Source organism: Leptonotus elevatus, chromosome 22, assembly GCF_054856555.1.
Source record: "Leptonotus elevatus isolate MCC_2025b chromosome 22, RoL_Lele_1.0, whole genome shotgun sequence".
Lineage (NCBI taxonomy): Eukaryota > Metazoa > Chordata > Actinopteri > Syngnathiformes > Syngnathidae > Leptonotus > Leptonotus elevatus.
In genome coordinates, this window is record NC_141260.1 from 2950854 (window position 1) to 3022942 (window position 72089).

At 40.7% G+C, this 72089-nt stretch overlaps 1 protein-coding gene across 1 annotated transcript; it reads left to right on the forward strand.

Moving 5' to 3' along the window:
• The first annotated feature begins 13573 nt into the window (after window positions 1–13573).
• LOC147155413 (uncharacterized) lies at window positions 13574–34088 on the forward strand. The gene is made up of 5 exons (XM_086066701.1): window positions 13574–13602; window positions 13709–13768; window positions 13867–13959; window positions 15211–15576; window positions 34044–34088. The coding sequence occupies exons 2-5, from the start codon at window positions 13748–13750 to the stop codon at window positions 34086–34088; spliced, it is 525 nt and encodes a 174-aa protein (XP_085922827.1). The 5' UTR covers window positions 13574–13602; window positions 13709–13747.
• The last annotated feature ends 38001 nt before the right edge of the window (window positions 34089–72089 follow it).

Below are 72089 nucleotides of genomic sequence, written 5' to 3' on the forward strand. Positions count from 1 at the left end.
CCTAGTTTAAACCCCTACTTTGAAACCCTAATCCTAGTTTAAACCCCTACTTTGAAACCCAAACCCTAGTTTAAACCCCTACTTTGAAACCCTAACGCTAGTTTAAAAACCTACTTTGAAACCCTAACCCTAGTTTAAACCCCTACTTTGAAACCCTAACGCTAGTTTGAAACCCTAACCCTAATTTAAACCCCTACTTTAGAACCCTAACCCTAGGTTAAACCCCTACTTTGAAACCCTAACCTTAGTTTAAAATCCTACTTTGAAACCTTAACCTTAGTTTAAACCCCTACTTTGAAACCCTAACCCTAGTTTAAAACCCTACTTTAAACTCTAACCCTAGTTTAAACCCCTACTTTGAAACCCTAACCCTAGTTTAAACCCCTACTTTGAATCCCTAACCCTAGTTTAAACCCCTACTTTGAAACCCTAATCCTAGTTTAAACCCCTACTTTGAAACCCAAACCCTAGTTTAAACCCCTACTTTGAAACCCTAACGCTAGTTTAAAAACCTACTTTGAAACCCTAACCCTAGTTTAAACCCCTACTTTGAAACCCTAACCCTAGTTTGAAACCCTAACCCTAATTTAAACCCCTACTTTAGAACCCTAACCCTAGGTTAAACCCCTACTTTGAAACCCTAACCTTAGTTTAAAATCCTACTTTGAAACCTTAACCTTAGTTTAAACCCCTACTTTGAAACCCTAACCCTAGTTTAAAACCCTACTTTAAACTCTAACCCTAGTTTAAACCCCTACTTTGAAACCCTAATCCTAGTTTAAACACCTACTTTGAAACACTAACCCTAGTTTAAACCCCTACTTTGAAACCCTAACCCTACGTTAAACCCCTACTTTGAAACCCTAACCCTAGTTTAAACCCCTACTTTGAAACCCTAACCCTAGTTTAAACCCCTACTTTAAATCCCTAACCCGAGTTTAAACCCCTACTTTGAAACCCTAAACCTAGTTTAAAACCCTACTTTGAAACCCTAACCCTAGTTTGAAACCCTAACCCTCGTTTAAACACCTACTTTGAAACCCTTACACTAGTTTGAAACCCTAGTTTGAAACCCTACTTTGAAACCCTTACCCTAGTTTGAAACCCCCACTTTGAAACCCTAACCCTAGTTTGAAACCCTACTTTGAAACCCTAACCCTAGTTTAAACCCCTACTTTGAAACCCTAACCCTAGTTTAAAATCCTACTTTGAAACCTTAACCTTAGTTTAAACCCCTACTTTGAAACCCTAACCCTAGTTTAAAACCCTACTTTAAACTCTAACCCTAGTTTAAACCCCTACTTTGAAACCCTAACCCTAGTTTAAACCCCTACTTTGAATCCCTAACCCTAGTTTAAACCCCTACTTTGAAACCCTAATCCTAGTTTAAACCCCTACTTTGAAACCCAAACCCTAGTTTAAACCCCTACTTTGAAACCCTAACGCTAGTTTAAAAACCTACTTTGAAACCCAAACCCTAGTTTAAACCCCTACTTTGAAACCCTAACGCTAGTTTAAAAACCTACTTTGAAACCCTTACCCTAGTTTGAAACCCTAACCCTAATTTAAACCCCTACTTTAGAACCCTAACCCTAGGTTAAACCCCTACTTTGAAACCCTAACCTTAGTTTAAAATCCTACTTTGAAACCTTAACCTTAGTTTAAACCCCTACTTTGAAACCCTAACCCTAGTTTAAAACCCTACTTTAAACTCTAACCCTAGTTTAAACCCCTACTTTGAAACCCTAATCCTAGTTTAAACACCTACTTTGAAACACTAACCCTAGTTTAAACCCCTACTTTGAAACCCTAACCCTACGTTAAACCCCTACTTTGAAACCCTAACCCTAGTTTAAACCCCTACTTTGAAACCCTAACCCTAGTTTAAACCCCTACTTTAAATCCCTAACCCGAGTTTAAACCCCTACTTTGAAACCCTAAACCTAGTTTAAAACCCTACTTTGAAACCCTAACCCTAGTTTGAAACCCTAACCCTCGTTTAAACACCTACTTTGAAACCCTTACACTAGTTTGAAACCCTAGTTTGAAACCCTACTTTGAAACCCTTACCCTAGTTTGAAACCCCCACTTTGAAACCCTAACCCTAGTTTGAAACCCTACTTTGAAACCCTAACCCTAGTTTAAACCCATACTTTGAAACCCTAACCCTAGTTTAAAACCCTACTTTGAAACCCTAACCCTAGTTTAAACCCCTACTTTGAAACCCTAACCCTAGTTTAAACCCCTACTTTGAAACCCTAACCCTAGTTTAACTCTTTGAACGCCATAAACGTTATAAAACGTTTAGCATAAACCAAGGGAAGGGTGCCGAGGACGTTAAAAGACGTCCCCTATGTTTTTTTGTTTTTTTTTTGAAAACGGGTGCAGGAAAGCCTTGGGCAGCTGTGCTGAAAGTATCAGGCAGATCTGATTAGTAAAAGACTCGTTTTGGCCCCTAGAGGGCAGCGATGACTCTCTTTGCACAAGGTTGGATGGGCCGCCCACCGTGGGCGTCAGTAGAAGACGTGAGGCGGAGCTAGAGTGTTGAGAACACATGGCTGAATAAGCTACAATGGCTGCCCAAGCAACCGGTTATAAGCAGCTCACGCTTGAGCATTTTTTTCAAAGACGGAAAGCATCAATCAATACTAAAAAGCGCATTGATGTCGACGATGATGATGACTCCGAGCTTGACGCCAAAGTTGGAAGCCTTGACGCGACTGTTATGATCACGTAGTAAGCCTCACCGGCTAAGCGTGGCTAGCGCGGCTAGCGCTGCTAAGGCCGGAAAACGCGCACAATAGCCGACCGGGTACTTCTATACAATCGGACATTCGATCGGGCGATGGAGAGTTGGCATCGACCAATGCAGATTGATGATGATGATGATGATGACTCCGAGCTTGACGCCAAAGTTGGAAGCCTTGACGCGACTGTTATGATCACGTAGTAAGCCTCACCGGCTAAGCGCGGCTACCGCTGCTAACGCCGGAGCTTTCACATGCGGACATTTTGTCGGACAATGAAGAGTACCCCGAGTCCAATACATATTCATCGGAGGAGCGGGTACAGTCTGATCACGGAGAAGACACTGTTTCTGGACTACGATGCCACCATGAATGGAGTGGATAAAATGGATCAGAACATCTCTTACAACCCGGTGTAGCAACTGAAGGACACGAGGAAGCGAGACGTAACGAAACCGTAGCATGATCCTGATATTAGACTTGATGGCAACACACACTGCAGTATATACTTGCTATTCCCCGGAAAAAACGGCCTGCAAGAAAGTGGAGCACGCGAAGAGGCAATCTGTTGTGCAAATGCTGTTGCGTCTCCTTGCACGCAGGAGAGTGTTACAAAAAGAAAAACTGTCGTTGAAACATCCACATATTTGTAAATAGCACCACAGTTGCACACATTTGTAAATAGTTTGCCAAATTGTTGTCAAATTGTTACACTGTTGAATGTAAATAAACGTATTTTGCTATCAAAAAACACTTTTTCATTCTTGGTGGTAGTGTTTTATAGAAGTAAAGCACTATTTAGGTGTTTGTGGCATCATTCATGGACAAAAAGAAGTGTAAAATTCACTAGAATGCATGAAATAATATCGTTTCACTAAAAGCTTGATTTCTCCGTATTTTGGTCCAAAATAGGCGAAATTGGATCAAACTAACCATTTTCTATTGTTGAATACTAAAGAACGGAATAAGGTAGAAACAAACTTTTTTTTCTGATGAAAGATGAAAGTCCAATCTTTCATTTGGTAGTACGTGTGTTTCCATAGTCCAAACAGAACATATTCTGTGGACCTTGAAAGATCAGTCAAAATGCTTAAATCGGCTGGCACTGACGGCATCCCTTTTCTGAAAACGTCTGGCAGTCAAAGAGTTAAACCCCTACTTTGAAACCCTAACCCTAGTTTAAACCCCTACTTTGAAACCCTAACCCTAGTTTAAACCCCTACTTTGAAACCCTAACCCTAGTTTAAACCCCTACTTTGAAACCCTAACCCTAGTTTAAACCCCTACTTTAAAACCCTAACCCTAGTTTAAACCCCTACTTTGAAACCCTAACCCTAGTTTAAACCCCTACTTTGAATCCCTAACCCGAGTTTAAACCCCTACTTTGAAACCCTAACCATAGTTTAAAACCCTACTTTGAAAACCTAACCATAGTTTAAACCCCTACCTTCAAACCCTAACCAGAGTTTAAACCCCTACTTTGCAACCCTAACCCTAGTTTAAACCCCTACTTTGAAACAATAACCCTAGTTTAAACCCCTACTTTAGAACCCTAACCCTAGGTTAAACCAATACTTTGAAACCCTAACCCTAGTTTAAAACCCTACTTTGAAACCCAAACCCTAGTTTAAAACCCTACTTTGAAACTCTGACCCTAATTTAAAAACCCTAGTTTGAAACCCTAACCCTAATGTAAAACCCTAGTTTAAAACCCTAAACCTAATTTGAAACCCTAGCTTGAAACCCTAACCCTAATTTGAAACCCGAGTTTAAAACCCTAATCCTAATGTAAAACCCTAGTTTGAAACCCTAACCCTAGTTTAAAACCCTAGTTTAAAACCCTAACACTAGTTTAAACCCCTACTTTGAAACCCTAACCCTAGTTTTAAAGCCTACTTTGTAACCCTAACCTTAGTTTAAGACCCTACTTTGAAACCCTAACCCTAGTTCAAACCCCTACTTTGAAACCCTAACCCTAGTTTAAAACCCTACTTTGAAACCCTAACCCTAGTTTGAAACCCAACTTTGAAACCCTAACCCTAGTTTAAAACCCTACTTTGAAACCCAAACCCTAGTTTAAAACCCTACTTTGAAACTCTGACCCTAATTTAAAAACCCTAGTTTTAAACCCTAACCCTAATGTAAAACCCTAGTTTGAAACCCTAACCCTAATGTAAAACCCTAGTTTGAAACCCTAACCCTAATGTAAAAGCCTAGTTTGAAACCCTAACACTAATATAAAACCCTAGTTTGAAACCCTAACCCTAATGTAAAACCCTAGTTTTAAACCCGAACCCTAGTTTAAAACCCTATTTTGTAACCCTAACTCTAGTTTAAAACCCTACTTTGAAACCCTAACCCTACTTTCAAACCCTACTTTGAAACCCTAACCCTAGTTTAAAACTCTACTTTGAAACCCTAACCCTAGTTTAAAACCCTACTTTGAAACCCTAACCCTAGTTTAAAACCCTACTTTTTAACCCTAACCCGAGTTTAAACCCCTACTTAGAAAACCTAACCCTAGTTTAAAACCCTACTTTGAAACCCTAACCCTAATTTATAAACCCTAGTTTTAAACCCTGACCCTAATGTAAAAACCCTAGTTTTAAACCCTAACCCTAATGTTAAACCCTACTTTGAAACCCTAACCCTAAGTTAAAACCCTACTTTGAAACACTAACCCTAGTTTTAAACCCTACTTTGAAACCCTAACCCTAGTTTTAAACCCTACTTTGAAACCCTAACCCTAGTTTGAAACCCAACTTTGAAACCCTAACCCTAGTTTAAAACCCTACTTTGAAACCCAAACCCTAGTTTAAAACCCTACTTTGAAACTCTGACCCTAATTTAAAAACCCTAGTTTGAAACCCTAACCCTAATGTAAAACCCTAGTTTAAAACCCTAAACCTAGTTTAAAACCCTAACTCTAGTTTAAAACCCTAGTTTGTAACCCTAACCCAAGTTTAAAACCCTAACCCTAGTTTTAAACCCTAACCCTAGTTTTAAACCCTACTTTAAAACCATAACCCTAGTTTAAAACCCTACTTTGAAACACTAACCCCTAGTTTTAAACCCTACTTTGTAACCCTAACCCTAAATTAATAGCCTACCTTGAAACCCTAACCCTAGTTTAAAACCCTACTTTGAAACCCTAACCCTAGTTTAAAACCCTACTTCGTAACCCTACCCCAAGTTTAAAACCCTTCTTTGAAACCCTAACCCTAGTTTGAAACCCTACTTTGTAACCGTAACCCTAGTTTAAACCCCTACTTTGAAACCCTAACCCTAGTTTAAAACCCTACTTTGAAACCCTAACCCTAGTTTTAAACCTTACTTTGAAACCCTCGTCCTAGTTTGAAACCCTACTTTGAAACCCTAACCTTAGTTTAAAACCCTACTTTGAAACACTTACCCTAGTTTTAAACCCTACTTTGAAACCCTAATCCTCATTTTAAACCCTACTTTTTAACCCTAACCCTAGTTTAAAACCCTAACCCTAGTTTTAAACCCTATTTTAAAACCATAACCCAAGTTTAAAAGCCTACTTTGAAACCTTAACCCTAGTTTAAAACCCTTCTTTGAAACCCTAACCCTAGTTTAAAACCCTACTTTGAAACCCTAACCCTAGTTTTAAAGCCTACTTTGTAACCCTAACCTTAGTTTAAGACCCTACTTTGAAACCCTAACCCTAGTTCAAACCCCTACTTTGAAACCCTAACCCTAGTTTAAAACCCTACTTTGAAACCCTAACCCTAGTTTGAAACCCAACTTTGAAACCCTAACCCTAGTTTAAAACCCTACTTTGAAACCCAAACCCTAGTTTAAAACCCTACTTTGAAACTCTGACCCTAATTTAAAAACCCTAGTTTGAAACCCTAACCCTAATGTAAAACCCTAGTTTAAAACCCTAAACCTAATTTGAAACCCTAGCTTGAAACCCTAACCCTAATTTGAAACCCGAGTTTAAAACCCTAACCCTAATGTAAAACCCTAGTTTTAAACCCTAACCCTAGTTTAAAACCCTATTTTGTAACCCTAACTCTAGTTTAAAACCCTACTTTGAAACCCTAACCCTACTTTCAAACCCTACTTTGAAACCCTAACCCTAGTTTAAAACTCTACTTTGAAACCCTAACCCTAGTTTAAAACCCTACTTTTTAACCCTAACCCGAGTTTAAACCCCTACTTAGAAAACCTAACCCTAGTTTAAAACCCTACTTTGAAACCCTAACCCTAATTTATAAACCCTAGTTTTAAACCCTGACCCTAATGTAAAAACCCTAGTTTTAAACCCTAACCCTAATGTTAAACCCTACTTTGAAACCCTAACCCTAAGTTAAAACCCTACTTTGAAACACTAACCCTAGTTTTAAACCCTACTTTGAAACCCTAACCCTAGTTTTAAACCCTACTTTGTAACCCTAAACCTAGTTTAAAACCCTACTTTGTAACCCTAACCCTAAATTAAAAGCCTACCTTGAAACCCTAACCCTAGTTTAAAACCCTACTTTGAAACCCTTACCCTAGTTTAAAACCCTACTTCGTAACCCTACCCCAAGTTTAAAACCCTTCTTTGAAACCCTAACCCTAGTTTGAAACCCTACTTTGTAACCGTAACCCTAGTTTAAAACCCTACTTTGAAACCCTAACCCTAGTTTAAAACCCTACTTTGAAACCCTAACCCTAGTTTTAAACCTTACTTTGAAACCCTCGTCCTAGTTTAAAACCATACTTTGTAACCCTAACTCTAGTTTGAAACCCTACTTTGAAACCCTAACCTTAGTTTAAAACCCTACTTTGAAACACTTACCCTAGTTTTAAACCCTACTTTGAAACCCTAACCCTCGTTTTAAACCCTACTTTGTAACCCTAACCCTAGTTTAAAACCCTAACCCTAGTTTTAAACCCTACTTTAAAACCATAACCCAAGTTTAAAAGCCTACTTTGAAACCCTAACCCTAGTTTAAAACCCTTCTTTGAAACCCTAACCCTAGTTTAAAACCCTACTTTGTAACCCTAACCCTAGTTTAAAACCCTTCTTTGAAACCCCAAACCTAGTTTAAAACCCTAGTTTAAAACCCTACTTTGAAACCCTAACCCTAGTTTTAAACCTTACTTTGAAACCCTTACCCTAGTTTAAAACCATACTTTGTAACCCTAACCCTAGTTTGAAACCCTACTTTGAAACCCTAACCCTAGTTTTAAACCCTACTTTGAAACACTAACCCTAGTTTTAAACCTTACTTTGAAACCCTAACCCTCGTTTTAAACCCTACTTTGTAACCTAACCCTAGTTTAAAACCCTAACCCTAGTTTTAAACCCTACTTTAAAACCATAACCCTATTTTAAAACCCTACTTTGAAACCCTAACCCTAGTTTAAAACCATAGTTTAAAACCCTAACACTAGTTTAAACCCCTACTTTGAAAACCTAACCCTAGTTTTAAACCCTACTTTGTAACCCTAACCCTAGTTTAAAACCCTACTTTGAAACCCTAACCCTAGTTTAAAACCCTACTTTGAAACCCTAATCCTAGTTTAAAACCCTACTTTGAAACTCTAACCCTAATTTAAAAACCCTAGTTTTAAACCCTAACCCTAATGTAAAACCCTAGTTTAAACCCTAACCCTAATGTAAAACCCTAATTTGAAACCCTAACCCTAATGTAAAAGCCTAGTTTGAAACCCTAACACTAATATAAAACCCTAGTTTGAAACCCTAACCCTAATGTAAAACCCTACTTTGTAACACTTACCCTAGTTTAAACCCCTACTTTGAAACTCTAACCCTAGCTTAAAATCCTAGTTTAAAACCCTAACACTAGTTTAAACCCCTACTTTGAAACCCTAACCCAAGTTTAAACCCCTAATTTGAAACACTAACCCTAGTTTTAAACCATACTTTGAAATTCTAACCCTAGTTTAAAACCCTACTTTGAAACCCTAAACCTAGTTTAAAACCCTACTTTAAAACCCTAAACCTAGTTTAAAACTCTACTCTGAAACCCTAACCCTAATTTAAAAACCCTTGTTTTAAACCCTTACCCTAATGTAAAAACCCTAGTTTTAAACCCTAACCCTAATGTTAAACCCTACTTTGAAACACTTACTCTAGTTTTAAACCCTACTTTGAAACACTAACCCTAGTTTTAAACCCTACTTTGTAACCCTTACCTTAATTTAAAACCCTACTTTGAAACCCTAATCCCAGTTTAAAATCCTACTTTGTAACCTTAACTCTAGTTCAAACCCCTATTTTGAAACCCTAACCCTAGTTTAAAACCTTACTTTGAAACCCTAACCCTAGTTTAAAACCCTACTAAGTAACTCTAACCCTAGTTTAAAACCCTAACCCTAGTTTTAAACCCTACTTTAAAACCCTAACCCTAGTTTAAAACCCTACTAAGTAACCCTAACCCTAGTTTAAAACCCTAGTTTAAAACCCTAACCCTAGTTTTAAACCCTACTTTGAAACCGTAACCCTAGTTTAAAAACATACTTTGTAACTCTAACCCTAGTTTAAAACACTTCTTTGAAAACTTAACCCTAGTTTAAAATCCCTACTTTGAAACCCTAACCCTAGTTTAAAACCCTTTTTTGAAACCCTAACCCTAATATAAAAACCTAGTTTGAAACCCTAACCCTAATGTAAAACCCTAGTTTGAAACCCTAACCCTCGTTTAAAACCCTATTTTGTACCCCTTACCCTAATTTTAAACCCAAGCTTGAAACCCTAACCCTAGTTTAAAACCCTTCTTTGAAACCTTAACCCTAGTTTTAAACCCTACTTTGAAACCCTAACCCTCGTTTTTAACCCTACTTTGTAACCCTAACCCTAGTTTAAAACCCTATTCCTAGTTTTAAACCCTACTTTAAAACCATAACCCTAGTTTAAAACCCTACTTTGATACCCTAACCCTAGTTTAAAACCCTAACACTAGTTTAAAACCCTACTTTGAAACCCTAACCCTAGTTTAAAACCCTATTTTGTAACCCTAACCCTTGTTTAAAACCCTACTTTGTAACCCTAACCCTAGTTTAAAACCCTACTTTTTAACCCTAACCCTAGTTTAAACCCCTACTTAGAAACCATGACCCTAGTTTAAAACCTTTCTTTGAAACCCTAACCCTAGTTTTAAACCCTACTTTGAAACACTTACCCTAGTTTAAAACCCTACTTTGAATTCCTAACCCTAGTTTAAAACCCTATGTTAAAACCCTAACCCTAGTTTAAAACCCTACTTTGAAACCCTAACCCTAGTTTAAAACCCTACTTTGAAACCCTAACCCTAGTTTAAAACCCTACTTTGTAACCCTACCCCAAGTTTAAAACCCTTCTTTGAAACCCTTACCCTAGTTTAAAACCCTACTTTGAAACCCTAACCCTAGTTTAAAACCCTACTTTGAAACCCTAACCCTAGTTTAAAACCCTACTTTGAAACCCTAACCCTAGTTTGAAACCCTACTTTGAAACCGTAACCTTAATTTAAAACTCTACTTTGAAACCCTCACCCTAGTTTAAAACCCTATTTTGAAACCCTAACCCTAGTTTAAAACCCTACTTTAAAACCATAACCCTAGTTTAAAACCCTACTTTGAAACCCCAACCCTTGTTTAAAACCCTACTTTGAAACCCTAACCCTAGTTTAAAACCCTACTTTGAAACTCTAACCCTAATTTAAAAACCCTAGTTTTAAACCCTAACCTTAATGTAAAACCCTAGTTTGAAACCCTAACCCTAATGTAAAACCCTAGTTTGAAACCCTAACCCCAATGTAAAACCCTAGTTTGAAACCCTAACCCTAATGTAAAACCCTAGTTTGAAACCCTAACCCTAAATTGAAACCCTAGTTTTAAACCCTAACCCTAATGTAAAACCCTAGTTTGAAACCCTAACAATAATATAAAACCCTAGTTTGAAACCCTAACCCTAATGTAAAACCCTAGTTTGAAACCCTAACCCTAGTTTAAAACCCTATTTTTAAACTGTTCAGCTCATTGAAATGTTAGTTAAAATCAAATGTGTGTGCGTGAATGTGCATGTTTCTTTAAGGGACAGTAAGATACTTTTAGTTGATTATGGTTAACTTCCACATTTATTGACCGATTGATGTTCAGCTCATTTACATTTAAAAAAAATAATAAGTTTAAAAAAACACACACAATACACACACATTATTATTATTTTTAAATGAAATGGAATGGACTGCTATTTAAATAGTGCTTTTTTAGCTATACTGCCTGGTCTGTCACTTTTGCATAGCAACTGCCTCAGCCAATCATCTCTCACTGTTGAGCTCAACTGCTATTTAAATAGTGCTTTTTTAGCTGTACTGCCTGGTCTGTCACTTTTGCATAGCAACTGCCTCAGCCAATCATCTCTCACTGTTGAGCTCAACTCACCCCCTTTTTTTCTTGGTGTACTCAAGGCTTGGCCTATCTACGACTACTACTATTGCAAATACTATTACTACAACTACTATCTTGGCCAATTGATTAGGTACACCCAGGATTCTGGTCAATTCATTAGGTACACCCTGGATTCTTGCCTCTCCGCCCACCCAGGGCGGCGGCCATCTTGGCCAAGTAATTAGGTACACCCTGGATTCTCGCCACTCCGCCCACCCAGGGCGGTGGCCATCTTGGCCAATTAATTAGGTACACTAAGGATTCTCTCCCCTCCGCCCACCCGGGACGGCGGCCATCTTGGCCAATTGATTAGGTACAGCCAGGACTTTTCAGTCACAAATTTTTTTTATTTGATTATTTTCCAAATTTGTAGCATGTGACTATTACTGTGTTTTTTTGATGATTATGGTTTATTATTAAATACTATAAATTGTCCATTTCCTTTGCTAAAGTAAATGTTTTCTTTTGTGATATTGATGAGTTCTTAAAGATGCACAAACAGTGACTGTGCGCATGTTGTCTCCACAGTTTCCTCAGGGCACACATAGACATATAAAAGGAATTTGTAAGATGTTAATAAAATTTGGTTAATGGTGTAAATCAACAAATTCAAATTGGAAGGTTCATTTAACTAGATTGTTTTATGTTCAATATACTTTTAAAAAAAAATCAGTGACATGTACAATGTAGCCAATAAAAAAATATATAATACTGGATATTTTGTAGAAACATTTCATCATTTGTAAAGATTTGTCTGTGTTGAATAATTTAGACAGGTGATAATTGCTGAAATTAAAATAACAGATTCATCAGATTTTTTTAAATGCATAGTAATTAAAATATGTGTCACTCCCTTAACACTGAAAACAAAGATATGAATTAGACAATGGTTGGTTCTTTTTAGTGGTTAAAAAAGTGGATGTTTGAATTACAATTTTTATCTTTTTATATGTATTTATTTTTTTATGTTGATGTGCAAAAAACACATACAATTGGTCAAGCAGCGCATCCACCACCAGACAGCCTGTCCTGTATGTAGCAGTATGTCCTACTCGCAACCCGCGAGTGTTGTATGACACAATCCGCATTATTGAACCTTGCAGCTGCACGCAGCGCAGTTGCCCCCTTAAACTGGTCTCCTCGGATGCAGCGCGCTCCAACCTCACCATCGGGCTGCAACCCATCTTGTGATAGTTGGGACTTCGCGTTGTCTTCTCTCGCGCGGTTTTTTCTAATCCTAACCCTGATTGGTCCGCTTTTTTCCCTGTCTGTGCTGTGGCCAATGACATTCGCTTGATTTTGGAAGGTTCTAGACGACGGACCCCTCTTGCTGATAGTTGGAGTTCGTGTTGTCCTATCTCTTTTCCCTGATTGGTCGTTTTCTGCTTGTCTGTGCTGTGGCCAATTAGAGACGCTTGAATGAGACTATTTTAGAAGGTTCTCGACGACGGTCTCGTCCCATTTCATCTCGTCTGAGGTAAGTGTTGCACGGCAGTTGTTTGTAGTCTGATGTATAATGCTAAATAAGTGAGATTTTGCAAGTTTTCCCCCATCTTAAACTACATCACGTTAATACTGGCAATGTATTGAAACGTATTTGATGTGTTTGAACGTTGTGTTATCCGGCTGCTGTTTTAACAAGATAGGTAAAGACATGGTAGCCTGCATGCTAACTACACCTGCTAGCGCTAGCTAGAGCTAGCAGATCTCACTTTAAGGTTTTAATGTGCAGTAAAAGAAAACAAAAACAAAGAAAAGTTTGAGTAGGCTCTCGTTGCTACAATATACAGTAAGGCTTTTGTCTATTCTGTCGTCGTTGTGGTGGGGGTGGGGGAGGGGGGCGTCGGTTGTTGAGTTGCGTGTCCTGCTCGATCGTGTAGCGGAGCGGCGCCGATGAGGGATTTTGGAAGTATTTTACACTGTTAAATGACCTTCATTGAATGACTACAGCACACATTTGTAAATTGTCAAAGCTGCCTTTATTTTCCCCCTTGAAAGATTACCGTTGGTTTCTGTAGCGATCGTTTTTTTCATGGCCATCCAGAATATCCATCCATTTTGCCAAACCGTTTCACCTCATGGAAATTAATCTAAAAGAAAAAAAAAGTAACAATGTTATTACAATACCGTTTTCTTTGTTAATAAGTAAACAAGGAAGTCTATAGTGGATCCATTTTTTTCTATTGTTGAGGATTTATTGAAGGCTCTGCTCACCCCATCCATTATTTATAATCAATGTGTGATGTTACTATACTTCAATTGATGACGGTTTCTTATTTTTATTACAATGACACCACTGCCTCATTAGACTCAATGTACATTTTTAATGTTTCATACACATCTGAGATTAACTACAAATTTTATCTTAAATCTTTTAGCCAAGCGCCGATGGAAGAAGCTGGACCTTGCTGCTCCGGAACTGAGCCCAAACATCGCACCCCAGCAGGTACTTTGCCTCTATTCAATTCTGCACTTGGCGGTGGTGTATTCTGTGTTGAGTTATTTTGAGTCACACTGCTAGGTCCTCAATGTGCTGTATATTTTGTTTTCAGCCTCGGTCCCCACCCTCTGCCACCAGTGATGGGACCACGATGCAGTCTCCAGTGAACAAGGTACGAGTTTCACGCCATATTTTAGCAAGAGTTTATCATTTTTTTATTACTATTACACTTTTTTTTTAATATCCTAAACATTTGCAATGTGTATTTAGAAGGCCAGAGTCCGAACTTCAGCTCCAGCCAGTCGGCTCGCCACTGTGGACGCCCGCTCCCCACCGCATACCTCTACTGTGGCTGCCCACCAGGTATGTTCCACAGCAGGCAAAATGCAATTAACTTTGTTAATGTGCAATACACATTATTTCCGGCTACAAATATAGAGTCAAGCAGAAAAAAATGCTAAAATGCTTATGTAAAAAGCAGTCTGTGTATTCAAGACACTCAATAGTAATGTAAAAAAATCCTTTATTAAAAATGGACTACCAACATGTTTCAACACAAGATTGTCTTCACCGGGGCATAGTTTGACAAATACAGAGTGTATGACTGAGTGATATTTGTGCATTGCTTTATTCATGTCAAACTAATTCTGAATTTAATTGTGATGAAGTCTGTTTTCTACAAGATTTCAAAAATTTTACTGATGTCAAAAATAAACTCACTAACATTGATCACAAATTTGTGAGATGCCGAGCCCGGACACAGATATTTCACATGGTTTCTTTTAAATTACATAGACCAGATGTAAATAATAATAACTAAGACTGTTCTATTTAACAACTAATGTTTTGTTTTAGACTTCATGTCTATCTAAACAGTGTATGTCATTGTTTTGTCAAAAACATATTTCTATATACTTCCTTTATACTATAATCTAATCTGGTACAATCTGCTGCCTTTCTGCTCATGTATTTGATCAGAAAATTCTAGCAAAATTGAGCAATTGTGACTATTTCAGACACAAACAAAAGTATCAGTTAAGTCCTTGAATCTCTTTTGTGATTAAGAAATTCATTAATAAACCTGGCCTGAATTAACATCACTTGTATGTACAAAATACCCGGTAAATTTTAATTGAAACTAATTTAACCATTACAACCTATGTTTGCTTTTTACTCTGCATTATGGTGACTGTGTCATGTTTTGGGTTCTGTTTTCCTTGTGTGTCTCCCTTGGTCTTGTTTAAGTGTGATCCTGCCCTTCCTCGTGTGATCCAATCAGTGCCCTCAGCCACTTGTGTCTTGCCCCAGGTGTGTCTTGTTAGGTCGTTAGTATGTGTATTTAGTCTGCTGTCTCCCCTCTGTCTGTGTCGGGTCATTGTTGTATTTCTCCCTGTGATGCTGCCCGTTTTTGCCTTGAATTTTCCCCCCATGTCATGCTGCCCGTTTTGCCTTGAATTTTCCCCCCATGTCATGCTGCCCGTTTTGCCTTGTTTTCTCCATGTTATGTTTTTCCGTGCAATTTAGATCTCGCCTTTTGTTTTGTAGAAATTAAAATCCCCTTTTTGATTGAGCCTCTGCCTCCTCGCCCTGTCTTCCCGCATTTGGGTCCTCAAGCTTCCCCTCCTTGACAGAATGACCCGACCCGAGAAGGACCCAGCGGGAGCGCTGAAAGCCAAGATGTGGAATCAGGAGGCGCGCCTGTCACGCCATGAGGAGCTCCAGCACGCCATGGCCGCCCAATTGGACCTGCTGTCGTCCTTGATTGAGGGAGTCGTGCGTCGTTGGGCTTCAGCTGGTGGCGCTCGGAGTCACCAGCCCCAACTCCCCGAACCACGTCTGTCGCACCTTCAACTCTCCGAGCCACGTCTGCCGCCGCAGTTCCCAGTCCCGAGCCGCGTCTGCCGCCGCAGTTCCCAGTCCCGAGCCGCGTCTGCCGCCGCAGTTCCCAGTCCCGAGCCGCGTCTGCCGCCGCAGTTCCCAGTCCCGAGCCGCGTCTGCCGCCGCAGTTCCCAGTCCCGAGCCGCGTCTGCCGCCGCAGTTCCCAGTCCCGAGCCGCGTCTGCCGCCGCAGTTCCCAGTCCCGAGCCGCGTCTGCCGCCGCAGTTCCCAGTCCCGAGCCGCGTCTGCCGCCGCAGTTCCGAGTCCCGAGCCGCGTCTGCCGCCGCAGCTCCGAGTCCCGAGCCGCGTCTGCCGCCGCAGCTCCGAGTCCCGAGCCGCGTCTGCCGCCGCAGCTCCGAGTCCCGAGCCGCGTCTGCCGCCGCAGCTCCGAGTCCCGAGCCGCGTCTGCCGCCGCAGCCCCGAGTCCCGAGCCGCGTCTGCCGCCGCAGCCCCGAGTCCCGAGCCGCGTCTGCCGCCGCAGCCCCGAGTCCCGAGCCGCGTCTGCCGCCGCAGCCCCGAGTCCCGAGCCGCGTCTGCCGCCGCAGCCCCGAGTCCCGAGCCGCGTCTGCCGCCGCAGCCCCGAGTCCCGAGCCGCGTCTGCCGCCGCAGCCCCGAGTCCCGAGCCGCGTCTGCCGCCGCAGCCCCGAGTCCCGAGCCGCGTCTGCCGCCGCAGCCCCGAGTCCCGAGCCGCGTCTGCCGCCGCAGCCCCGAGTCCCGAGCCGCGTCTGCCGCCGCAGCCCCGAGTCCCGAGCCGCGTCTGCCGCCGCAGCCCCGAGTCCCGAGCCGCGTCTGCCGCCGCAGCCCCGAGTCCCGAGCCGCGTCTGCCGCCGCAGCCCCGAGTCCCGAGCCGCGTCTGCCGCCGCAGCCCCGAGTCCCGAGCCGCGTCTGCCGCCGCAGCCCCGAGTCCCGAGCCGCGTCTGCCGCCGCAGCCCCGAGTCCCGAGCCGCGTCTGCCGCCGCAGCCCCGAGTCCCGAGCCGCGTCTGCCGCCGCAGCCCCGAGTCCCGAGCCGCGTCTGCCGCCGCAGCCCCGAGTCCCGAGCCGCGTCTGCCGCCGCAGCCCCGAGTCCCGAGCCGCGTCTGCCGCCGCAGCCCCGAGTCCCGAGCCGCGTCTGCCGCCGCAGCCCCGAGTCCCGAGCCGCGTCTGCCGCCGCAGCCCCGAGTCCCGAGCCGCGTCTGCCGCCGCAGCCCCGAGTCCCGAGCCGCGTCTGCCGCCGCAGCCCCGAGTCCCGAGCCGCGTCTGCCGCCGCAGCCCCGAGTCCCGAGCCGCGTCTGCCGCCGCAGCCCCGAGTCCCGAGCCGCGTCTGCCGCCGCAGCCCCGAGCCGCGTCTGCCGCCGCAGCCCCGAGTCCCGAGCCGCGTCTGCCGCCGCAGCCCCGAGTCCCGAGCCGCGTCTGCCGCCGCAGCCCCGAGTCCCGAGCCGCGTCTGCCGCCGCAGCCCCGAGTCCCGAGCCGCGTCTGCCGCCGCAGCCCCGAGTCCCGAGCCGCGTCTGCCGCCGCAGCCCCGAGTCCCGAGCCGCGTCTGCCGCCGCAGCCCCTCGTCTGGCGTCCGGGACGCCCCCCGGACTGGCCTTGATGGGTGTGCCAGGTTCCCGCCTCCGGGCCCCCCTCCGCCCGCCCTGTTTTTGGACCTTTTTGTGTTAGGGACGTCTGGGAGCCGTCCCTTGAGGGAGGGGTTCTGTCATGTTTTGGGTTCTGTTTTCCTTGTGTGTCTCCCTTGGTCTTGTTTAAGTGTGATCCTGCCCTTCCTCGTGTGATCCAATCAGTGCCCTCAGCCACTTATATCTTGCCCCAGGTGTGTCTTGTTAGGTCGTTAGTATGTGTATTTAGTCTGCTGTCTCCCCTGTCTGTGTCGGGTCATTGTTGTATTTCCCCCTGTGATGCCGCCCGTTTTTGCCTTGTTTTCTCCATGTTATGTTTTTCCGTGCAATTTAGATCTCGCCTTTTGTTTTATAGAAATTAAAATCCCCTTTTTGATTGAGCCTCTGCCTCCTCGCCCTGTCTTCCCGCATTTGGGTCCTCAAGCTTCCCCTCCTTGACAGACTGCACATGCCTACAATTGTGTAATGTCTATGCTTTATGTTTTAGGTGTCCCCTGTTTGTGCCAAGGCTCTGGTACCAGGTCAGTCATAATTTTAATTGCTTTTGCAGCAGTTTTACAATCGATTATTTTAAACAATTCCAATATTTTGCAGGTTCATATACACTCAAAGTGGAACATGTACTTGTACTGTGCATTGTCAGCAATTGAAGTTGAGACTTGACATGGTATTCTGTGTGTGCATCATTTTAGGCAGAGGCACTGGCTGGCGCCACAGAGTTCGGGAATGGCCAGTTTCAGCTGTGACTGGGCGGAGGCACAAACTGGTCATTCCAGCACTGAACCAGGACAACACGGTATGTTTTATAATAAACTCTGCCTTTATAACAAATTAACAACCTTCATTTGTGTCTATTTTTTTTTTAATTACTTTTTTCCTTTTTTCAATTACTACTTTTTTTTTTCTTTTGTAACAGTTTGTCCTGGGCTCTTGAGCTAATAATGTTTTTTCCTTTGTTACTGTAGGTATTCGCTACCTATCTGTTGCTGGCCACTTCCCGCTGTCACATCTTCACTTGTGGTGTAGAGACGGGGTAAGTACATTAGTTGCTGTGAAAAACAAACAAACATTTTATTAGTGCTCCTCCTATCAAAAGTATGTTTGTAGATGTATAATATTTTTTCTGATCATGTCTGGAAGGTACACCTCAGTGACAGCGATGGGATGCCGGTGCTTGCGCGGTTGCTGTGGGCTGCCGTCAACCTGCGGATGGAGAGGACTGCACCGGCTGCTCCTCAGCGTTCGCCACCAGCTCGAGTGTTCAGACCAAAAGTGGTTGTTAAGGGTGAGGTCACTGCGCCTCAGCCTTCCAACCCTTTTGACTGGACACTCGTCGGGAAGGCCAAGGAGGTAAACGCAAGCCTAACATGTTTTTGAAAACCTTAAATTTTATGAATGTGTGTGTTGCAATAATGTCACTAGTCATTTCAGAGCAGCTCGGTTGTGGACTCTGAGGTCACCTGTGGGCCCACTGGGTGGATGGGCACTCTCCAGGTTTGTGATGGTGATCATGGATTCATTCAGCCTTTTACCATGGCACATGTTAAAATTCTATTTCTCTATTTCTATTTTGTTGTGTTTTTTACAGTGCAACATCCCATTGAACCCTCTCTGGTTCAGCCCACCCATGTTGGAGGCGATGGACAAGCTGTCTCCAGCTCATCTTTCCAGCCCTGAGGACTGCCCAGGATCCAAAGGATAAGAAGGTATTTCAGTTTTCCTATTTTGTTTGCCCGTTATGTTTACATATCTATCTTCATGACAAAAAAAAAAGTATAGTTAATTGTCCATTCTTGTAGTAACAATGCTTCGCAGTAAAAGCAAAAATATATATATATATATATTTCTCTTTTTTTTTTTTTTTGCTCTTTCTTGTTAGACATCCACCGCAGGGCACAGACGACAGCGGCCAGCCCATAAGAGCACACGGAGAGAGCACCAGGTTTGCATTGCATTCTTATCAGCCCTGAGAAGTCTTACTTAAAATCACAAACAGAAATTAGTGACTCTTCACTCAAGTGCTGTGTGTTAAAGAATTATTGTTTGCTTGTCGTTTCAGCCAGAGGAAAGGCCAGCCCTTGCGGAGGTTCCTTCCAGACCATCATCCCCCCGTCGTCCTGGGACTGAGGTAACTTTTTTATACTCACAACATTAACCATTAACATATGAAATGTTTAAAATTATATTAGTTAGAATTTAAGATAATTAAAATGGTTTCAATCATTTCAGGATCCTGCTGTGGGACTTCCTCAACGCACGCTATCCATGAGGGCCACACATTCACAGATGGATGAAAGGTACTCAAGTTTTTCTCGCAACCACCAGTGTACTTGTATGGCTCTCACTTTCTTGGCCTTCCATGCTGAGGGGTTGCAGTTTAATTCGCTTGAACTTGACAGAGTGCTTGAACACGGGGACTCTCTTTACGTGGGTGCTAAACAGCAATTGATTTTGGACCATAACTTTGGGAATGATCACTTGACTGTCGAGGAGATGCCAAAACAAGTCATGACGGACATCAATGTCTATAATGTACAGATGCATGAGCTCAGCGTTGGTTATGTCATAGATGACGGTCATACCAAAAGAGACTTGGGATTGTCTCTTGGAGCTCAGCTTGAGTGCTTGTCACAAAATGTCACTCTTGCTTTCTTGATTGTGAATCCAGAGTGTTTTGCAGTATTCCGTGACAGATCAGGATACTTTGGGTTATTTGATTCACATTCCAGATCTGAAGTGGGCTTGCCACACCCAAACGGAACTGCAATTATGTTGACTTTTTCTCACTTGTGTGGCTTGGTTGAGCATTTGCGTCAGCTTTTTGAAGGACATGGCCGGTTTGCAACCTATGAGTTTGTACCAGTCTCTTTTCATATTGACGGCAGTTCCATTAACACGCATCGGGATTCTACTACAACCATATCAAAGGCAAATGAAGAGCTACTAATTGAATTAGGTGATTCCCCAACTAAAGCGATACAAATTGTGATCGGTATTGTACCAAATCAAGAGCTACATAGTGCGGTACATGTTGAACCAAATAGCCAAGCAAGTCAAATTAATGAGAGTCAAAATATTCCGGAACCTCAGCAAGGACTCAAACTGCTGGATGTTAATATAGATATTTCCAAATGTAGTAAAAGTCGGCGTGCAAAACATTTGTATAGGGAACGTCAACACATTCGTAAGTGCCAACGACAACTGTCATCTAATTCTAAATATCACAGTGATCCTTGCGTTAAGGAAAAAAAGAAGCTCTATCAAAAGAATAGATATAACAGTGATTCTGCTTTTAAGGCAAAACGGCAGCAATATCTGATTAATAAATACCAACACAATCTTGCTTTTCAACAAAAGCAGAAGATATTGATGAAAAGGTAGGTAAGAGAGAAATACAGAAATGACCTTTCTTTTCAAAGTAAACGGAAACATTACTTGCGAGAGAGGTACAGAAAAGACATTTCTTTTTGAAGTAAACACAAAAATTATATGCAAGAGAGGTACAGAAAGGATATTTCTTTTCAAAGTAAACACAAAAAGTACATGCAAGAGAGGTACAGAAAGGATATTTCTTTTCAAAGTAAACACAAAAAGTACATGCAAGAGAGGTACAGAAAGGATATATCTTTTCAAAGTAAAAAGATAAATTACGTGCGAGAGAGGTACCAAAAAGATTCGGCTTTCTCATATTAGGCGCTGTTTACAAAACAAAAAGGACAGGCGTGATTCAAACGCGCTGCAACGTATTCGCCACAAGTTAAATTGTGCTGTGAAAATCAAAAATAAATATAGTCGCGTCATTCCCCAGTGTCAGGAAATTGAGCAGGATCAGGCAAATGGTGTAGTAGACGTCTCTGTGGAAATGAAGCAGGCACTCGTAGATCCGGAAATGGGAGCCACCATCGCTTCTTTCCGGGAAAGGGTTCGGCATGGGCCGACGTATATCTGCACAGTGTGCCACCGTGCGCTTTTCCCCAATCAAGTAAAGCATTGCAAACGAGCCAGATACACCAAAGATGTTGATGTGGCGTTTGCGTGCTTGACAGGCCAGTTTGTTCACACTTGTAGTTGCCCCGCCCCATGTACCGTTCCTCAAGAACGGATGCAGGAGTGGATTTGTCATACCTGTGACAACCATCTGTTCAGAGGTGGCATGCCACCCCAGGCGGTGGCAAATAACTTGGCACTGGCGCCCATTCCCGAAGAGCTGTCGGAATTAAATGTACTTGAACGACAGCTAATTGCAAAAATCATCCCTTTTGCAAAGATTGTTGCGTTGCCCAAAGGACGGCAAAGGGCCGTACACGGTTCTGTGGTGTGCGTTCCATCAGAGATGGAAGCCGTAGTGAACTCCCTCCCAAGGCCGCGCAGTGAGGCCCAGCTTCTCCAGGTGAAGCTGAAGCGCCTCATTGTGTACAAAGGTTACCAGCATTTTTACACTGTCAACATGACAAATGTCTTGGCGGCGCTGAGGACACTGAAACGCATTCATGCAGAATACAAAACTGTATCGATAGATGAAAGCGCTCAGTTTGAAAGTCTCCAAGAAGAGGAAGACGAGGGGGTAGGAGAAGAGGACATCCCTGAAGCCGATGCACAGCCAGAGAGCAGCGACACCCCCGCAAACAAAGAGCAACAGACTCCCCAAGAGAGCAAAGAGGAGCTCAGGCCGGGCTTGACACTCGACACCTGTATGCAGCCTCCTGACATCGCGCAGGAAAAGCTGTCATATGGGGACGGCATATTTAGCATCGCTCCTGCCCAAGGAAACAAGCCGGTGGGATTTTTTGCCGTGCCAAACCTCGAAGCCATGGCCTTTCCCGTTCAGTTCCCAACAGGACAGAATTCACTCGATGAGGCGAGAGAAATTAAGCTGTCACCCAGTTTGTATTTCAATGCAAGGTTATTCTCCGTTGACACTCGATTTGCCAAAGATCAAAGTTACCTTTTCTTTGCGCAGTTTGTGACAGAAACGCATCTGGCCACCAACAGCATGTCCATTCAGGCCCGCAAGGGGACAGCCCTCACTTGGGATGGGAAGAAGATTTCAAACCGGATGCTTCAGGACAAAGACGAACTGGAGAAGCTCATCCAAAGAGAGCATGCGATGCGCTTCATGCAGCCCTTGAGAGGCACGCCGGCTTTTTGGGAGGGTGCCCTTAGGGACCTCCATGCAATGACCAGGCAGTTGGGCAAGCCCACATTCTTCCTTACCTTTTCTGCTGCGGAAATGAGATGGCCCGAAGTAATCGAAATAGTCAAAGCACAGCAAGGCGAACAAGGGGACTTTTCCCATCTCGACTGGAATGCCAAATGCGATGTTCTTCGCAGCAATCCCGTCACAGTGATGCGCCTTTTTGAGAAAAGGATGGATGCTCTTATGGCATTCATCCTGTCTCCTGCACAGCCCCTCGGTCCGGTAGAAGACCACTTCTATCGTGTAGAATTTCAAGCCAGGGGAAGTCCGCACGCTCACATGCTGCTCTGGATTAAGGGTGCGCCAGTCATCGAAGAACCCGACCCCAGATGTTGTCAAGAAGCCATTGACTTCATCGACAAGTACATCACTTGCAAAATACCAGACCCGATTGAGGACCCTGAACTGCACGACATTGTCACCAGCGTTCAGGCACACAGCAAAAACCACACAAAGTCTTGTCGGAAAGGAAACGTTTCTTGCAGATTTGGGTACCCCAAACTGCCGACGGACCAAACCACCATCACGTTGCCATTCCAGACGGAGACTGAAGACGTCCCAACGGACAAGAGTGTGGAAGGCCAGCATAGGAAGCAGGCGGCCAAATCGGCGCGCCTCACCGAAAAACAAAGGGAGGCTAAAGAAGAGCTCAAACGCATCAGAGAGATCCTCATGGACGCGGATGTCCCGCAGGACTTGCCGGAGCTTCTCAAAAAGGCCAATTTGACAATGGACAGCTACAAGGACAGCGTCATTAATCTGACCTCCGGAATGGTTGTCATGTTGAAGCGTGCTCCAACGGAAAGCTGGATCAATGCTTACAACCCACATCTGCTGCGGGCATGGAACGCCAACATGGATATTCAGTACGTGCTCGATGACGTCGCGGGTCTCATGTACATGATGTCGTACATTTCCAAACCGGAGCACGAGATGTACGAGTTCCTCACGTCTGTCGTCAAAAACTTGAAGACAAAGCCTCTTGTCGACAAAAAGGACGAGATGAGGAAAATAATGGCGGCGTATTCCAAGCACAGAGAGGTGAGCGCTCAAGAAGCGGTGGCGCGGACATGCAGTCTCCCTCTGAAGAAGTGCTCGCGCAGCGTAGTTTTCATCCAGACTGCTGAGGATGGCGTGAAATTGAGTCTACCCATGAGTAGACTGAGGACCATGCATCCGGACGCAGACAACGTGTGGATGTCTGGTCTGCCAGACAAATATGTGGCAAGACCTAGAACGGCAATGTTTGAGCGGATGTGTCTCGCCGAATTCGCATCCGAATACCGAGTCGTCTACGGTCAGCAGACTGAGGGCAAGAATGTCATTCCCCTCTCACACGGCAAGGGATTCATCCAGAAGCGGATTGGAAAAGATGCCGTCATCAGATTCACTCGCTTCTCAATCAAAAAGTATGCTGAGAAGTATTACAGGACCCATCTTAAATTGTACCTCCCCCACAGAGACGACGCCGAGCTCAGGTCTGAAAACCTCAAAACGTACGAGGAGTTCTACGGTGCCGGGGATTCAAAGTTCGGTCGGGTGCGGGCTATCGTCGACCGCAATCGGGGGCGGTACGAAGGACGGGGAAAGACCGTGGACAATGGCTTCGAAAAAATGAAAGAGCTTCGTGCGGTTCTCAACGCGTGGAGCACTTTTGCGCCGGAGGTAGAGGCAGAGCGTTTGGAGTGTGCCGCCGAACGCGAATCTAATCCGTTACAGGAAGACCCGCAAGATGAGGTTCCGGCCTACCAGGACGCTCCTGGTAGCGGCGCGGTCTTGCCGGCGTTTGAGGCGCCAAAGTTGAGCGCCGAATTTGTGAGGAACATGTACCGCAGTCTCAATGAAACGCAAGCGTCCGTCTTCTACGCTGTGCGCGAGTGGTGTTTGAAACGCGTTTCGGATCGTCTCCTCGAGCCCTTCTTTTATTTGATCTCCGGAGGAGCTGGCTGTGGTAAATCGCATGTCATCAAGTGCATTTACCAGGAGGCCAGTAAGATTCTCCATCAGCTTCCCAGGTTCCGCGACGAAGCGGATATGGCCAAGCCTGCTGTGCTGCTGACGTCGTTTACTGGCACGGCGGCTTACAACATCTCAGGGAAAACTTTTCATTCCCACTTGAAACTCCCCAGGACTCTAAAGCCTCCTTACCAGGCGCTGGGGAATACGTTGGACGCATTGAGAGCAACCCTTTGCAACGTGGAAATTTTGATCATCGACGAGATCTCCATGGTCTCCAAGGAACTCTTTGCCTATGTCCACTGGAGATTTCAGCAAATCAAGAGCAACAACAGACCATTTGGGGGTATCTCCGTTCTTGCAGTTGGGGACTTCTACCAACTGCCACCCCTCGGAAGGTCCAAACCCCTCTGCGTTTCTGACAACGATCTTCTTGACCTCTGGACAGATTTTCAGATGGTCAAGCTTACTCAAATCATGCGGCAAAAAGACGTCGTCGCTTTTGAACAGGATCAGGGAAAAGGGGAAGGCTGATCCGCTCGGCGATGGTGACAGGGCGTTACTCACCACGGCTGTCACGGATGCGCGAGACCTCCCTGCGGATACTCTGCATATCTTTGCCACCAATAAAGAGGTGGATAGGCACAATGCAGCAGCTGCATGCTCTCAAATTGACTGTGGTCAATATTCCCGCAGAGGACTACAGGAAGAGCCCACGGTCGGGGGCGATGGTCACTGTGATCATGGGGTCGAGAAGGGATCTACCGGATGCCCTTCAAGCTGGTGTAGGAGCACGGGTTATGCTTCTTCGGAAGTTGGATATCGAGGACGGATTGGTGAACGGGACCTTTGGCACAATAGGCAACATTGTTCAAAGCGCCCCAAAGGGGTCGGCGGAGAAAGTGACCTTGCTCGGACTGAGGCTAGACAATCCCAAAGCGGGCCAGAAATTGCGCCATAAAATTCTGGGGCCGACGGATGACTTGGTCTATATCGAAAGGTCGGAGGAAAACCTGGGCATGAAAGGCGTGGTCAGGCGGCAATTCCCCATGAAGCTTGCCTTTGGATGCACGGCTCACAAAGTGCAAGGCATGACGATGACCTCTGCAGTGGTGTCTCTTAAGCGTGTGTTTGAACCTGGAATGGCCTATGTTGCCCTAAGCCGCACGACGTCACTTCAGGGATTGAGGGTCATAGACTTTGACGAATCCAAAATCTACGCCAATCCCAACGTCACGACGGCAATGGACAGTATGACGCACGCTTCTTTCCAAAGTACAAGACCATTGTTGTACTTTTCCAAAATGCCGCAAACTGCTTTTCCCACCTTGACCATTGTTCATCACAACACCGAGGGGCTTCCATCTCATATTGACGACTTGAAGTCTCATCATGAGTTGAGGCTGGCAGATGTCCTTTGCCTCACTGAAACTCATTTGTCTGGATCCTTCTTCCCCCCTCCCTTGCAACTGGAGGCATGCAGCACTTTTGTGCGCAACAGACAAGTTTCGTATTCAAATAGACTGGACATGGCCCAAAAAGAGGGTGGCGGAGTCGCAGTCTATTATCGCGATTGTCTTCGAGCGGAGCCCCGTCGGTTTATTCAGAATGTGGTTGACCTGGAATTTGCTGTCATCAGGGTTGACGCTCCCGTCCAGGCTTTGATAGCTACGGTCTACAGGCCACCCAACCTGAGTCTTGGCACATTTCTTCCAAACCTTGGAAGTCTCTTGGATGCCTTGGCCGTGATGGACTGCCAGCCTATTGTTGTTTGCGGAGACTTTAATGAGGATTTGCTTTCAAAGGGAAAGAAATCCATTCTGGACTTGTTTCAGTCCAGAGGCTTTTCACAGCTGATCACCCAGGCCACAACTGGAAAGCAGACACTGATTGATCACATTTACATATCTCACCCAGATTGTTGTGTTCAATCAGGCGTTCTGCACACTTATTACAGTTACCACAGTCCGGTCTACTGTGTGTTAACTTCTTGTGTCAGCTCATTGTCGATCGCAAGGGCACCATTTTCACAAGTGTGCTTTTGCAAATGTTATTGAGCCTTTCATACCACTGCTCAAAAGAGGGGGATACTGTACTTTAAATTGTAAAGGCTGAAAAGTTAAATCCTTTGCTCGTTCAAAATTGGTGTCATAACAGAACTACACTCAAAATCAGAGCGGCCAATCATTTAGTTAGTTCTAAACGTATTGAGCTTTAAATTGAATTTAAGACATGGGATATGCCATTTAAGCGCTCCCTTATTTTGAGCAGTGTTGTATGACGGTACTTTTAATCAGTGTGCTTTTCTGTTAGCAGGACATCGTGCATTTGGACTTGAATGTTTTGTTTGTCCTTATTGTGATTGTGACTATAACACAATGAAAAGTGTTGGTGTCAGTGAGGTACTGCGATGGTAAGGGATGAACTGCGATGGTAAGTGATGATTGATTACTGAATTGATCTAGGCAAACATTGAACACTCATTTTTCATTTTCACATGCAATACAGGTGGATGGAGCGCAGCAAGGGGCGCTACTTGACATGGCCAAGGATATCAAGGTTGTTATGTCCGGTACAACTGGTGGAGAGAAAAGATGAAAAAAGGGATCCCGCAAACGTAGACCAAAATGATTTATTCTACAGGATTCCTCACTGAAAAACCGTCACATGTGTATTGGATAAGTATTTAGATTAAGTTTTAACTGTTCAGTTTTGCTGCCTATTTTCTAACAACTTGTTCCTTTGTGTGCTCAGGAAAAGATGAAGATGCTGTGTAACAAAGACCCAAAACGGCTCTTTTAAGAGCCGTTTTACATGTACTTTGGAGTAATATTCCTGCAATATTGATCAGCACCAACATGCCTTTTAATATGCAATGTCAAATTTAAACACTGCATTCATACTGTATTTGCTCCATGATACAGTATACTGCATTTTATATTTTAGTTAATCACTTACACTATAAGCAAGAAATTAAACTGATTCCCTTTTGATATGACTAAAATGTCAATCAAGACATAAGGGAAGCCATTACACATGTAATAACTGCAGTTATTACAAATTGTCCTGAACTCTATTCCTGCTGACACAAATTGAGAGGTAAAGTACACCAACATTTGGCAAACAGTTCAGAGCATGCATCTTTCCACCTTGCAAGAGTCAGCAGGCCCATTCAAAATTTCCGCGGAAATTTTTCTAGTATTATTCTTCTTCTTCTTTTTATTATATTTTTTAATCTTCCACCGATTTTTCCGCAAGGGAATTCCCAGTTACCATGGCGACGCTATTCCCAAAAAACTCCCAAATAAAGTCCCATACGAATGAATGGGAAACCGAAAGAGATCAACTCCAATCAAACACCTTTTTCCAAGACACGCGCATACGTTGACCGACCGATATGAATTTTAGCTCCGATATGAATTTTAGCTCATTTTGTTGGCATTTTTGTCATCTTTAGCTCAGTGTCAAAAAAAAATATTAAGGAATGAAAGCTCTCCCCCCTGTGCGGGTTCAAAGACAGTGAGCAAAGGGTGAAAGTCGCCTATTTAGAGTGTGACTAATTAAGGCTTCAGTGACGGGAACCAAAAAATCTATTTCCAAAAGTTTCACTTCAACTCGTCACCATGGCCACAATCTTTGCTCACTAGACATCAAATTGGCACATTTTGTAGCCACAAGCCTCTGCTTTCTGAAAAACTAAGTTTTATTTGGCTAAGGTGTCATTTAGTACCTTTATTTTCACTTTAAGCGAGGAGAAGTCGGACTATTTCGATCTCTTTTCAATGTTATTTTCGCCGTTTTTCCCTCTTTATTTTCGATCAATCATAAGTTTTCAACCTGCTCCTAAGTTGGTCATTTTTCATCCGATTAAAAAACTGAGAACATGCTCGCGTTCCCCAAACCCTTGCCGTTCTAACGAGCCATTTCTGCAATCTGCATCTTCAACCGTTAGGTCGTGAGAGGCTTTTGTTTGAGGTGAGCGTATCCTATACAAAATCAATGGAATGTGGGTGCGTGACGTCTCGCAACAAGTTAAAATCAAATGTGTGTGCGTGAATGATCTGTCGTTTTTGCATAGCAACTGCCTCAGCCAATCATCTCTCACTGTTGAGCTCAACTCAGCCCCTTTTTTTCTTGGTGTACTCAAGGCTTGGCCTATATACGACTACTACTATTGCAAATACTATTACTACTACTACTATCTTGGCCAATTGATTAGGTACACCCAGGATTCTGGTCAATTAATTAGGTACACCCTGGATTCTCGCCACTCCGCCCACCCAGGGCGGCGGCCATTTTGGCCAATTAATTAGGTACACCAAGGATTCTCTCCCCTCTGCCCACCCGGGGCGGCGGCCATCTTGGCCAATTAATTAGGTACAGCCAGGACTTTTCAGTCACAAAATGTTTTTATTTGATTATTTTCCAAATTTGTAGCTTGACTATTACTGTGTTTTTTTCTGATTATGGTTTATTATTTAATACTAAAACTTGTCCATTTCCTTTGCTAAAATAAATGTTTTCTTTTATAATATTGATGAGTTCTTCAAGATGCACAAACAGTGACTGTGCGCATGTTGTCTCCACAGTTCCCTCAGGGCACACATAGACATATAAAAGGAATTTGTAAGATGTTAATACAATTTGGTTAATGGTGTAAATCAACAAATTCAAATTGGAAGGTTCATTTAACTACATTGTTTTATGTTCAATATACTTAAAAAAAAAAATCAGTGACATGTACAATGTAGCCAATAATAAAATATATAATACTGGATATTTTGTAGAAACATTTCATCACTTGTAAAGATTTGTCTGTGTTGAATAATTTAGACAGGTGATAATTGCTGAAATTAAAATAACAGATTAATCAGATTTTTTTAAATGCATAGTAATTAAAATATGTGTCACTCCCTTAACACTGAAAACAAAGATATGAATTAGACAATGGTTGGTTCTTTTTAGTGGTTAAAAAAGTGGATGTTTGAATTACAATTTTTATCTTTTTATATGTATTTATTTTTTTATGTTGATGTGCAAAAAACACATACAATTGGTCAAGCAGCGCATCCACTACCAGACAGCCTGTCCTGTATGTAGCAGTATGTCCTACTCGCAACCCGCGAGTGTTGTATGACACAATCCGCATTATTGAACCTTGCAGCTGCACGCAGCGCAGTTGCCCCCTTAAACTGGTCTAATAATGGAAATTTGGACGTTTGTGGATCAATTCAGATTTGTCCCCGTCTGAATCAGAAAGAATCTGAAATTTTCCCACCCCTAGTGTTAACGTCATGACGGCTTTTGACATTTGGTGAATCAAAGGTTAATATAGTACAGAACGTTGAAAATAATGCGGAACTAAGAAGCACGGTACCAGTCCTCTTCGGGATACTTTGGAAAGCGCACACACCAACACACGCAGTGTGCGCTGATGAAAACAAATATGGATGACCATCATCTTGTCACGAGGGTGGTGTTTGAGGACCCAAACGCAGGGCAGCAGAGATGAGGAGGCACAGGCGAGCTCCAAAAAAAGGTTTATTTTAATCGAGCAAAAACAAGGAGGCAAACTAGGCACAGGTCAAAAAGAACAAAACAGAACAAAGTCCAGACCCAGAGTGGGGCTTGACATGGCAAGACATAAACTGATTGCTGTAGTTGCTGCATAATGTCTAACCAATAATTTGAGCCGAGCTACGTTATAACTACAGTATAAGGATGCAATATTCATCAGCCTACACCTGCCACCAGCTGATATCCAATACACCACGTTTTACAATTATTCTCTTTTTCTTTCACCAAATACCTAATGTATAGATAACGTAATACTGTACACTAGGCATGGGACGAGACAGAAATCCCACGAGACCAGATGTCTCACAAGAATGAGTCCACGAGAATGAGATGAGATTTGTAACAAAAAGATGGCTAATATAAATCTTCCAGTTCAAGGCAACGACGAGTCAAGTCGTCATAGGCCGTGACACGCTGCCGAGAATAACTTCAAAATAAGAGCCTAGCAAGGCATTGATGTCCATATATTATTGGTATAGTAAGGTTTATTTTGAAGATGGCCTTCTCACTGCGTTTTCCCGTCATAAAAAAGTTGCTGCGACTGTCTTCCTGACAGTGTACGCTAAATGTGACCTGCTCCAAAAAAAAAAGGGTCCGCATGACGGTGCCATTAGTTTTGAGTTTGGGGCAAAAAAAAAAAAAAAAAAGATAGTTTAGACAAAAATGTCGATTTTGAAAATTTCCAAAAAATAGCTTCCTTAATGTCTCTATTATTATTTCCCAGCATCATCAAAGTTAAATTTGTAATAGAAATGAATGAAAATAAGTCATTATTGGAACAATTTGGGCAACGTGTTTTTAGCTAGTAGCCCGTCTCGGAAACCTGCCTCAAAATAACCAAGAGTTCCTCGCCTCTAACGTCACTTAACAAATAATTTATATTAATGGAAACCAAAAAAAAATAAAAAAAATAAATAAAAATACACCATAATGTGACCCTTCAGCATGAAAGTGAACAGAAGACACACATCATAACAACGGCATCCAACATTGGAGTAGAACAGCTAAATGTCATCAGTCCGGGGCGAAGGTTTGTAATCCAAACAGTGATAATCTCCAATTCTGGGATCTCTTTCTTAAACAAATATATTTCTACTTTTAATTTAAATGAATGGATTCATGAGCTAAAGCATTTCACATTGGCGAGGGTGAAACTCAAGCGAGAAGCCGAGCAGTTTCCACCAGAGCAGAGTGACAGACTCTAGTATAAAAGTTGTTAAATACATTGTATGTAATAATGTAGGCTAATGTAATAATGTATTGTATGTAATGTATATATTGTACATAATGTAATAGGGCTGGGTATCGATTCTAATTTCCTCAATCGATTTGATTTCGATTCACAGGAGTTCAGTTCGATTCGATTTAGATTTTTCCCAATTCGATCCGCTTCGATTCAATCAATATTGCTTAATTATGGAACATCAATTCTTCTTAAAAATCAAGGGAATGATTAAAAACGCCACAAACAACTTCCAAATTAAATTATTTTGAGGTCGTAACTGGTTAAATGATTTAGTTTAATGAAAGTAACATGTTTTAATCACTTAAGTGTTACACAAACATTGATGAAAATATTTCCATAATTCTAATTTAATAATTCTAAATAAAGATTCTGAATGGACTCAAAGTTCAACCAATTAGGTCTTTCATAAATGTAAAAAAAGACTTTTAAATTAATGTGAACAATATGAAACAAGTGAAGTGTACAACTTGAGTGGGTTACAAAAACTTTCCAAGAAAACAGTAAGATACCTAAAAAATGGCCTTGAAAATTATATTTTCTTAAAATAATTGAATCATGGTTTTATGAATCGATATCAGGCTCAAAAAGGAAAATCGATTCAATATCGATTATTCAATTTTTTTTAAACAAATTTCATCGTGCCAACATTAAAATTGGTGTAACTTTGTATATTTTTTAGGTACGCCCATGTATTTAAATCATTTTAAAGGAAAATAAGTGTAGAATTTGAATATATGAATATCTAAATTTGTATTTATTTAATTTTTTTCTTAACCAATTAGCACACTTGTCACAAATAAGCAGATTTATGCCTCGGAAAAAAATACATCTCGTGCTTTGCAGGATGATAAATCTCGTGTCATTCTAATCCCGCAAATTCTCGTATTACGAATTCTCATCCCATCCCTACTATACAAAAATAAAACTGGGATATTTAACATGTTTTTCTCTTTTCGGATCGGTAACCTTCCACATCTATACTTTGCACATTGTACACCATAAAAAACACCGACAATGGAAGTTCAAACACACAACTGTCCAAATGCATTCAGCCAAAAGTCTTTAGTGAATGTCTAGGTCTTAGATGAAACCGGTTGTAACTGCTGCATATCTTACCAATAATTTCAGCCTAGTTACATTAAAACTACAGTTTAAGGATGCATTGTTAGCAGTTCATCCATCCTCGCCACTAGCTAATATCCACCTCATGTTTTCCATTATCCCATAGATACAGTTGGTTTCACTTTTTTTCTCACCAAAAACCCAATGTATAGATTAGGAAACACTTTACATTCATAAACTAAAATTGAATACATTTTACGTTACTTAAACTTTGCACATTCTACACTAGAACAATATCTACAAGGGAAGCTCAAACCCTCAAGTGCACACTGTCCCCAGCCAAAAGACTTTAATTATTGTCTCTCTCAATGTCTTAGATGAAGCCTGTTGTAGCTGTTGCATAATTTACTAATAGTTTAAGCCTAGTTACGTTATTACTACAGTAGATGCATTACTCGCAGTTCATGACACGACGTGGCAGATTTAGGACTCAGACGCAGAGATAGGAGTTTGAGGCCAAGGCAGATATTTATTAAACAAAAACAGCTAATATCCACCTCATAACCTTTGTCATTATCTTATAACCAAAGACATTTTCACTTGTTTTCACCTAATGTATAGATAAACAAAGTAATGCTGTACATTCCTTTAGTATAATGAAATAAATAACATGCTTTTCTCTTTTATTTACTTTTCAGCTACCAACGCCCCAGGTAACCTCCCACACCTCTTTGCACATTGCGCACCAGAATAATGATTTGCAAGGGAAGCTAAACACACCCATTTGCCTCCAGTAATAAGTTGTTTGCGAATGCCTAAAGGTCTAATGTGAAATCTGATGTAGTCTAACCATTAATTGGAGCCTAGGTTAGCTATACGTTATAACTACGGTGAACAGATGGATTATTAGCAGTTCATCTGGCTGCCACTAACTAATATCTACCTCACAACCGTTGTCATTATCTCATAACCTAAGTCGTTTTTTTCCCTCCAAATACTCATGTATAGACAAGGTAATACTGTATATTCCTCAAGTATAATGGAATAAATAATGTTTTTCTCTTTTATTTACTTTTCAGATGCAAGTAAGTCACCAAACCTACACTTTGCACATTGTACACCAAAACTGCTATCTACAAGGGAAGGTCAAACCCTCAAGTGCACACTGTCCCCAGCCAAAATACTTCAGTTATTGTCTCTCTCAAAGTCTTAGATGAAGCCGGTTGTAGCTGTTTCATAATTTACTAATAGTTTAAGCCTAGTTACGTTATTACTACAGTAGATGTATTACTCGCAGTTCATGACACGACGTGGCAGATTTAGGACTCAGACGCAGAGATAGTAGTTTGAGGCCAAGGCAGGTATTTATTAAACAAAAAAAAAAAACTCCTCGTTTAGAGGGAAAAAACAAAGGCTATTAAATGTTAAACTAAAGGCGCTCCAAAAGGGAGGATGTCTAAACTACAAACAAACCAATATCACTCCTTAACTAAAACTATACAGGACAACAAGGCTGAGGACTGACTGGCTCTGACGAAAACACTTAGGCACAAGACAGGGGAGACGCAGACTATTTAACACATGTGGGTAATGGGAAACAGGTGGACACAATCAGGATTGACACTAACACCACATGAGGAAGGGCAAGTGACCTGAAACGAAAGGAGTCAGAATTTTCCAAATAAAACAGGAAATGACAAGACAACCTCACCGCGGTGTGTGACAGTACCCCTCCCGACAGCCTAGGCTGGTCAGGATGATCCCTATAGAAGTCCTCAATTAGAGAGTCATCCATAATGAAGCGGGAAGGAACCCACTGTCTCTCCTCGGGCCCATACCCCTCCCAGTCCACCAAGAACTGCCTGCCCCGGCCACGATTGCGGACGGCCAGCAGTCGCTTCACTTTGTAGACGGGGCCCCCATCCACAATCACAGGAGGCGGTGGGCGCGAGGGAGCCGGAACCAGGGGACTCTCCTTGACTGGCTTGACTTGGCTCACGTGGAACATGGATGAACACGAAGGGACTGAGGCAGGCGGAGACGGACAGCGGCCGGGTTGATCACCTTGGAGATTGGGTACGGACCCACAAACCGTGGTGCCAACTTTTGGCATGGCACCTTCAAGTGGAGGTTCTTGGAGGACAGCCACACTTTATGCCTCGGCTGGTATGCTGGAGCAGGTCTCCTCTTTTGATCAGCTGCTCGCTTGACTCTGTCCCTCTGGCGCTCCAGTACCTGCCGAGCGGCTGCCCAGATGCGATGGCAGCGGCGGACCAAGGCATGGGCAGAAGGAACAGAGGCCTCAGACTCCAGGTTAGCAAATAAGGGGTGATCGTAGCCAAAAACACATTTTATGGGGTGAGTCCTGTGGCAGAAGTAGGCAGCGAGTTATGGGCAAGCTCAACCCAGACCAGGTGCTTGCTCCACGTTGAAGGATTCTGGGAGACTAGGCACCAGAGACCGGTTTCTAACTGTTGGTTGAGGCACTCAGACTGGCCGTTAGCCTCAGGGTGGTAACCTGAGGTTAGGCTGGCTTTGGCTCCGACTAAGCGGTAAAACTCCCTCCAAAAGCGAGACACAAACTGGGGCCCCCGGTCCGACACAATGTCTCTACGGAACCCATGAACTCGAAAGACGTGGTTAATCATGACCTCAGCCGTTTCCTTGGCTGAGGGAAGCTTAGGCAAGGCTATGAATCTGACCATTTTAGAAAGTCTGTCGACTACAGTGAGAACTGTGGTTTTACCTCGGGAGATGGGGAGTCCTGTGACAAAGTCCAGGGATATTTCTGCCCATGGTCTGGAAGGAATGGGAAGGGGCTGCAGCAGGCCCATGCGTGATCTGGTGGATGACTTATTTTGGGCACATACCGAGCAGCCCTCGATGTACTCTCGGACCTCCGGCTCCATGGAAGGCCACCAGAATCGCCGGGAGATGGCGTACATTGTCCGTCGGACTCCCGGATGACAGTAAAGAAGTGAAGTGTGGGCCCAACCACACAGTTCGGCAAAAGGATGGTCTCTGGTTCCTTAGCTACAGGCTCGGGGTCATAGAGACGAGACAGGGCGTCGGAATTGACGTTACGAGACCCCGGCCTGTAAGTGAGAGAGAAGGAAAAACGGTTAAAGAACAGCGCCTACCTGGCCTGGCGTGGGTTAAGTCTCTTAGCTTTGCGTATGTATTCCAGGTTCTTGTGATCGGTCCAGACCACAAACGGATGCTTCGCCCCCTCAAGCCAGTGCCTCCATTCTTCCAAAGCAATTTTGACAGCCAGAAGCTCTCTGTCCCCAACATCATAGTTACGCTCTGCCTTGGATAGTCGTCGTGACAAGAAGGCACAGGGACTGTGACTGGCTTGAGTGGCTCTGACGAAAACACTTAGGCACAAGACAGGGGAGACGCAGACCATTTAACACATGAGGGTAATGGGAAACAGGTGGACACAATCAGGAATCAGGGTTGACACTGACACCACATGAGGAAGGGCAAGTGACCTGAAACGAAAGGAGTCAGAATTTTCCAAATAAAACAGGAAATGACAAGACAACCTCACCACGGTGTGACAGTTCATCTGGCTGCCACCAGCTAATATCCACCTCATAACCTTTGTCATTATCTTATAACCAAAGACATTTTCACTTGTTTTCACCTAATGTATAGATAAACAAAGTAATGCTGTACATTCCTTTAGTATAATGAAATAAATAACATGCTTTTCTCTTTTATTTACTTTTCAGCTACTAACGCCCCAGGTAACCTCCCACACCTCTTTGCACATTGCGCACCAGAATAATGATTTGCAAGGGAAGCTAAACACACCCATTTGCCTCCAGTAATAAGTTGTTTGCGAATGCCTAAAGGTCTAATGAGAAATTTGATGTAGTCTAACCATTAACTGGAGCCTAGGTTAGCTATACGTTATAACTACGGTGAACAGATGGATTATTAGCAGTTCATCTGGCTGCCACTAACTAATATCTACCTCACAACCGTTGTCATTATCTCATAACCTAAGTCGTTTTTTTCCCTCCAAATACTCATGTATAGACAAGGTAATACTGTATATTCCTCAAGTATAATGGAATAAATAATGTTTTTCTCTTTTATTTACTTTTCAGATGCAAGTAAGTCACCAAACCTACACTTTGCACATTGTACACCACAACTGCTATCTACAAGGGAAGCTCAAACCCTCAAGTGCACACTGTCCCCAGCCAAAATACTTCAGTTATTGTCTCTCTCAAAGTCTTAGATGAAGCCGGTTGGCTACGTTATTACTACAGTAGATGGATTATTAGCAGTTCATCTGGCTGCCACTAACTAATATCTACCTCACAACCGTTGTCATTATCGCATAACCTAAGTCGTTAGCACATTGTACACCAGAAAATGATCTATTGTACATGGGAAGCTCAAACATTAAGTACTCAACTGCATCCAGCCAAAGGAGTCAGAATTTTCCAAATAACTGTTTCAGTTGATTCATAATATATTTTTGTTTGTTTTGTTTTATTCATTTTTTCCTTTCGAACACATTATTACAGGTTACATCGATCACATCATATCATTTGTAACAATGACATACGAAAGAAGGGCTGACGGGTAGAAGCCATGGCTTATTAGTAACCCGTCCCCATCGATTCTTGCTCTACGCACGAATAAGTGGTTAAGAAAATGAATGGATGATTTTACTACGACATACTATATTTGTGTATTTAAATCAAATAAGTAAATGATGTAGAATAAAGGAAACGGTTGTAAACTAGATTATAGTGAATTGCTGTAAAAGTAAATACAGTAACTAATTTATATACAGTAAATACTTGTAAAAAAGGCAATAATGTACTGAGATTTTACAAGAATTAGCTGGCAACTTTTTTGCCACTTATTTCTTGTAAATTCTAGAGTCAATTCGTTACAGTGCAGCCAAACTTTTGTTGTAGTTGATTCATAATATCGTTTCAAGAATTTACGGCTAGCTAGCTACATTACAACTATAATTTTAGCATGTATTATTATCAGGGACTTGCGGTCAGAGGCAGGTAGGGGAGGCTCCTTTACCTTACTCCGTCCTGCGTGTGAAGAGTAAAATAATAATGATTATTATTATTATTACATGAAATAGCCTAGCTATGTTATAACTACAATATAAGGATGCACTACTTGCCGTTCATCTAGCTGCCACTTCTCAACCTTCATCATTATCTCATAACCAAAATCATTTCCACTTTTTTTTACAAAATCCTAATGTATAACCAATGCTGTACATTCCTCAAGTATAATGGGATAAATAACATGTTTTTCTCTTTTATTTCCTTTTCAGCTAACGACGACATAAGTAAAGTCCCACACCTACACTTTGCACATTGTACACCAGAACAGTGATCTACTTGGAAAGCTCAAACCCTCAAGTGCCATTGCCCCAGAAACATGGAACACACATAGAAAATTATCGGGAACACTGATCCTAACTGAAAAAATTATTTACTGATTTTAACACGGATTGGTTTGTTACAACTTACAAACAGACATGCAGTTATGTTACCAGTGGTTACATTTATAATCGGGGCTTTCATAACCAGGTTAGCAAAAAATAAAAAACGTCTACGATGGGAGAACTTGTTTTAAAGTACTAGTAGCTTGTTTTCAATCAAGATGTTGTTTTAAGTGTAAAAACTATAGAACAGATCAATGAACTTCGTCTTGATAAATCACATGTTTACATCGATCTGATGAAGGTAGCGGAGCATGTACACGGAAGATCGGAATATGCAAGTAGTTGACCAGAAATCTTCATTCTGGAATGTAAAGCCTTTTTATTTTTTTTACAGTGTGGTGTTGATTAAAGCACAATTAAAAGCTTTGAAAACAAATGTTCCAATTAAGGTAAAAATTGAAATAGAGGCTAATATTCTATTTTGGATTCATAGTTTTATTCTTGACTTCAAAAAAGCCCATGCCTCACCAGTCACATCATTGATTAATTAGTCGATCATTTTCCTTGCCATCATCAACTAATATATAAAGCTCTCAATTTCCCACATTCTACCACACAGTAATTTTAACAAATGTTTTGTCGGGCTTTTTCTTGAAAGGAACAAAATCTATTTTGACTACTACCACTCAGATGTGAAATAATAGAATTGTTGTCTTTTGTTGGTAGTTCTCCAAGAGGAACCCACTGGAGGAGGAAGAGGTACTGTGACATCACACGCACATGTGCTCACATGGTCCATGTACTGCCAATCACTGGGAGCAAATCTACTTGTTCATCAAAAACAACTAGCATTGCTGTGCCTTCACCAGTAGATGCCAGCAAAGCACCATCTACAAATGGTTGCTATCACTCATGCGCTGTGAGAAAATGCTGTGAAAACTCACCAACAGACTCAGAAGCGTCTCGATGTTATTCCACTTAATGGTTGTAGTAGTCTAGATATCACTTTAATTGGGCTGATGACATAAAATTGCCACTCAAAGAGAAAAACAGCAGTTTTCCATCGACATTATGCATAATTTTGTTGTGGACTAAAGCAAGTCACGTTCAACTAAAGAGTAAAGAAATAAGTAATTTAGTTGTTGTGTTTCTTCGTATTGCCCAACAGTGTACGGGCATATAAAAGCTCAGGTTATCCATGCCCTGGGAGTTAACGTGACAGAGATCATCCAAGTAAGTGCATGCAATACATGACGCGCCCAGCAAAGAAGTACACATTCTTGCTCTTATTATGAATGTTTGTTCTCTCACAGTTCCTCATTGATTTAACCAGTGGAATATGCCCGGAATGCGAAATTGAGATCAATACAACGGTAACCCAACAGCAGATCCTGGCCTTAGCCTGATGGAGTTCTAACTTCTCCATGTGCAACAGAGGAGATGCCAAGTGTTCCAGTTTATCAAGAGTGGCGTATGCTTGCCATGCACATAGGGAGGACTTAAAGGCATGCTCAACTAAATCTGACAATAAAAGAGTATACCGGCATATTGCTATGAGAAAAACTTCTTCTTTTTTTCAGATCTGGAATGACATGCAGGACAAACATAGTACCAGAATATTATTCATATTTTGAGTGAGTTGATTTTTCTGGACAAATAAGTTTTTGCACTTAATTTTGGTTTGCTGTGAATCCAATTTGTGCCATCCTTGAGCTTGAACTGTCTTTTTTATGTACGAGGGTATGAGGTTATTCTTTGATTATTTAAACCCTTTATGTTGAAGGCTATTTTTTTTTTAATACATGGGCCATTGAGAGATGCATTTGTCAGACGAGGCCCATTGAATTATCATGTGGTGCAACCAAAAAGAAATAGCCAATGTGGGACTTTTATTTTGAAATACATTTAAAGACAGGAGTTTGTATCATCCACAAGACAACCAAGAACCCATGGAAGCATCTATCAGGTTTGTCTCACAACTATGTAAAATAAATAAATAAATAACTTTTTAGCAACATGTATGTATTTGGACATCATGTGGTATTACCTGAAAAAAATGTTTATATATATTATTCCCCAACAAATTTATATTTTTATTATAATTTTACTTGATGTTTTGTTTAGTTTCGATGGTGAATGTAGCCACAACATGGCTAAAGGAGCTTGGCGGGGTTATTGGCCCAAAGTGCCCCTTTATCTATTTATTTATAGTTTAAAAAAAAATATATATATATATATATTATGATTTGCTTTTCCTTTGTTTGTGAAAGTAATTTTGTTGCCTTGCAAGACTAAAATTCAGCAACATAATTTGCATAAAACAAATGATTATGATCTTGGATGACGCGCTCTCATTCGAAGCCAGGTCGCTCACCGCTCCACCTTTTGTCAGGAAGTTGTTCGCCATAAAGTTGGCTCTGAGGGTACGAGGAACATGTATCCCACACTTTCATAAAGACCACGATCCTTCCCATCCACTTTCGCCACTGCAAAAATCTCCGGTGACCGGTGTACTGCTTCTGCTACAACTACTGATGCGTGTAAGGTACACAGAATATGTCGGAATTTGTATCTAGCTCAGAATTTTACTAAACCCCCCTTCCTGAAGACTCCAACTCAGCAAGGCAGACATTGTATTGATGCTATCCGCTAATCATGTAAACAATGAAGTCACACGTTTTGTTATACTTTAACAAGGGCTGGCAAGCGCTAGGGGCACGTAGGTCTGGGTTGCGAGCAGCACGGGTCTAACCGCGCTGTAAATAAATAAATAATGAAGCTTCTGCTCAATGCGAAAAATAAAACAACTCTCAGTAGATGTTTGTAACTTTTTTTCTGTTAAGCTATATAAGTCTTGTAGTATGTATGTACTCAATTATAGCTGAATTGAAATGTACTTTAAAGGGATAGTTCGGGGGTTTGGACACGAATCTGTATGGCAGCCGCCATCCTCACCTAAAGTGGTGTGGATCAGCACTGACAGTGTCCTGTGACTCGAGACATGGTTTGGTGTCGGTACCGGATGGGATCGGTCTGCTAGATTGTATCGGGGTCGCCTACAGATGATGTCACGCTACAGGATTGGCTGGAAATTGTCCATTTGTTCAATAAAGTTATATGATAAAAAAATTTGACGGTAAAACATTGGAAAGAAATGATTAAATATGTTATTGAAATATACAAATGAATGGACGGAAATTGTAAAAACGTGAATAAACCTAAGAATATAAAAGCAAGATACTTTAAGATTAAAGAAATAATAAAATTGATAGAAGCGCCTTCGCGCTTGCCGGTGACGTCACTAATGCAGCGCTAGCTAAATGCGCGATTTACTTCGGTTTGGTTTCTTTTTTACTATCTTGGCCAATTGATTAGGTACACCCAGGATTCTGGTCAATTCATTAGGTACACCCTGGATTCTTGCCACTCCGCCCACCCAGGGCGGCGGCCATCTTGGCCAATTAATTAGGTACACCTTGGATTCTCGCCACTCCGCCCACCCAGGGCGGCGGCCATCTTGGCCAAATAATTAGGTACACTAAGGATTCTCTCCCCTCCGCCCACCCGGGGCAGCGGCCATCTTGGCCAATTGATTAGGTACAGCCAGGACTTTTCAGTCACAATTTTTTTTTATTTGATTCTTTTCCAAATTTGTAGTGTGTGACTATTACTGTGTTTTTTTTGCTGATTATGGTTTATTATTAAATACTATAACTTGTCCATTTCCTTTGCTAAAGTAAATGTTTTCTTTTATAATATTGATGAGTTCTTCAAGATGCGCAAACAGTGACTGTGCGCATGTTGTCTCCACAGTTTCCTCAGGGCACACATACACATATAAAAGTAATTTGTAAGATGTTAATTTTAAACCCTAGTTTTAAACCCTAACCCTAATAAAAAAGCCTAGTTTGAAACCCTAACACTAATATAAAACCCTAGTTTGAAACCCTAACCCTAATGTAAAACCCTAGTTTGAAACCCTAACCCTAGTTTCAAACCCTACTTTGAAACCCTAACCCTAGTTTAAACCCCTACTTTGAAACCCTAACCCTAGTTTTAAACCCTACTTTGAAACCCTAACCCTAGTTTAAAACCCTACTTTGAAACCCTAACCCTAGTTTAAAACCCTACTTTGAAACCTTAACCCCTAGTTTTAAACCCTACTTTGTAACCCTAACCCTAGTTTAAAACCCTACTTTGTAACCCTACCCCAAGTTTAAAACCCGTCTTGAAACCCTAACCCTAGTTTAAAACCCTACTTTGAAACCCTAACCCTAATCCAAACCCCTACTTTGTAACCCTAACCCTAGTTTAAACCCCTACTTTGAAACCCATACCCTAGTTTAAAACCCTACTTTGAAACCCTAACCCTAAAATAAAACCCTTGTTTGAAACCCTAACCCTAATATAAAACCCTAGTTTGAAACCCTAACCCTAGTTTAAAACCCTACATTAAAACCCTAACCCTAGTTTAAAACCCTATTTTGAAACCCTAACCATAGTTTTAAACCCTACTTTGAAACCCTAACCCTAGTTCAAACCCCTACTTTGAAACCCTAACCCTAGTTTAAAACCCTACTTTGTAACCCTAACCCTTGTTTAAAACCCTACTTTGTAACCCTAACCCTAGTTTAAAACCCTACTCTGAAACCTTAAACCTAGTTTAAAACCCTACTTTGAAACCCTAACCCTAGTTTTAAACCCTACTTTAAAACCATAACCCTAGTTTAAAACCCTACTCTGAAACCTTAACCCTAGTTTAAAACCCTAACTTGAAACCCTAACCCTAGTTTAAAACCCTACTTTGAAACTCTAACCCTAATTTAAAAACCTTAGTTTTAAACCCTAACCCTAATGTTAAACCCTATCTTAAAACCCTAACCCTAATATAAAACCCTAGTTTGAAACCCTTACACTAATATAAAACCCTACTTTGATACCCTAACCCTAGTTCAAACCCCTACTTTGAAAACCTAACCCTAGTTTAAAACCCTACTTTGTAACCCTAACCCTAGTTTAAAACCCTACTTTGAAACCCTAACCCTTGTTTAAAACCCTATTTGAAACCCTAACCCTAGTTTAAAACCCTACTTTGAAACCCTAACCCTAGTTTAAAACCCTACTTTGAAACCCTAACCCTAGTTAAAAACCCTACTTTGAAACCCTAACCCTAGTTTTAAACCCTACTTTGAAACCCTAACCCTAGTTTAAAACCCTACTTTGTAACCCTAACCCTAGTTTAAAACCCTTCTTTGAAACCCTAACCCTAGTTTAAAACCCTACTTTGAAACCCTATCCCTAGTATAAAACCCTACTTTGAAACCCTTACCCTAGTTCAAACCCCTACTTTAAAACCCTAACCCTAGTTTTAAACCCTACTTTGAAACACTAACCCTAGTTTTAAACCCTACTTTGAAACCCTAACCCTCGTTTTAAACCCTACTTTGTAACCCTAACCCTAGTTTAAAACCCTAACCCTAGTTTTAAACCCTACTTTAAAACCATAACCCTAGTTTAAAACCCTACTTTGAAACCCTAACCCTAGTTTAAAACCCTAGTTTAAAACCCTAACACTAGTTTAAGACCCTACTTTGAAACCCTAACCCTAGTTCAAACGCCTACTTTGAAACCCTAACCCTAGTTTAAAACCCTACTTTGAAACCCTAACCCTAGTTTGAAACCCAACTTTGAAACCCTAACCCTAGTTTAAAACCCTACTTTGAAACTCAAACCCTAGTTTAAAACCCTACTTTGAAACTCTGACCCTAATTTAAAAACCCTAGTTTTAAACCCTAACCCTAATGTAAAACCCTAGTTTGAAACCCTAACCCTAATGTAAAACCCTAGTTTGAAACCCTAACCCTAATGTAAAAGCCTAGTTTGAAACCCTAACACTAATATAAAACCCTAGTTTGAAACCCTAACCCTAATGTAAAACCCTAGTTTTAAACCCTAACCCTAGTTTAAAACCCTATTTTGTAACCCTAACTCTAGTTTAAAACCCTACTTTGAAACCCTAACCCTACTTTCAAACCCTACTTTGAAACCCTAACCCTAATTTATAAACCCTAGTTTTAAACCCTGACCCTAATGTAAAAACCCTAGTTTTAAACCCTAACCCTAATGTTAAACCCTACTTTGAAACCCTAACCCTAAGTTAAAACCCTACTTTGAAACACTAACCATAGTTTTAAACCCTACTTTGAAACCCTAACCCTAGTTTTAAACCCTACTTTGTAACCCTAAACCTAGTTTAAAACCCTAACTCTAGTTTAAAACCCTAGTTTGTAACCCTAACCCAAGTTTAAAACCCTAACCCTAGTTTTAAACCCTAACCCTAGTTTTAAACCCTACTTTAAAACCATAACCCTAGTTTAAAACCCTACTTTGAAACCCTAACCCCTAGTTTTAAACCCTACTTTGTAACCCTAACCCTAAATTAAAAGCCTACCTTGAAACCCTAACCCTAGTTTAAAACCCTACTTTGAAAACCTAACCCTAGTTTAAAACCCTACTTCGTAACCCTATCCCAAGTTTAAAACCCTTCTTTGAAACCCTAACCCTAGTTTGAAACCCTACTTTGTAACCGTAACCCTAGTTTAAAACCCTACTTTGAAACCCTAACCCTAGTTTAAAACCCTACTCTGAAACCCTAACCCTAGTTTTAAACCTTACTTTGAAACCCTCGTCCTAGTTTGAAACCCTACTTTGAAACCCTAACCTTAGTTTAAAACCCTACTTTGAAACACTTACCCTAGTTTTAAACCCTACTTTGAAACCCTAACCCTCGTTTTAAACCCTACTTTGTAACCCTAACCCTAGTTTAAAACCCTAACCCTAGTTTTAAACCCTACTTTAAAACCATAACCTAAGTTTAAAAGCCTACTTTGAAACCCTAACCCTAGTTTAAAACCCTTCTTTGAAACCCTAACCCTAGTTTAAAACCCTACTTTGAAACCCTAACCCTAGTTTTAAAGCCTACTTTGTAACCCTAACCTTAGTTTAAGACCCTACTTTGAAACCCTAACCCTAGTTCAAACCCCTATTTCGAAACCCTAACCCTAGTTTAAAACCTTACTTTGAAACCCTAACCCTAGTTTAAAACCCTACTAAGTAACTCTAACCCCAGTTTAAAACCCTAGTTTAAAACCCTAACCCTAGTTTTAAACCCTACTTTAAAACCCTAACCCTAGTTTAAAACCCTACTAAGTAACCCTAACCCTAGTTTAAAACCCTAGTTTAAAACCCTAACCCTAGTTTTAAACCCTACTTTGAAACCGTAACCCTAGTTTAAAAACATACTTTGTAACCCTAGCCCTAGTTTAAAACACTTCTTTGAAAACTTAACCCTAGTTTAAAACCCCTACTTTGAAACCCTAACCCTAGTTTAAAACCCTACTTTGAAACCCTAACCCTAATGTAAAAGCCTAGTTTGAAACCCTAACACTAATATAAAAACCTAGTTTGAAACCCTAACCCTAATGTAAAACCCTAGTTTGAAACCCTAACCCTCGTTTAAAACCCTATTTTGTACCCCTTACCCTAATTTTAAACCCAAGCTTAAAACCCTAACCCTAGTTTAAAACCCTTCTTTGAAACCCTAACCCTAGTTTTAAACCCTACTTTGAAACCCTAACCCTCATTTTTAACCCTACTTTGTAACCCTAACCCTAGTTTAAAACCCTATTCCTAGTTTTAAACCCTACTTTAAAACCATAACCCAAGTTTAAAACCCTACTTTGATACCCTAACCCTAGTTTAAAACCCTAACACTAGTTTAAAACCCTACTTTGAAACCCTAACCCTAGTTTAAAACCCTACTTTGTAACCCTAACCCTTGTTTAAAACCCTACTTTGTAACCCTAACCCTAGTTTAAAACCCTAATTTTTAACCCTAACCCTAGTTTAAACCCCTACTTAGAAACCATGACCCTAGTTTAAAACCTTTCTTTGAAACCCTAACCCTAGTTTTAAACCCTACTTTGAAACCCTTACCCTAGTTTAAAACCCTACTTTGTAACACTTACCCTAGTTTAAAACCCTACTTTGAATTCCTAACCCTAGTTTAAAACCCTATGTTAAAACCCTAACCCTAGTTTAAAACCCTACTTTGAAACCCTAACCCTAGTTTAAAACCCTACTTTGAAACCCTAACCCTAGTTTAAAACCCTACTTTGTAACCCTACCCCAAGTTTAAAACCCTTCTTTGAAACCCTTACCCTAGTTTAAAACCCTACTTTGAAACCCTAACCCTAGTTTAAAACCCTACTTTGAAACCCTAACCCCTAGTTTTAAACCCTACTTTGTAACCCTAACCCTAGTCGTAACCCCTACTTTGAAACCATAACCCTAGTTTAAAACCCTTCTTTGAAACCCTAACCCTAGTTTAAAACCCTACTTTGAAACCCTAACCCTAGTTTGAAACCCTACTTTGAAACCGTAACCCTAATTTAAAACTCTACTTTGAAACCCTAACCCTAGTTTAAAACCCTACTTTGAAACCCTAACCCTAGTTTTAAACCCTACTTTAAAACCCTAACCCTAGTTTTAAACCCTACTTTGTAACCCTAACCCTAGTTTAAAACCCTACTTTGAAACCCTAACCCTAGATTTAAATCCTACTTTGAAACCCTCACCCTAGTTTAAAACCCTATTTTGAAACCCTAACCCTAGTTTAAAACCCTACTTTAAAACCATAACCCTAGTTTAAAACCCTACTTTGAAACCCCAACCCTTGTTTAAAACCCTACTTTGAAACCCTAACCCTAGTTTAAAACCCTACTTTGAAACTCTAACCCTAATTTAAAAACCCTAGTTTTAAACCCTAACCTTAATGTAAAACCCTAGTTTGAAACCCTAACCCTAATGTAAAACCCTAGTTTGAAACCCTAACCCTAATGTAAAACCCTAGTTTGAAACCCTAACCCTAAATTGAAACCCTAGTTTTAAACCCTAACCCTAATGTAAAACCCTAGTTTGAAACCCTAACAATAATATAAAACCCTAGTTTGAAACCCTAACCCTAATGTAAAACCCTAGTTTGAAACCCTAACCCTAGTTTAAAACCCTATTTTTAAACTGTTCAGCTCATTGAAATGTTAGTTAAAATCAAATGTGTGTGCGTGAATGTGCATGTTTCTTTAAGGGACAGTAAGATACTTTTAGTTGATTATGGTTAACTTCCACATTTATTGACCGATTGATGTTCAGCTCATTTACATTTAAAAAAAATAATAAGTTTAAAAAAACACACACAATACACACACATTATTATTATTTTTAAATGAAATGGAATGGACTGCTATTTAAATAGTGCTTTTTTAGCTATACTGCCTGGTCTGTCACTTTTGCATAGCAACTGCCTCAGCCAATCATCTCTCACTGTTGAGCTCAACTCACCCCCTTTTTTTCTTGGTGTACTCAAGGCTTGGCCTATCTACGACTACTACTATTGCAAATACTATTACTACAACTACTATCTTGGCCAATTGATTAGGTACACCCAGGATTCTGGTCAATTTATTAGGTACACCCTGGATTCTTGCCTCTCCGCCCACCCAGGGCGGCGGCCATCTTGGCCAAGTAATTAGGTACACCCTGGATTCTCGCCACTCCGCCCACCCAGGGCGGTGGCCATCTTGGCCAATTAATTAGGTACACTAAGGATTCTCTCCCCTCCGCCCACCCGGGACGGCGGCCATCTTGGCCAATTGATTAGGTACAGCCAGGACTTTTCAGTCACAAAATGTTTTTTTTATTTGATTCTTTTCCAAATTTGTAGCATGTGACTATTACTGTGTTTTTTGATGATTATGGTTTATTATTAAATACTATAAATTGTCCATTTCCTTTGCTAAAGTAAATGTTTTCCTTTGTGATATTGATGAGTTCTTCAAGATGCACAAACAGTGACTGTGCGCATGTTGTCTCCACAGTTTCCTCAGGGCACACATAGACATATAAAAGGAATTTGTAAGATGTTAATAAAATTTGGTTAATGGTGTAAATCAACAAATTCAAATTGGAAGGTTCATTTAACTAGATTGTTTTATGTTCAATATACTTTTTAAAAAAATCAGTGACATGTACAATGTAGCCAATAAAAAAATATATAATACTGGATATTTTGTAGAAACATTTCATCATTTGTAAAGATTTGTCTGTGTTGAATAATTTAGACAGGTGATAATTGCTGAAATTAAAATAACAGATTCATCACATTATTTTAAATACATAGTAATTAAAATATGTGTCACTCCCTTAACACTGAAAACAAAGATATGAATTAGACAATGGTTGGTTCTTTTTAGTGGTTAAAAAAGTGGATGTTTGAATTACAATTTTTATCTTTTTATATGTATTTATTTTTTTATGTTGATGTGCAAAAAACACATACAATTGGTCAAGCAGCGCATCCACCACCAGACAGCCTGTCCTGTATGTAGCAGTATGTCCTACTCGCAACCCGCGAGTGTTGTATGACACAATCCGCATTATTGAACCTTGCAGCTGCACGCAGCGCAGTTGCCCCCTTAAACTGGTCTCCTCGGATGCAGCGCGCTCCAACCTCACCATCGGGCTGCAACCCATCTTGTGATAGTTGGGACTTCGCGTTGTCTTCTCTCGCGCGTTTTTTTCTAATCCTAACCCTGATTGGTCCGTTTTTTTCCCTGTCTGTGCTGTGGCCAATGACATTCGCTTGATTTTGGAAGGTTCTAGACGACGGACCCCTCTTGCTGATAGTTGGAGTTCGTGTTGTCCTATCTCTTTTCCCTGATTGGTCGTTTTCTGCTTGTCTGTGCTGTGGCCAATTAAAGACTCATGAATGAGACTATTTTAGAAGGTTCTCGACGACGGTCTCGTCCCATTTCATCTCGTCTGAGGTAAGTTTTGCACGGCAATTATTTTTAGTCTGATGTATAATGCTAAATAAGTTAGATTTTGCAAGTTTTCCCCATCCTAAACTACATCACGTTAATACTGGCGATGTATTGAAACGTATTTGATGTGTTTGAATATGGAGGTAAATATGGTGCAAAACTAACTTGTGCAAAAAATTTGTACCTGTAGAAAAAAGTCTAAATTTTTATCTGTAAAAGTCGTGATTTGTATCTCCTCTCCCCCACCCCCACCACCACGACAGAATAGACAAACACCTTACTGTATATTGTAGCAACGAGGGATATACACAATTGAGATTTAGAGCCTACTCAAACTTTTCTTTGTTTTTGTTTTCTTTTACTGCACATTAAATCCTTAAAGTGAGATCTGCTAGCTCTAGCTAGCGCTAGCAGGTGTAGTTAGCATGTAGGCTACCATGTCTAGCACTTAACTTTACCTATCTTGTTAAAACAGCAGCCGGATAACACAACGTTCAAATATGGAGGTAAATATGGTGCAAAACTAACTTGTGCAAAAAATTTGTACCTGTAGAAAAAAGTCTAAATTTGTGATTTGTATCTGTAAAAAAAAAAGTGTGCCTGTAAAAAAAAATTTGTGTCTGTAAAAGAAATTTGTACCTGTGAAAAAAAATGTGTATGTGTAAAACAAATTTGTATCTGTAAAAACAAATTTGTACCTGCAAAAGTCATGATTTGTATCTGTACAAAAAAAAATTTGTACCTGTACAAAAACTATAAATTTGTATCTGTAAAAGTTGTGATTTGTACCTGTAGAAATGACAACTTGTAGTCAAAGAAGTCTCCACTAGGAGTCACAAGTGGGTTTTCTGCTGCTGTTCAGTGACGTGAGTTTTGCCCCATTTGTCGCGCTACAAATGGAGCAAAACTAATTTGTACTTGTAGAGCGCCGTGATTTGTACTCGTAAAGAAGGGGGCGGGCTCTGGTGTAATGAAGGGTTGTTTTGACCAATCAAGTGAGAAGGATTTGAGCGGATTGGAGCGCAACCTCATTGGTTTAGCGAACGACGGTGGCGGGACTCGCGGAAGGATACAAGCAGGACACATCGTCGCCAACCAACATACATATTAAGAATACTTCAGTCTCTTTTGGTTTTTGCTATTACAAGGTAAGTATTATGTTACTTCATCATTCTTTCAAATATTGTTGTTTAAACGATGGTCATCCAACCTGTTTTTATGATTAGCATCACATATTTAGCTTTCTAGCTAGCTGGCATTTGATTTCATGCTAAAGCAGTCTAGTCATTATCGTCATTTCTGGCGCCACGGACGTAATTGCATCTCATGCTTTGGAATATTGTGGCTATATGACAACAATGAACAACTAAACTACTTCATTATATGCCAAGAATGGTGCAGTGCGCTGCTCCCCTGTGTTGGTTAAAATTGTTATTTCTTGTATTAGTTAGCTGGCTAACAAACGAATTCATGTAGCTCACATATGCGCCATTGACAGGTACTGGAGGGAAGATGCACCCAATCGATGTTATGTATGTACACATTTGACTCCATAGTGTTCTTTATCTTGTTTTGCCTTCTAGAAAAATGACCGATCAGAGCAACAGCTCTTCGCTGCAGCAGCAGGTGAGCGGAATATCGCTACTGTCTTGACATTAATGGTGTGTTTTTTTTAAGTGGGTGGTCGACATATAGTTCACCAGCGCTCCCTTGAGCTTCTCGTAGCTTCAACTCAGTGTCTGAGTTCTTTTCAGGTCTATTTTGCATACAGTATTCAGCACGCACACCATGGGCCTGGTGCGGTTCTTGTCAAAGTAATAGTTATGCAGTAGTCTAAACGCAAAGTTGTGAGCCTGATGTAGTTTAATTTAGGAGAGTTACCGGTAGCAAGTTTATATGTATAGCATATATGTATACAATAGTTACATAACAACTAACGGGAGTTTCCATTTTTAATATTAATTTATCAGTTATGATGCCGTACTACTACTACTGTTACACTCAACAGGACGAGCATTTCGAATAACCCAACCAACCTTAAAAAACAACAACTGGCCTTTTGTAAATAATTCAGGAAAATGAGACGTCATCCCTTGATTGTGTAATTTGACAAATTCCTCAGGCGTAGGTGGTATCACTTTCTTAGATGTGGTAATCATGAGCCAGTGTAATTAAGTAGGGGTGTGAATTGCCTAGTACGTGGCGATTTGATCCGTACCACGATTCATAGGTCACGATTCTATTCGATACCAATTAATCCTGATACGAATCTATAAATTGTTTATTGCGTGTGTTTGTTTTTAACTCAAATTTAGAAAATACTCATCAGTTAACTTGTACGTGTACACTGTAAGATTTGTATGAACATTTATTTATTTACTAATACTAAACTTCAGGTTCATAACTGTGAGCCACTGTATTTAACAACAATCTGTTGAAATCTGTTTGATGTTTGAACAGTATTGAAATAAAATATTAAGGCTTAATGTCCATTAATATAACATTCTTCCATGTTTAACGTATGAACCCTAACCCTAAAGTAAGACGTTGGTTGAATATTTCCATTAAAAAAATTGAGGTTTAAAAATAGATTCGGCCGCGTATCAAATCAATTCAAGAATTGTGCTGTGCGCTGTAATTTCGTGATATATTGCTGAATCTTTTTTTAACACCCATATAATTAAGTCATATTAGTATCAAACACTTCACAAAAAAGAACAGACATACTGCAACAAAATATTTACTGTATATTAAATCTGAAATATGATATACTATCCAATATGATAAACAATGCAATATTAGTTTATGATCATTTACAGTCCAGCTGGTTTTCAAACCTCAACATCAAGAAGCTATATGACTTCCTTAGAGGATCTATCAGCGGACCCGTTACTTAAGCTGACCCATGAAATCTTTTCAGTGGTCCATCCTTGTTCCAAGATGTGTCTTTAAAACAATTTACTCCCTCCTTAAAACGGCTGCATAAGAAAATCTTTTGAGTTGCTTCCAAAGATTTGAAGGACAACTTGGAGCTCGTAGTTGTATGTTTCAATTAAGACAATCGAGATGAGCCCTTTTGTGTGATTTGTAGTGCTGTAGTTGGTTGTTTCCCCCTCTTTTTTGGGAATGTCTTGTATTTGATCCATTAAACAATTATTTAATTAATGTATCTTTTCATTTTTCAGCTGTTCAGCACATGTGACAACACATCCATTTAGTCACTCAAAAATCTCATGTTCCAGCTGTCTCTAATTGCTGTATGCAGTCTTCACATACCTCTATATTTTCAGAATACACTAAATGTGGAATCAGCAGTCCGTGTGCTGCTTGACTGCTTAAGTCATCAGCTTGGAAGCACCACAAGTTCTTCACCTGTTGCTCAACCTACATCCCAGCACACTGTTCAACCAGCAGCTATGAGGCCTACCAGCAGTGTCATAGCCAGACCAGGCACAGTGCAGCAAGAGATGCAGAGGTAAGTGGCCATTACAATGTGCTAGCTTGTTTTTGAAAAATGGAAGCCCATATTACATTGGTTAACGATATTACGATTTTAGAATGAGAGTACTCATGTGGTATGTAGCTTTAAAAAACAACAACTTTGTACCATTGAATTTAAAAAAAAATATTAAATATAATATATTTAGAATATATATTTGTCTTTGAGTCACTGACAGATATTAGATCCTTGACAATTTAATGTTCACTAATTAAAAACTTTTTGTGCTTCATAGATGTTTCCCAGTGTTTGCTTCTCGAGGTCAGAAGCGCAAAAGAAGTTTGGCAAATCCTCCTAATGTTTCTGTGTGTAAGTTGATAGAACTGCAGTTCTGTCTGCTATCAACAAACCTGGAAAAAACGCCAAAAGAGGAAACTTTTCTCTTGGAAGCGGGTCTTGGGAGGAGGACCATAAATATGGGTGACAATGCCGATCACGCAGAGGTAAGCCTAAAAGACAATTCTACACTTGAGTCTTGCCATTGTATTGTTTTTTAATGTTTTGTTTCCTTCTGTATATGTGTGTTTCCATTACCCTCAGATTTGCGCAAAATGCAAGTTGTGCAAAAGCAAACTGTTAATGGAAACACTGTAATTTAAAAAAAAATGCAAATATCGGCCCAAAATTTTTTATTTTCCCATGGTTTTTGAGACATGTCTAAATACAAGTATTTCGCAAAAGTGTAATGAAAATAGTGTTGCACGGGATACCGGTGCCAGTACCGTACCTTTATGTTTTGGTGTCAAAAACGGCTCGGTATAATTTTTTTCTTAGTACCGGTACTTAAAAAAAAAAATACGAGACAGCCCGCCAACTCTTGTTTTCTATCTACCGATATGTGGAAAACGCCTTAAGTAAGCGACACGCCTCTTTTAGCGTGTGTGCGAGAGGGCGCAGGAAGATAGCTTCACGCACTGAAGCGCTTGCTGGACGTGCACTCCTCGTGGAGAAGCATGAAGCGCTAATTAAGCTTATTAAGTGTAGTGCTCGCTGGACGTCCACGTAAGCTATGCAACAGCATTGGCATTGCCTACGCATGTTTTCAATCAGCACACGAAGAACACGTGTGGTTTTCAATTTTCAGTTTTAGAAAGGTTTTGTGACAAGAGCAAATGTTTTTCGTGAAGAAGCAGAAGAAAAAGCAGCAATCATTCCTGCAGTGGACTTAGGCACGGTGCGTTCAATGAACAGGCACACAGTAGGATATCACACTTATGCATAGTAAAAGCTCAGACGACTGACAGAGCAACAGACACAGGTTGTGACGCATTTTTGACACTTCCCTTAAAAATAAGTGGAGTTTGAATTATTTTGTTCCCAATTTGTAGTATTTGATGATGCATTCGACTAATTAGGAGCGAAATGGAGAAGAGCCGAGACATGCACGAACAATCAAGCAACGTTACATTGAGTTATTGGAGTGCCACTATTGCCAATTTTTAAAACGGATGACATCAAATGCAGTCAAATATAGCACTTCAAGAATACAGAATGCAATGTGAAAGCACATACAGTATAAACATAAATATATACCGTATGTACATAAATTTAACATGTATACATCCCAATATTTCAAATTAATAATAAGTAAAAATAATTTGAAGTTCTTTAGCCAGTTTTAATTTTGCTGCTTTTGCTGATGTTTTAGAGTTTTGTCTAGCGTTTCAGTACCGGCATTGAGGTATTTTATGCAGGTTTTAGTATCAAAGTCAAAATTTCGGTATCGTGAAAAGACTAAATGGAAACCAGTGTTTTCCGCAGCGTTTTAATAGAGCGGCGAGCCGCCAGGCTTTTCTTGACCCTCCGCCAGGCTAAGCGTCCCTGGAATTAACCGGGTACAAAAAGAAAAAAGAAATTGCTCCACAAAATTCTAAATTCGCTCCTTAAAGAAAGAAAAAAAAAGGAGAGGAAAAAAGAAATTTGCTCCTCAAATAAAGTCATGATATGCAAAACTGCTCCGCAATTACTGCAAATAAATAAATTAATTCTGATCCTTGTGCGCATTGACTCCCTCTGTCAAACGGACAACGAATTATAATCACAAGATGTCGGTCGGTCTGTTTGGTTACCCTCTCGATACCGTCATTTGAATTTTCCACCATATCGCAAAACTGTTAATTTTCATTTGCAGCTAACAAAGTTTTATGAAAATTTATACACACCCACTTTTCAATAAATAATGATGTGCAGGAGAAGGAGCGACACACACTTTTGAACAGAACACTGCTTGGGTGACTTCATTTGTGTGATCAGAAGCTTCTGATAATTATAATACCTTTGCAAAGGGACTTCTTCACCAGAATCTCACCATTCAGTTAATTGAACACGCAAAGAGTAGAATACAAATATTGTAAACTCTAACAATACATACTTCAATTATATCAGTATATGACTGCCATTTTGACGTAGCATCACAATTGTCAATGAAAACACTGAAAGTTACAAAACATGACATATTTGTCACAAGGCCTCAGCAGAAACTCATAATCTTTAAGAATCCCCCCCTTTCAGGTACATACCTCTTTTTTTTAATTTTGTTGATCAATTTAATACTTCTAAATTATGCCTACTAATGCCACAGAATGGTTTCCTAGTATTATTGCAACTTTGCGTAGTTGAATTAATTGTGAGTGTAACATTTTATTTATTAATGTCTGGAATGCTGTTACAAGCTGCAAATTTAACCATCATAGTAATTGTCTTTATTATAATTATGTGCATACACCAACGAATTGAAGCTGTAAAGTAATGATGGTTATTTAACTGCAGCAAGTTGGTGATGCGTTATTATTCTGAACATGATTGCAAACTACCGATAGTTTGCGGCATATCAGAAATATATATATTTTTTGTGAATATCTGAAAAGGTTATGGTGGTATATTTTGTTTGTTGATGAAAGCCCTTCAAATTTGTATAGTTTCTGTTACGGTGTGGTCACGGGGCGGTGTGGTGTCTGTCGGCGTGTGAAGTGGAGGACCCAAAATGCAGGGAGGCAGGAGAACCACAGCAGGAGCGAGACTGGCGTGCTTTATTTTTCAGAAAACACTAACCAGGGTACTGGTTAATGCTAACTAAACAACAAACTGAAAAGTTACAAAATCAAACTGACAGCCAGAACTCCGGTGGTGACCGTGACAAGCGGCAATGATCGCACGCCGACTGATCACCACCCGGGAACTAAATACACCCACACTAATTGGGTAACTCGCCACACCTGGGGCCAGGCACAAGTGGCCGAGGGCCCGGATTGGTCAACCCGCGGAAAGGCTGGAACCCACTCAGGACCAATCGGGACCCTCAACCAAAACCAGATCTTCCCAGACATGACAGTTTCTTTGTTTGTTTTTCTTACTTTTTAAGGAGGCGGTGGACAAAGAAGATTAAATCCTGTGGCTCAAGGTTCACAAAGATACACTGCCAAATCTCTCAAAACTGCTTCGAACAATGGGAAAAATGTGCTGTACATTGTCCCTCTTCAAGAAGAAATAGATACTACCCCACTGCCGTATGATGCTGCTGAGTTCAACAAAATGCCCAAAAATGGATGCATGACCTGTGGCCAGATGGTTCCATTGCCCCTGATCCAGGTCCACATTGAGTCCTGTAGAGCTCATGTAAGTTGTCTTTACAAATGTTTCCCTAATAGATAAAATCAAATTATTACATTTGCTCAGCTGTGGTAGCATTTTTTCCCTTTATCTTTGTAGTCTAAGGGCTATCTTTTCGTACCCAGCTCTAATGTAGTGCAAAGCTCAGTCTACTCTGCACTTGGTTTGATTTTTGTTGTATTTGACTACTCCTTTACTGGCCAATGATAATGGCTCTACTTATTATTTCAGTTCATTGTGAGGCACACGGCCTACATACATACGTACATTCGTGACTGGCTGAATGTTGGCTGAATATGCGTGGCAGGAAGTTCCCGTAACTTAAAGGCGCATGTCAAATTTTGGAGTGTTAAAACAACCATATTTATCACCCACACATGCTTAAGAAAAATGTTAAAGGACAGGAGGCACTACTGTGGCACAATGGCTGTTGCCCCTATTTTTCCTGTTTTGTCAAATAATGATGACGGTTTCGGGACGGAAACGTAAGGTTTCACCTTGAGCGTGACGTCAGGCGTTTGCACGCTCTCACGCTCTGCAGAAGCGCTGGCAAGGTGGAAGTGTTTGGGGGTTGTTTCTAAGAGTCCGTGGGAAAAACAAGTGTGTGCGACAGCGGATATAAAAGTGTGTAAAGAGGTAAAACAAAAATATCACCAAAAAAATCAATAATTATCTTAAGCGGGTAAATGAATAAGTCAATTAAATGAAAAAAAAGTAGGTAAGTAAGTGTGTTTTAAGAGTGGGTAGAGATGAAAGTGTCCTAATATTTAACGGAAGTTCAATCCATGGGGAGAGATTTTTGTAAAATCTCCCAAACTTTCTAGAGATGAAAATAATGTGCTGTTAAGCACAATTTAAATTTAAGTAAAACAAAAAAGTTGATTATCTAGAAATGAAAGTTAGTCGATCATTAGTAAGTGGGAATATATTTTTATTGTCTTCTTTATTCATAATTGTTCTTTCACCGTGCGAAAATATTTATTTTTAATCCAAATACCTGATTATTCAATAGAATTTTCCGTATGATGTTTGAATACCTAAATATTTGATAGCTGCAGCACTAGAGGGGATGCTATACTGTACCATACATAATATAAATGGATAATGAAAGAGATGACCTGACGCTTGGGGAGGACTGGCCAATTGGGAATTTAATGAGTTTCCCAAATGCCCAGTCCATCCACGGCGACAAATCAAATAGTAATGGCTTGATGGCGGTCGAACAACAAATCGGCATGTTGGACACTGCACCACCGCTCCCTGGAAAAGTTCAGGCTCAGGATTTTTTTAAAAACTTTAAGCCCTTGATAACACCCAGTGGTGAAGTCCAGGGTATACGCGGGTATACTGAGTATACCCACTTCTTTTTCAGTCAGCATTGAGTAAGTCAATATGCTATGCTGTTTTCGTGTGTAGGGTGTTTCAGTTCTCCGAAGCGCTTTGGAGAACTGAGACACCCTGGCCTACACACTCACACCTATCAACGGCAACGTTCAATTGAGGGGCACAAGGGTGGAAGTGCAATTATTGGGGCGCAACCTATATGTCGCAACAGTAACCGTAAACAGCGTTACAGAAGTTGGAAGTCCGTGGCATGTAGCCCATATCTGCTACTATACGCGCTGGTTGCTATAAATCAATAAAAAAATATACTTTTTTTTTTATTAACTAGTAATTGACATTTGATTATTTTCCAGTAGAAAACCTGACGATTCTTGTTAAAAATCACAGGGTTAACAGATAAAAGTCATTTTAAGCATAGCAATTTTTTTGTCAAATTACTTCTTTTTTAAACTCCTGTCACAGGCACCTGTCTATGAACATTTGGCTTTTTCGGTGGAACTGTCAAGTTTGTCTTATGAAAATTCTATTCATTTGATTCCATATTTTCCATAGACGAAGGATGATTGTGAAGACGAAACGGTCCCGACAGCAGAACATGATTCAGAAGTAATTAGTGAGGTAAGCAATCCGTGTATTTGTGTAACAGTAGTGTGTTTATTCAAATGTCATGATCTGCTATACTTTGTTCTATATTGTATTCAACAGTTATGTTACTTCTACTTTATGAAACCATGTCTCTATATGCTTGGTACTTTTAGGACTCCTGTCCAATTTGTGGAAATATATTTCCTGCGGAAATTGTTGCATACCATGCAAGTTCATGTGGTGACAGGTATGACAGACGTAAATTTAGAGATATCAAAACTGCATGAGAATATGCACAAAATACTACAATTAATTTATTACTTATAATGGTGCTTGAAATGTAAAGCGTAAATTTCCCCTTAGGGGTAGAGTTCGCCAGTCGGCGAGCTGGCGGACTCAGTAACAGGGGTTAACTTTCACAAAGAACGCTGGGGTGACGACCGGGGCCTTCCCCCGCTGGGCCTGGGGTTCGGGGGTGTCGGCCGCCCTCCGGTGCCCCCATCTCCTCCTTCTGCCCCCGGTGTTCCGTCCCTCCACACGGCGGGGGGTGGGGTGGGCGCGGCTGCCCTCTCCGCTCCGCTGTCCGGCCCCTCTTCGGCGCCGGTGCCTGGGTGCGGGTGGTCCCCGGGGGCTGGGGGTCGGGGGTTGGGGGGCTGCCGGTTGGTCGGGGTGGGGTCGGGGGGGGGCTTTGTTGGGGGGGGTTAGGCGGTGGTGGGGGTTGCGGGGTGTGGGGGTGGTGGGGTGTCTGGGGGATTGGGGACCTGGGGGCGGCTGGGGCTGGGTTGGGGTGGGTGGCGGGGTGGATGGGGGGCGGGGGGTCGTGGGGGGTGCGGGGGTTGGGGGCCGGTGGGGTGCCTGGCGGGCCTGCAGTGCCCCGTTCTGCTGCGTTGGGTCGGGGGCGCGGGCCGTGTTGGGGCGGGGGGCGCTCCTGCTCCTGGGATTGCTCTTCGGCCGGTGGCCCTGGCGGGGCCCGGGGGTCGTCCTTTGGCGCTGCCGCGGCCTGGGGGGCCCTGAGGTGTTGCGCTTGCTCTGTTCCGGCAGGGGTCGACGGCTCCCCTCTTTGGTGGAGATTTTCAAGCATGCCAGATCCACCACACCAGCATCTACCGAAACTCAGACACAATCTGTTTCCTCCTCAGGTCATTGAATCGGTGGAGGCTGGTGTCTGTGGATCTCACTCGGCTTCGTCTGTCCTTCCTTCCTTTTCTCGGTCTCTCCTTCGGTCTCTTGAGGCCTCCCTGATTTTATGTTTTTTGGATTTGTTGGGGTCTGGATGTTTCTTGGGTTGGGGAGGAGTTCTGGTGGGTGGTGCCTGGTCGGTGCTGGATTTCACCTTCCTTGGTTTTCTTTGGTCCCCTCGGGTCTCCTGACGGCGGTGTTCGGTTTAGGTGAACGGTATGAGATTTTTTCTAATAGGTTTTTTTGGTGAGCTAACAAATACACGCACGCACACACACACGCACGCACGCACACACGCACGCACACACGCACGCACGCACATACACATACTCACCCACACACACACACAAAAATAAAAAAATAAAATAAAAAATAAAAATAAATAAAGAGCAATGATGATGACATTTCCGAATGAACAATACTGAGCTCTTTAAGAAAAAAAAAAAGAAAAAAAATGTAAAGCGTAAATTTCTTCATGTAAATCGTCAGGTACATTTTCAAGATATAAAATTGTACATAATTTGACACATGACCACTGTGTATGAGTTTTCTTTTTTGGATGATGCAAGTGTGATAATCAAACTGTATAAAATGTTTTTTTTTTTCTTAATATGTGTGCTAAAACGTGTGTTCATTCAATCTTTTTCAAGATTTCCATGTGGTAGCTCCACTTCTGCACAATCATATATGCCGAGTGACCACATGACTCAAAGCAGCACTGGTGCATCAGTTATCTGCTCATCACCTGATATAACGACATCAACAGCGACCCTCTCAACAGATAATACCCTTTTACAGTCCAGACCTGATGAAATGGATGAGATGCGTTAGTATTTGTCTAAAAAAATTCATGAATAAATAATGACATGTTTGGTAAAAGTTAAGAAAAACAATCACATTGAAAGATGTTAAAATGCCAATATTCATTACAGTGCTGTAATTTTTTTTCCATCTCACCAAAAATCGAATTACAATTATTGAGTTTGTCATAGACTTGCATATGTCTTTGTTTATTCTACAAATTGGTTATAGGCACAATTTGTAGAGTAGTGAATGTTGTGCAATTCATTACTTTTTAAATTACAACTTCAATTATAATAAACAGTTGTTTTCTTCTATTTTTTGTGTGTTACTACAGCATGGCAAAACGTAGTGGATCCGGAATTAGCAGCTGACCAGTACAGAAGGCAGTGTCTGCAAACCAATGAAGATAAGCCATACCTAAAAATAATAATAAACATTGGAGAAGACGTAATGGACCAGGAAGCCAGAATCCTCACTTTTTACAAGACTCCCAATATAGATTGGGCCAAACCATTTCAAGCTAAACTAAAAGGTGCTGTAAACAAACCTCAATTCAAACATGTTGTTTTTGAGTATTGTATTCGTAACATGTTTTGCTTTTTATATATTTGCAGGGGTGCAGATAAGTAGCATGTTAGTGCGCATGAGCACCAAAATTACAATAATGTAGTAATGTACTTGTTAAACTTATTTTTTTTTCTTTTCTTTTTTAAGTTCACACTTAAAGCTTTCTATGAACAACCGCTAAGACAGCTAGCTTGAGTAGCCTATCTCCCTGGAAACTGATGCATTTGCATGGAGATGTGGCTGAAGGCGTCGTACAAGTGCTGCCAGAAGGACAGTTATCTTCGCATCACTGTACTGTGGCTACGGCAGTCATTCAAAATATGTAATGACACGAAAGTGGTCCATGTTGCATGTTGCATGAATATTTTTATTGTGGGAGTACAATGCTGTAACAGCAATCCCACATGAACATATGAAAACATGAAAAATACAAATTTGAAGGCCAGAAAACCCATGACTTGAAAGATGGATGTGATTGCTTGTGTTTTTAGGAGATGTGGCCATTGGAGAAGGGGTTAACAGACACTTCTTCAGTATGATAATGCACAAGTTACAACATGGTTTCAAACTTGATTGCGGTAGGTCTTAAAGAATCCTAAAGACACTGGCCCAACTCCACTAAAGTTTGTTTGTTTAAGTTGCAAGGCAAAATAGAACATAAATGTTAGATAATTGACTCATGATTTTATGAAGGAATTACGTGCACCATCCTGGCAGACAGCTTTAGTTATGGTCAGTGATTATATTGCAAATTATTGTAAATTAATCATTCAGCAAATACAAGTTATCATTCAGTTATACTATGAATAACTAACAACAGACAGCATAGCCCTAACACATGACAAATCTGTCAATCTAAAGATTAATACACAATCATAGGCAGGAAATTGCAATCATGTGGTTATTATTACCGTATTGAACATAAAATGGCAAACCCCATTAAAAAATTATTATTGTTTTTATAGGAACCGCATGCAACACTGTGCTGTTTGAAGGCCAACCAGATCATTTAATTCCTGCCACTTCCCAAGTATTTGCACAGAATGACCTGTTTGTCATGGCAGGAAGAATGATTGGACATTCTTTCCTTCATGGGGGCCCTTGTCTGTTAGGTATTAGTCCAGCAGTAATTCATGTGTTGCTTGGTAAATCACCACAGACAGCGACAATCATGTTAGAAGATGTGGCAGACATGGACATCAGGGAGACCATACGCCCGGTAAGTACGGTAAAGTGCAAGGTTATCCATTGGAAAACATTGTCATTCAATGAAAAAATATGGACTATACTTTTACTTTTTAAATGTAATTTATTGGAAATAAATGTGCGGTATTTTCTTTTTAAAGCTGTTTGAGAATCAAGAATCTGCTGGAAAGGAAGAAACAAGTGAAAAAAGAGGACTCAATGAGTGTCAGACAACGGCTGTTAATGACCTGGCATTGGCATGGGACATGCCTATATTAACGGCTAGTAACAGCACCTGGCTCCTTCACAATCTACTTCAGCATGCAGTAAGTGTGGCTGACTAGCGTTATATCCATCAAAAGTTGTCCTACTTAAGTGTCTCCTATCTAACAGTATATCATGCTTTGATAAATGTACATTTTACACATTACCTCTGTATATGTAACTGGATAGCCGATAGGCCAATTCCATATTATTACTCTCAATAAATGTTTCTCGGCATACAATTGTTAACTTTGTATACATTTTTACTGTTTTACTTTATATTTTAACCATTTTGTAATTAGTTATAGCTGTGTAGATGTAGGTATAATTATGTTAACTCAGTGTGGCTGAATGAATAGAAATATATTCTTATCTGTGTTACTTTCATGAGAAAGAGCAACGGGTCTGTCTATTCATTCGCTATCTCTAAATGGGAGGGCCGGATTCTGCTGTGTCGGAAGGGAGTCAGGCTTATTGTTATTGTATTTTTTCTAATCTGATTTATACCCATGGGAACGGATTCTCTTGTATTCATTCAGTTGTAAGCAGGTGTGTTGTGGGCTGACTTTTCTATGAACCCTCTTTTGAATAAATAATGATGTGGGCTGGAGAGAAGACACATTTGAATAGAGCACTGCTTGGGTGACTTCAATTGTGTGATCAGAAGCTTCTGAAAAATATTCACCTTTGCAAGGGGACTTCTTCACCAGGATCTCACCATTCAGTTAATTGAACACGCAAAGAGTACAATACTTAATATTGTCTACTCTAACACAATCCTATAGGAGGATCTTTGATGAAAAATGTTTGCGCATGCGCGGTTGGTTGTGTGACAGAAAATGATAGCGGGCTCAGTCGCGCTGTATAGATGAGACGTCAAACAATATCGCCCATTTCAAGGCGACGAACAAGTCAGGGTGGCTGTTGATCATGCTTTGGAACACCTGAATAAGACTGAAAAAGAAATATGACTTAGTGTTTTTTTATAGCTACTGCACAAACTCGATTTCTTCGTTTTTTAAATCCTCTCCAAATAACAAATCTATAGGCTCAAGTAATTACCGGTAATAAAGTGAGCCTCACAAACCCTGTCAGCATCAGCTGGAAACCAGGCTTCGAGCATCAAATTATACCCTCCTGATATCTCGCAGCCATCACAATATGTCACAATGAACATTATGTCACACACGATCCTCGAATATATTTACCGTATTGAAATTGGAGAACATTTGATTTACGATGTTTATAAATTTATTAAACATAAACAAGAGGACTTCAGACATTTTACAACTTGCCTTAAATACATGTATATATTATATGCTTAATGAGGGTTGTAGGAGGAAAATTGTAATTTTTTTAATAAATGAATTATAACTAACTCAACAAAAGATGCCTCTGCCAAATCTAATATTGGGGTCTAAAGAACTGAGCGATAAAAGAAAAAAGGGGTCGTCAAAGCAGCACATACTGTCCAGTGTCCACTTGTTAAAAAAATTGTGACCACCTTGCCACACCTGCCTCCCGGCCCAACACTAAGAGCCTAGGAGCTGTATATGTCTAATCTGTATGTATACCTATAGTATATATAGTAGTCTTCTCTCAGGATGGGAGAGGTAAGATGGTCGCCCTGTGGCTTCAATGGCTTGCACGGTGTGTATGGGCGATCGGCTGTACAGCAATATATACAGACCAGTGTTTGAATGTGCACAGAGTAATAATTGAATTTAATTTACTGCATGTATATATTTACTTGGAGTCCCTTCATCCATACCTCACTCACCCCTGTGATACTTTAAGGTGCTCGGCCGAAACTCCCGCCAACTCAAACAGCTGAAGCAAGGACTAAAAGAAACCCTCATTATGCTGTTATTGGAGTCTCGACCCGATGCAGTGGCATCAGTTTTTCCAACAGAAACAAAGTCTGAGTGCAGTGTGGAGGTATTCAATGAAGCATGTCTAGGATTCTAAAATGTCTGTAATTTTCAAAATAAAATTTTTTGCATGGGAATTAACTGGAATTTATGGGAATGCAAACGGAAGATTTGATTTGACTCAAGATTGACCAGATAACTTAATTACACTTGGGTTAAATAAATACTTTTTTTCTTTTTTTTTTTAAAGGTTGTGCGAGTTTGAGTGAGCCTGCTCATGGGCATGTTGGGGGGAAGGTTAGGGTTTTCTTTGTGCTGTACTATGGATGTTTTACTCACTCAACGCTTTTGAGTTGCAATGTAATGTATGAAAGGAGCTATATCAATTTTGATTTGATGTGACAGTCTGGCAAAACAAAAAAATATTTATTTTTTCATTAGGGTTAGTTCAAGGTTGCAAAGATGTTTGCCAGACCCACCACCCATCCATCCATTTATTACCGCTAATCCGGAGTCGGATTCACGGGGGCAGCAGCTTTAGGAGGGAAGCCCAGACCTCCTCAGCCACTTGAACCAGTTCCTCCGGCTGGATCCCAAGGCGTTCCCAGGCCAGCCCAGAGACATAGTCTCTCCAGCATGTCCTGGGTCGTCCCCAGGGTCTGCCGCCGGTGGGACATGCCCGGAACACCTCTCCAGGAAGGCGTCCAGGAGGCTTCCGAACCAGATACCCGAGCCCCCTTAACTGGCTCCTTTCCACGCGGAGGAACAGCGGCTCGACCCTGAGTCCCTCCCGGATGACTGAGCTTCTCACCAAATCTCTTAAGGGAAAGCCCGGACACCCAACGGAAGAAACTCATTTCGGCCGCTGTGTGGCAGACACTCGCAAAGAAATTTCAACATGTTCATTATTCCTTTGCGATTTACATAGAATGTTTGGTGCCGTAAATATACTTTGCAAGTGTCTTGAGAACATCTTTGCAACCTTAGAATAAATAATAATTAAAAACTGACAACAAAGAAAAACTCGCTACATGCACAGTCCCTTGCATGCAAACCTTTGACGCACAGTTAGATACAACCTTTAAGCCCATATCCAAATGAGAGGGAGAGTGTTTGCTTAGGGTTAGGGTTATATTATTGAATATTCGTCATCATATGTTCAGTTATGCAAACATTTTTAATGTTTTTTCCTTGTTCCAAGGAAATTTTGATTTGGAATCATTTTCAGTGAACAATTCCAACCTTGAACAAAGTCTGACGAGAAATCAACAATCACATGTTCTCCTCAGCAGGATACACATTTCATTGTTAGGCTGTTGAGACCACAACATCAGCCTTCACACAATTAACACCCCATGTGTGGATTGACCATATGTATAAATTAGAGAGAAAATTGTAAAATAGAATGAATTGGTTCAATGCCAACTATGGTGCCATAATGATTGTCTCATTTGCTGTCCTAGGTTGTTTTGGACCTAATCAAATGGCCTGAGGAATCTGGGTTGGACGATGAAGATGGTTACTCCGTTGACTGTAGATGTAGAATAATGGGGTACTTGCGTCAGTTTGTGAGGACAGGTAAATTACATGTTGATATTTGTGCACATTTTGTAATGCATAAATGCAGATTTTCAAATGTGGTTGAAAATCAAGGTTTTTTTAACCATTTTTTCTTGTTTATGAACACAAGTTGTATTATGAGTATTAAGCATAAGCATACACATATTGCTACAAGGCAGAATTTTAATTTATAGATACATCTGTGATTTGATTTTCTTAAATGATCATCCTCTAGCAGGGATCACTTTTTTTCCCAGATGTTGCAGAACCTGTTTTTTTCTCAAAAAAATACATAAATTAAATTATAAAAACAGTAATCTAATTGATTATTGTTACTTAATAGCATGCACAGCTTAATTCCACTTTTTTTCTCCTTTTTTTTAGGGTCTCAAGAGAATCTTAAAAGACTCCTGAAGTTCTGGGTGGGATGGGAGATACCCATGCCAGATATGAAAGTGGAGGTGGTGAGAGCGGAACATCCCACGTCTTCTACATGCTTCCAAAACTTAAAGTTACCTGGCCACTACAGCCATTACACAGAATTCAGTGACCATTTAAAGAACTGCATCGCCACAACTGATACTGGTTTTGGTTTGGTATAGATCAAAATCTTTATTTCATTACTTTAAATAATGTAGTTCTGATGTTTTGCTAGATAGGTTCTTATTACAGTTCATTGTCAATTTGTACGAAAAGACAATATATAGCACTAAATTATAAAATGTAATTTAGTGCAGGCAGTTTTAAACAAATAACAGCCCAGAAGCGCTTGGCTAGACCCTACACATAGTTTATACTGTGCATGTAGTTCACTGCAGCCAAATAATGGTCTACTCCCATGCGTGTAGAAGGTCCTGCTGGATCCACAGCAGCATGGAGTCCAGCCAGTTCTTGAGGTGTCAAAGGGCAGTCAGTTTCAGGCACATAGACACAAGAGTCGGTGTTGCTGGACACAAGGCCACTACTCTCCCAGTTTATCAGGGGGATGTTCAAATCCTGTAGTTGATATGAAAAACAACTCATTGTCTACTGTTTAAAGTAAGTTTTGCTTACCAATTTTTTAAAAGTACTTACAACATCATTAGACTCTTGTACATTATAGTGCAGTCCCATGTGCCACAGTTGGTTCGGGGTACGATTTCCCTCGACTGTCCCAGCCATCTTTAAAAACATCAAGCTGGGCTTGTAGGCGAGGAATGCAGACATAATGGCAGCAGAAAAGGTGAACACTGCTGGACAGGTCCAGGAGATCATCTTCCTCCATTTGGTGCAACGCAGCATAGTAGAGGCAAGTGACTGCTGTGTAGACATCTCGCCAAAGACGTTCAATTCTGTAATGTCAATGTAATTGTGCCCCCCCCCTTTTTTTTAATTAAAGAAGACATTTTAAACCATGTAAAAAAGTGAATCATATTTGGACAAACAAGCAACTGGGTGCAACAATTAATCAACTACTTGGCTATCCAATTAATTATTTAATCATTTTTGAGAGCATGTTTGAATTGTTCTAAATCCTTTTAAATTTAAGCATTTCAATGGCAAATGTTTATTTTCTATTATCAACAAAAAAAGTAGTTTAAAATGATAAATGCAGTTTCATAAATGAAACAAACATTCCATTAATTTCAAGTAATGAGAAAGTAAGGGTGATTAAAAAAAAGAACATAGCAGAATTCTTTACCTTTATTTTGTACATTATTACTATTTGTATGTGTTGGAATGTCACCTTTGAAAATTAGATGTTGCATCTCAAGGGGATATCCTATAAAGCTACAAATCAAATGAAAATTTAAAATCATGCGATATTGCAAAAATGAAAAACTGTAGCTTGGACTTGTGTCGTAAATAGATTCAAGTTTTTAGGTTTTACAAGTGTTAGTGTTTACCACTGGCAGTAAAGACAACCGTAAGTTGCCAATGTTGATTGCAACTGTTACTTGGTCTTTCATGTAATTGATATTTGATGGAAGTGGTGGAACATAAACTTTGTCTTTAACATACCACCACAAGAAGAAAAAAATAAAATCAAACACACAGAGGTTCTGCCAGGCCAATTACAGCCATCGACTGCTAAGTGAAGTTTTCATTCAGTTCATTCTTTTCTCTTCTTCAAATAGGCTAGATGTTGCCCGTGCTGCTGGTGGTGGCCACATTAACCACTTCAAAAACAAGAATAATTTGAATGTATTTACATGTGTCTAACCGGAAGTTTTCTGTGTTGTTGTTATTATTATTTTTTAATATTGCATAGATTTTGGCGTATTCTTTTTTTCTTTCTTTTTTTACTCACCCTGTAAACTTACAAGGTTATGAATGTGGTAGTTCCATAAAAATGAAGTGTCTTCTAAAGTACCTCTGATTATGCACACTTTTCCCTGCAATGAAGCTGTTTTTGCCAACTCCTCTTGTGGAGAACATCAGCTGGGCTACATCCACATTTTCCACCCCATGGTCACCACGAACCCTTAAGAAAATGTAACAAAAATGAGAACTCCTATTAATTATGCATTACACTTCACTGAAACGAAAACCTTAAAACAAGTCAATGGTTAGAACAGGTAGATTTACACTATTAAGGGTAGGATAGGCTAGGTGATGATGTCTGACTAACCTTTGAGGTAAGCCATACTTCTCAACAGCTTCATTGAAGAAGGCAAGGGTTGTGGAGGCTCTGTTATTATTTGCAACAGCAAGATACATTATCTATGTGAGAAGAATGGAATTGTCCCATTGTGACTTCAAACAACTGTACTTTTTATTTTCAAATGATCAAAGTACGTTAACAATAACAATATCAATTTTAAGTGTCAATTTCAAAGCTCTTAACAAATACAATTTCAATAACCTTTAACAGTCATGTAGTAGTTAAAACAGGATTATATTTAAAAAGGTAAAATGCAACAATAATACTCAATGCAATTGGTGTAATGGCACTTGAGAATATCTCATTCTCTACCTTGCATCTGTTTTAAGAGATTCCATAAGAAATGAGTCTTTATAAAATGTCAAAAAAGAAAACATGTAATCTAATTCTCAGACAAAGAGTGCCAGCGAAGTCTTAGCATAAAGTCACAGGTAACATGATGGAGTTTTGATTTGTTACTGTAAGTGCAATTAAAGCTTTTCAACTAAAATGACTGTAAGTAAGAGTATTACAGTACTATTATGTTACCATTGAAGAATACAAATGCAAAGGTGCTCCCAAAGAAAATGAAACCGATTTCTGAGGTAGCCATCCTAAACTAGTACTACAATCTGAAGGTCTTCAAAAACAAAAAACAACTAATCACAATTGAAATGCCTGATTCAATGACAAAAAGTTTAGACGTTTAAAGGGAATATCCAATTATTTATACCTTCCTTGAGAAACCATCGATTCCTCCAAATATCACCATATTGTACCTTCAATGACATTTGAGATAAAGAAAAACATTAGGTATTATCACTTTTTTGCACATAGTTAAGTCATGTACAGGTAATATGTTTTGATTTGAAAAACATAACCAACCTTATAAGTTTGTGGTTTGTGTCTATATGCATCAGCGATCTTGGGCCTGGGACAGAGTATGTTCTGCGAACAACACACCTCAATGCTGACATTCTCAGCACAATTCCTGCTGTGTCAACCCTATGCATCGATGCACGAATCCTCTGCCACTGTACACGATGCCCCTGTGCCCGCAACAATCCCATCATTAATCTGTACCCAGCATGTGGGTTGCAGTGGTGTGTTTGTGACACCAGGTTGTCAAGCTCATCATTAGTCAGTTGACCGTACAAGGCCCTAACAGACATAGCCCAGCTGTTCATGTTTCTCTGCAGCGTCCACCGAGAAACTCCTAAAAGTCTGGCAATGTACGCTGCAGATAGCCCTATGCTGAGGAGCTCCGAAACATATTCCCTACATATTAAAATTTTTGGACAACCAGGTTTTGTTCTCCCCACAGGAACCGTTACATGAAGCTCCATTTCATCTTGGGCAGAGAGTAGACCATGCACATCAGTAAGGGCTTCATACACTTGCTGAGGGATCTGAATTTGGTTAGCTAGTGCACTCAGTAAAACCATGTCCTGTGAAATGATAAATTGTAGATAGTCCAGGTCCAGAGGGGCACGCCCAAGGGCAGCTGATAGTCTGTTATGGAGTCGGGCCAGTAAAAGATTCAGCAGCAGTTCCTAGAGAGAAATATAGGGTGTCCATAACATGTTTACAATTTTTAAAACAATATATTACAAAGGCAGTTGTTGAGATGTCTTAAACAGATTTGTTTTATTTTAACCAGTGTTTGTTAATTAAAGTATTCATTCATATTGAATTTATTTGTTTCAGATACTGTGTTGATGGATGGTAAACCTGCAGCAAACATGGCAACAAATCGAGTACCGTTTTCATGTGCTTGGTGTAAATGATGATGCCCATATAGAGGTCTATTAAATTAAGTTTAAAAAAAACCTCACACAAATGAAGGTACTTAAAATATCTCAAAATTGTTATAATTGTAAAGAGACTTTTGGGACACTCTGTATAGGTCGTGTGTAATGTGCATTATTATTGATTACATTATTATGCAAACAGGAAGAAATAATAACAAAAAACACACCATTAATGTCAAGACAGTAGCGATATTCCGCTCACCTGCTGCTGCAGCGAAGAGCTGTTGCTCTGATCGGTCATTTTTCTAGAAGGCAAAACAAGATAAAGAACACTATGGAGTCAAATGTGTACATACATAACATCGATTGGGTGCATCTTCCCTCCAGTACCTGTCAATGGCGCATATGTGAGCTACATGAATTCGTTTGTTAGCCAGCTAACTAATACAAGAAATAACAATTTTAACCAACACAGGGGAGCAGCGCACTGCACCATTCTTGGCATATAATGAAGTAGTTTAGTTGTTCATTGTTGTCATATAGCCACAATATTCCAAAGCATGAGATGCAATTACGTCCGTGGCGCCAGAAATGACGATAATGACTAGACTGCTTTAGCATGAAATCAAATGCCAGCTAGCTAGAAAGCTAAATATGTGATGCTAATCATAAAAACAGGTTGGATGACCATCGTTTAAACAACAATATTTGAAAGAATGATGAAGTAACATAATACTTACCTTGTCATAGCAAAAACCAAAAGAGACTGAAGTATTCTTAATATGTATGTTGGTTGGCGACGATGTGTCCTGCTTGTATCCTTCCGCGAGTCCCGCCACCGTCGTTCGCTAAACCAATGAGGTTGCGCTCCAATCCGCTCAAATCCTTCTCACTTGATTGGTCAAAACAACCCTTCATTACACCAGAGCCCGCCCCCTTCTTTACGAGTACAAATCACGGCGCTCTACAAGTACAAATTAGTTTTGCTCCATTTGTAGCGCGACAAATGGAGCAAAACTCACGTCACTGAACAGCAGCAGAAAACCCACTTGTGACTCCTAGTGGCGACTTCTTTGACTACAAGTTGTCATTTCTACAGGTACAAATCACAACTTTTACAGATACAAATTTATAGTTTTTGTACAGGTACAAATACATTTTTGTACAGATACAAATCATGACTTTTACAGGTACAAATTTGTTTTTACCGATACAAATTTGTTTTACACATACACATTTTTTTTTTACAGGTACAAATTTCTTTTACAGACACAAAAAATTTTTTTACAGGCACACATTTTTTTTACAGATACAAATCACGACTTTTACAGATACAAATTTAGACTTTTTTCTACAGGTACAAATTTTTTGCACAAGTTAGTTTTGCACCATATTTACCTCCATATTTGAACGTTGTGTTATCCGGCTGCTGTTTTAACAAGATAGGTAAAGTTAAGTGCTAGACATGGTAGCCTACATGCTAACTACACCTGCTAGCGCTAGCTAGAGCTAGCAGATCTCACTTTAAGGTTTTAATGTGCAGTAAAAGAAAACAAAAACAAAGAAAAGTTTGAGTAGGCTCTAAATCTCAATTGTGTATAGCCCTCGTTGCTACAATATACAGTAAGGTTTTTGTCTATTCTGTCGTCGTTGTGGTGGGGGTGGGGGAGGGGGGCGTCGGTTGTTGAGTGGCGTGTCCTGCTCGATCGTGTAGCGGAGCGGCGCCGATGAGGGATTTTGGAAGTATTTTACACTGTTAAATGACCTTCATTGATTGACTACAGCACACATTTGTAAATTGTCAAAGCTGCCTTTATTTTCCCCCTTGAAAGATTACCGTTGGTTTCTGTAGCGATCGTTTTTTTCACGGCCATCCAGAATATCCATCCATTTTGCCAAACCGTTTCACCTCATGGAAATTAATCTAAAAGAAAAAAAAAGTAACAATGTTATTACAATACCGTTTTCTTTGTTAATAAGTAAACAAGGAAGTCTATAGTGGATCCATTTTTTCTATTGTTGAGGATTTATTGAAGGCTCTGCTCACCCCATCCATTATTTATAATCAATGAACTATACAATGTGTGATGTTACTATACTTCAATTGATGACGGTTTCTTATTTTTATTACAATGACACCACTGCCTCATTAGACTCAATGTACATTTTTAATGTTTCATACACATCTGAGATTAACTACAAATTTTATCTTGAATCTTTTAGCGATCCGCTGAGCACTGTGCGAATTGGAAAGCTGCTGACCGTGATACTTGGATTTCAAACCTTCAGCACCGCCTTGGACTTCCACCTCATCTACCTGCTTCCATCTTGCCCTCAAACAACATAATACATATATAAGATCTACATCACAGAGTCTAGAACGCAAATACAGCTGAACTTGCACTCAACAGCACATTACAAACACTCTAATATCATTACTTTACTATTTTGTTGTGTTTAAATTTATTTTCTTTTTTACTGCCAGTTTACTTTTGACTTTGTCTTGGGAAGTTTTTTTTATTTTCTTTTTGCTTACAGTAAAGGTAGCTGTAGCAGCATGCCGCGGAAGGGGAAGCGTTCCGAGGCAGCCAAGCGCCGATGGAAGAAGCTGGACCTTGCTGCTCCGGAACTGAGCCCAAACATCGCACCCCAGCAGGTACTTATTTTATTTTATTATACTTATAGGCCTCTATTCAATTCTGCACTTGGCGGTGGTGTATTCTGTGTTGAGTTATTTTGAGTCACACTGCTAGGTCCTCAATGTGCTGTATATTTTGTTTTCAGCCTCGGTCCCCACCCTCTGCCACCAGTGATGGGACCACG

Bases quoted from the DNA above. Each gene is read 5' to 3' on its own strand.
- LOC147155413 (XM_086066701.1), top strand. From the start codon at position 13,748: ATGCAGTCTCCAGTGAACAAG. The intron at 13,769-13,866 runs GTACGAGTTTCA...ATGTGTATTTAG, and splicing joins TGCAGTCTCCAGTGAACAAG to AAGGCCAGAGTCCGAACTTC. The intron at 13,960-15,210 runs GTATGTTCCACA...TGGGTCCTCAAG, and splicing joins CTACTGTGGCTGCCCACCAG to CTTCCCCTCCTTGACAGAAT.